At 41.8% G+C, this 72,089-nt stretch overlaps 1 protein-coding gene across 1 annotated transcript; it reads left to right on the top strand.

Moving 5' to 3' along the window:
* Nucleotides 1-28,679: 28,679 nt before the first annotated feature.
* Nucleotides 28,680-57,924, top strand: POU2AF2 (POU class 2 homeobox associating factor 2; the record flags this gene model as incomplete). Its single annotated transcript, XM_082844457.1, has 4 exons — nucleotides 28,680-28,784; nucleotides 53,483-53,525; nucleotides 56,034-56,332; nucleotides 57,523-57,924. The coding sequence occupies exons 2-4, from the start codon at nucleotides 53,519-53,521 to the stop codon at nucleotides 57,922-57,924; spliced, it is 708 nt and encodes a 235-aa protein (XP_082700583.1). The 5' UTR covers nucleotides 28,680-28,784; nucleotides 53,483-53,518.
* Nucleotides 57,925-72,089: the final 14,165 nt, after the last annotated feature.

Below are 72,089 nucleotides of genomic sequence, written 5' to 3'. Positions count from 1 at the left end.
AAGCTGAGCTCAGGTCTTAGTCTCACCAGCAGTTACAAGGTCATCATGACATGAGACTCTCCACTCCATGTCAGGTCACTCCCACACTGCCAGACTGCTGTCATTCCCTACTGCAAAGGTTCAGTCAGCCTGGAAGGGTCACCCCTAGGTCTTCATGTATTTGTCAGACAGAGCTGATTATCACCCCCCGAGATCAATGAATGAATGAGCCTTCCTCTGTGGATGTTAATGTCATCAGCTACTTATGTATGATCCCCATAGCATTGGTTTGAAAGACTAATCTGTTGTAACAAAGAGACCTTGAATTACAGTGACTTAAAAATAAAGTTTATTTCTCTCTCATGTTACAGTTCAGAAAAGTCACAAGCTGTTTGCCAGACACAGTCACTCAGGGACTCTTCTACTTTATTTCTTCATCTTGTTTTAGAGAATTTTCCTATGTTCAATACATATTTGAGAACTTACTATTTAAAAGTGCTGGCTTACATTTCTCAGAAGATACAGTCTCAGCCTTCTCAGGACTCAAGATCTAATGGCAAGACAAAGCAAGTAAATTAATAAATGTGTTCAGAGAAGAAAATCCAACACAATGGAGAGAGAGAAATGGTCTTAGATTCAGGGGCAACAGGAAAGTCTTCACAGAGGAAGTTGTATATGAGATGGAATTTGAAGCATAAATAAAATTTTAGCAGATAAAGAAGAGAATAAAACATTACCAGTGGAGAAAACAGTATGAGCCAAGTTTGAAGATAATAAAATGAAGGAACTCTAGAAAGAAATGAGCATATGAGTATACAGCGTATTAGCTGGGGGGAGATCAGAGCCTCATTGCAGAGGACCAGACAAGGAAATCCTTTACTTGTGGGCCATGAGGTATCTTCCGGTATTTCGAGTTGGGCAGTGAATGTTCTGAGCTCTGTTGCTGGTTGAGACAGGTGGAGTGAAGGAGGAGGCTGGAAATAGAGAAACTAATAGAAAACCACTGCCATAGTCAAGGAGGAGAAAGCACAGGCTGGAATCAAGTTATAGGTACAGCGAGGAGCCTGAAAGGAAAACCACAGTGGAAGCAGGACTGACAGGATTTGACAATTGGTTGAATGTTGGGAGTGAAAAGAAAAAATAAAATATAACTCAGAGTTGTCAAGGTTTAGCTCCTTAAACAATGGTGAGGCTGCTGAGGTATGGAAGTCAAAGCACGAATGAGATTGGGTAAAGACGGTGGGGTGAAGCGTTCAGCTTCAAATATTACGTTTAAATTCTTAGAAGACCCAGAGAGAGGTTTCTAAAAACAGGTCAAAATGTGAAGTCTGAAGCTGAGATGAGAGTTATTTCTAGTGTAGGATTTGAATTTAAAGTAGTCAGTAGGGAAAGAGACCAGGAGGGTAAGAGAAGACAGGATGACCAACTTGGGCTTAAACAAGGGTGTTGGTGGGACTTTAGAAAACTCACACACAGTAACAGTACAAGGAAGAATCTTCTGGGGAAAAAAAAGAAAACTTACTTGAAAAGCTGAAAAATCCGAAGGGCTCAGTGTTCTGGGAGGGAAATGAAAGGATTCTCAACAAGAGGCAACTATGTGAAAGGCAAAGATGATGCAGATGGGTGAAAGCCATCGAATTTAATAATTAATGTTTAAGTCATAACTTTCAGGACAGTATCTTAGTAAACTAATAAGGATAAAAAAATGTGTTAATCAGCAAGTTAGGAAAACAACACAGAATATTAGGAAAGGAATAACATAATAAAGTAAAGGAAAATAGAAGTAAAGAATTGATAAAGCAGAAATTAATGAGCTAGAAAACAGAACTAATAAATAAATGCAAAAAGTGTACCTTAAAAATGAATAAACTACCAGCTAACCTAGTTAAGGAAAAGGTAAAGCACCCAATATACATAAAAAGAAATAAGTGAGAAACACACATAAAGAAGAAAGTAAAAGAATCATAATAGTCCACTCCATTCAACTCTACACAAATAAACCTGATAATCTAGATTAAAAGGATATTTTTCCATGAATATATAATTTACTTAAAATATCCCCAAATGATATGATAATATATTTTAAAAACATAACAGAACTAACTGTAAAACTACTGGAAACAATAAGAAATCTGGTAACATAGAGAGCTGCTGAATTAATATGTAGAAATCAACAGCTTTCATATATACAGACAACGAGTTAGAGTATAATGGAAGAAAAGACTCCATTTTCAATATCAAGAAAACAGATAAACTATCTAGAATAAACTTCATAAGAATTAGGTTAAACATGAATAAAAATTAAACAATACAGAAAGATACCAAATAGGTATTTTTTATTGAACAAATGAAAAACGTTAATTTGTAAATGTAACTAACATAAACCTAATCAATAAATATACCAAAAGGGTTTTGGTTTTCTACTTTTCTCTTTCTCTCTCTTTCTCTTGCTCTCTTTTTTTGGACTAGACAGGCTAATTATAAAGTTCATATGGAGAAAAACCAAATTAAAATAGCTTAAGAAAACTCTGGGAAAATAGGAGAAAATATCCCTATCAAATCTTAAAACCTAAAGTCTCAATAATTCAAATGATGCTGGTTTGATACATAAATAAACTTATGAAACAGAATAGAAAGTCAAGAAATACACAAAATATACACAGGAATTTAGATTATGATAAAAGAGTCATCTCAAATCAGTATAGAAAAGATAACTTTTCAAATAATTGTTTTACCATCTGGATTCCAATTGGATCCAAGATTTAAGTGTTTAAAAATAAACAATTAATTAAAATACTAAAGAAAAATGTGGGAGAATTCCTTTATAAACCTGTATTTTAAAAAGGCCTAGAAGACTAGGCCTCTAGAAGACTTAGAGAAAAGATTGATACATCCTGCTAAATAAAAATTAAAATTCTGTGCAAAAAAACCTACAAAACTTAAAGCCATAGGAAAGTCAAAAGACAATGACAACCTGGGGGAAATTATTTGCAATCCATATCACAGAAAAAGATGATCTCAATTTATAAAATACTAGATTTTGATAAAATGAAAAACAATCAACCCAATGCAAAAGTATACAGGTCACAGAAAAGGAAATAAATGTGTAAAAAGATGCTCAATCTCACTCATAGTAAGGGAAATGTACATTAAAACTATGCTGAGAGGGACTTCCCTGATGGCGCAGTGGTTAAGAATCCTCCTGCCAATGTAGGGGACATGGGTTCAAGCCCTGGTCGGGGAAGATCCCACATGCCATGGAGCAACTAAGCCCTTTCGCCACAACTACTAAAGCCTGGTGCCTAAAGCCGGTGCTCTGCAGCAAAGAGAAGCCACCGCAATGAGAAGCCTGCATACTGCAACAAAGAGTAGCCCCCGCTCACTGCAAGAGAAAGCCGCGCGCGCAGCAATGAAGACCCAACACAGCCAAAAAAGAAAAATAGTTGAGATAACATTTTATTACCTTAGATAAGGCAAAGACCTATAAATTTGACAGCACAATGTATTAGTTTTCTATTGCTACTGTAACAAATTATACAGACTTAAAATCTTAAGCAACACAAATTAATTCTCTTACAGTTTTATAGGTTAGAGTCCAACATGGGTCTCACCGGCTAAAATCGAGGTGTCAGTAGGGCTGCGTTCCTTTCTGGAGGCTCTAGGAGAGAATATGCGTCCTTGCTCTTTCCACCTTCCAGAGCTGCCCACATTCCTTGGCTGGTGGTCTTAGTCCAGCATCTGCAAAGCCAGCAGCATTGCATCTCTTTGTCTTTCTTCCACTGACACATCTTCCTCTGACTCTTCTTCTGCCTCCCTCTTCTATTTTAAGGACATTTGTGATTACATTAGGCCCACCTAGATAATCCAGAAAAATCTCCCTATCTTGAGGTCTGCTAATTAACCACCCTAATTCCTCTTTGCCATGTTACTTAACATAGTCAGGTTCCAGGGATTAGGACTTGGACATGGGGGGAGGGGATTATTCTTCCTACCTACTATAGACACTACCAATGAGGATGTAAGAAACAGGAACTCCCACAATTACTGGCAGGAGGGAAATTGGTACAAAGGCTATGTAATATGACAATATGTCTCAAGATTTAAAATAAACTTCCAATATATACATATATCAAAGCACTATGTTGTACACCTTAAAATTATACAATGTAATATGTCAATTCTACTTCAGTACAACTGGAAAAAAAGTAATAAAAATAAACATTTAAATAAATAAATAAATGCACATTACCTTTGATCCAGCAATCCCACTTTGAGAATCTATTCTATAGATATACTTGCATACAGATGAAATGATGGATGTCCAAGATTATTTATTGTAGCAATGTTTGCAATAAGAGATTGGAAACAACTCAAATGTTTATTAATAGGAAACTGATTGAATGAATGGTGGTACAGGCATACAAAAGAGTACAATGTAGAAATTTAAAAGAATCTCCAAGACAATTAAGAAGCAAAAATTGGAAAGTGGGAGAATAGTGTATATAGTGTGCTATCTTTTTGTAGAAGCTGAGAGCCAGATAAGAATTTATATTTGTATTTACTAGTAAATGCATAAAGAATGCCTGGAAAAATATACAAGAAACTAGCAATGATGATTATCTATAGGTTAGAAGGGATGGGTAAATAGGAAACTTTTCATTATATACCAATACACACACATGCACACGCACACATCTGCACACACATACATTTTCAAGACTCAGCTCAGATGTCTCCTTCTGTAACCTTCTTGCCTTCTGAACACCTTCTCTGGGCCACTCATAGACATTTTGTGCCATTAGTAGGGCACTATGCTCTTCTTTGATTTACCTTAATTTGAATGGAATTCTTTGTTCCACTAAGAAGAAAGAGGATGAGGCAGAGAAGACAAGTAGAGGAAGGAGAGAGGAAATGGGGGGTGAAAGTGAAGAGGAAGTTGCTACTATCTGAATCTTTAGGAGGAGGAGATTTTTAATCTTTTTTTTTTTTTTTGCGGCACGCGGGCCCCCCACTGTCATGGCCTCTCCCGCTGCGGAGCACAGGCTCCGGACGCGCAGGCTCAGCGACCATGGCTCATGGGCCCAGCCGCTCCGCGCGGCATGTGGGATCTTCCTGGACCGGGGCACGAACCCGTGTCCCCTGCATCGGCAGGTGGACTCTCAACCACTGCCACCAGGGAAGCCCGATTTTTAATCTTTAACACAAAGAAACATGAATTTTAAAATGGTTGAGAAACACTGACCTGCACTGTAAACACTTTGAGGGCAGGAATAATAATATCCTAATAGCTCTTATCACACTGCAAGCTAATCATTCATTTCTTTGTCTTTCCCACTAAACCACAAGCCCCTTAAGGGAATGGATTTTATGGTTTCCTCAAACACAGTGTAATCCATTTGAAGGACTGAAGAGAATGGATTTGTACCCCTTACTAGAGGAAAATGTTAGCAGCTTGGGAAAATGAACACTCAGACATGCAAATTTTATAAGAGTTTTTCCTTATTTTATGGATTCTAAGACACTTACGTCTTCAGGTTTCATCATCTCTGAAATTGAGTAGCACCTCTCAATCCCTGCCATCTGAGCAGCAGTTATGTCTAGTCATCCCTGTGTGTGTCACTGCACTTGGTCATAGATGTTCATGCTGCCACCCCAGTTGAAGTATATGTAAGGTGACCACGGAATTTGATCCTCCAAAATGAGACTCTTTTGAGAATGAAAGAGGACAGTAACCAGACAGGACGCTATGACAAGAGTAATCGGTGCCTGTCCCAGGCAAACGTGGACAGAAGGTCACCCTAGTGATACATCTAGTTAGTATTATGTATGCTGGATATAAATGTCATTCAAAATGTCTTCAAACAGACTATACTGTGATAAGCATTGAAGTTTAAAATGTCATGTCCACAAAAGGCACAGAAACAGCAGTGGAATGTAAATTTGATATTAGTAAAACAAGTACTCATTGTTGGAGAAATGGCCACAATTCCAGGTTTTTCTTACAATGTAAAACCCAGTGTCCATGAGACCCAAGTAAAGATACTTAAAGTCCATAGAGGCGTGTTAATTTTTTTGGTAGAAAATATGCAAAAGTATCTGACTTGAAGCTGTTTGTCAGGGTGGGTTATCAAGTCCCCTCAGCTCCTCCCAGCAGTGTGCTTGGGCCAAGCTTCAGGCACAGCTCTGGCCAGAAAGCAAGAATCCCCCTGCGGGCTTACATGCTCTTGTACCTAAAAAACGTGAAATAAAATCGCTACTTAAATAAAATCTAGGGACTTCCCTGGTGGTGCAGTGGTTAGGACTCTGCCTGCCAATGCAGGGGACAAGGCTTCAAACCCTGGTCTGGGAAGATCCCACATGCCACGAAGCAACTAAGACCATGTGCCACAACTACTAAGCCTGAGCTCTAGAGCCTGCAAGCCGCAACTACTGAAGCCCACGTGCTCTAGGGCCCATGTGCTGCAACTACTGATCCTATGTGCCGCAACTACTGAAGCCCAAGCACCTAGAGCTTGTGCCCCCGCAGATAAGCCACTGCAATGAGAAGCCCACGCATCGCAACTAGAGAAAGCCCACGCACAGCAACAATGCAGCCAAAAAAGTTTTTTTAATTTTAAAAATAAATAAATAAATAAAATCTACTGAGTCTCCCACTTGACTTGTATAATCAAGATCTCCACTCCAACTGTCACATTCAGGAACCTCGGTATATAGGAACTTTATGATTGTAAAATTCTGGCATTTTTGCTAATCAGGATCATGGTTGGGAAGAGGGTTTATTTCCATCCTTTCATCACTGCTTCTTCCCCCTCAGACACCATGGTTGAGGGACTCAGAGGTGGCCTATTTCACCAAAGAAAAAGGTTTGAGAGTTGGGGATGGGAGGGGCAGGCGTTCACCTTAAGCACCACCAGACCAGCTCACTCAGCATTTCCCCCAATACCTAAACTCCCCTTGCTAAAGGATTCTGGGAACAGGCTCAGGGACTTGACTGATTTCTGTAAATCTCAGCGTCCAAGACCCTCTTCAGCCCCTATGCATTGCTCAGCAAATAAACCCATCCACCTCCCTGGCCTAAAGAGATTTTTCAGCAATCTCACTGCTTCCTGGAGGATCGAGTGGGGTCACAGAATGGTGTCACCTAAGAAATAAATAACTGCATCCTCAAAGTCTTCCTTAGGCCTTCTCATTCCTCCTTTCCCATGGCTAGGTCAACCTCTCCTGGAGCATGTCTGGCCACAAAGCAGTCCCTAGGGTGGGGCCTCAAGACCCCTCAAGTCTGTAACTCCAATGTGCCTGCTCTACCAAACAAACCGCCAGGGCCAATGTAATCATTTTCAGGGGTGGTGATTCACTCTGACCTGGCAGATCTAGGACTGCATTTTCTCCCATACAAACTGAGGAATATAGGTCACTGATCTCCCATGTCCCTTCCAACAGACACAGCCTATCATCCACATTTTATTTCCCAGCTGACTTTCCTTACGCCCAATGCCAGAGTATTTGCAAAACAGTCGTTTTCAGATTTGAAAGAAAGCTTGTGGCCTGAAACTGGCTGCATGTAGAAGGATTGGATAATAAGTCACCAGGTCACCACCGCAAACCCCAGGCAGGTCCCTCCAAATGACAATTTAGATGGCTTAAAGTGGCTGTGTTAGCACCTTCCCTTCCCTCTCTGTGCCTCAGATCTTTTCTCCAGCCATCCTCACCCTCACATGGAAAACTCTGGTGGCCAAGCCCACTCTCTGCTCAGTCCTCATCAGGACCACTGTGCCCTCACACCCACAGTGAAGCGTGAAACTGCGGGGCAGACCGAGAAACGAGTCTGTGCCTCAGAGGTGCCTGAGGCACCCTAATCTTCATACCTGTTCAAGCATAGAGAGGAAAGTAACTGCGATCTTCATGTGAGAATCCCACTGGGCCCACTGTTCAAGCCTAAAAGAATAAAACAAAAATTATTTCTCCTTTCTCTACTCACAACACTTCTGACACCAAATGCATGGGTTTTCACACATCGAGCAGTTCTCCAACTTCAGCAGATGCCGACTGGTTGTCCTAGAATTTCACTCAGGTTTGACGCTAAGTGCCTTGAGTTTAGTGCAGCCCTCACAGGGTAAGGGCTCAGTCTCAGAAGACTGCCCCCTCTTCAGAGGTCAGTCACAAGTCCCAGGTTGTCACCTGTGCTTCTGACCAACAGGCAATAGATCAGGAGTTCCCATGACCCCTCCTCAGGTTCAACAATTTGCTAGAATGGCTCGTAGAACCCAGGGAAACAGTTTACCTACTATCACGCATTTATTATAAAGGATGCAGCGCAGGAAAAAATGGAAGAGATGCACAGGGCAAGGGGTGGGAAGGTCCACACCTTCTCCGGGGTGCCGCCCTCCCAGAGAGTGGCACCTCACCAGCCCTGGGGCCCTCTGGACGCTGCCATTTAAGGATGTTCATGGAGGCTCCATCATGTAGGCATGATGAAACTCCAGCTCCTCTCCCCTCCCTGGAGGACGTGTAGTAAGGCTGAATGTTCCAAGCTCTCAGTCGTGGCTTGGTCTTTCTGTTGACCAGCACCCATTCTGAAGTTATCCAAGAGCCCATCAAGCGTCACCTCCTTAAAACAACAGACTCGGGCTTCCCTGGTGCCGCAGTGGTTGAGAGTCCGCCTGCCGATGCAGGGGACACGGGTTCGTGCCCCGGTCCGGGAAGGTCCCACATGCCGCGGAGCGGCTGGACCCGTGAGCCATGGCTGCTGAGCCTGCGCGTCCAGAGCCTGTGCTCCGCAATGGGAGAAGCCACAACAGTGAGAGGCCTGCGTACCGAAAAAAAAAAAAAAAAACAGACTCGCCTATCAGCCAGGAAATTCTAAGGGATCCGGGAACTCTGTGTCAGGAACCAGGGTCAAAGGCCAAATATTAGAAAAAAAGATGCTCCTAGCACCCCTAACGCTCAGGAAGTTACAAGGATTTTAGAAGCTCTGTGTCGAGAATCAGGAGCAGAGCCTGAATATATATTTACTATGTCATAATGCCTGTTCTTTTCTCCATTTAAGAGGCAGCTCACATGTTACTAGCACACTTCACCTCTGCCTCCCTGTAGAATCCTCTCTCTTCTGCTCCTGAACCAGTAGTAAGGGTGCCCTGAGCCCCTGTGCACTGTGCCGTGAAGCCCAAACCACCAGGCGGCCTTTACTGCTCACCTCAACGCCCCCTCATAAACAGGCCTTGGAAACAGGAAAGGCTTGGAACAAAGGCAGGGTGGAAGAAACAGAGGGTGCTATGCTTCTCACCTTGGCAGGCCTGCTCTGGGCTTCCTCTCACCTGCCCTCCGCAACCTCACCTCCACTTGACTGCCTTACAGCAAGTTTGTCAATGAAGCACCTGCCAAGTCGTCACGAGCTACCCAACCCAGGCAGCAGGCCCTGGAAAGGATAGGGAAGCTGGTACAGAAATGTTGTGGTTGGGAGCATCTGACGGGTGTTCCCCAAAAAGATAAAGGAAGCAAATACTAGTGGTGCCTGCATTATGTAGGTTTGTGTTTACCTTACGTAAACTTACACTCATTTTCCCCTCACTCGTAACAAGCTGCTCCACACCATCATCAGACTATGACCCAACAACCTGCCTGACTGTGCATGTGCCATGTTTCTGAACCCACAGGCAACTGAAGCGAACACAGGCAAAATAGGTCACCAACCCACATCCTTCCAGCAACAACCGTCCACTCACATCTGCTGAAGACTTGGTTCCTTGGGATAAGAAACAGCCTTTCTGGGATTTCTTTTTAAATGTATTTAATTCCATGTAAACAATTCTGGAGTTCTATGCAAATGCAGCAAGTGTACTAGAGGGTATTTTTAAAGCCCAAGCCCATACCTATTTCAAATCAATTTCTCAGCATCAACGCTTTCCAGCTCTTCCCATGATGTCTAGTCTCTGAAATGCTTCTGCAGGGTACTAGTCGTCTCTACATTAAACTTCTTCTAGAAAATCATCGTGTCTTTGAGTTTTGGATGCAGGATCCACCTACAGGGAGATGGTTATAAACTCTTCAGTTTTGTGTCCAGATTGTGGAAAGAGAAAGATTATACTTGTAATAACGTTTCTCTACCATGAAAAATAACGGAATTCCCTCTGCTATGTTTTATCTCTTATTGCTGTTCATATCCAGAAACTGTCATCTCTGATAGATTCTGTAGCAGGGTTCAGCATGACAGGCACTCACTGGGGACCTAGTAGGGGTACACAGCACCATCAACACAGTTAACAGCGGAGAGAATACAGAGCAGAAGAGAGAGGCAGTCTGCATGGGAATGGAGGATGACTATGCAAACCACTGACCAGAATGGAAAGCAGCATGAAATCACTGCCATTACAGAGACTCAAGAAAGAAGCACCATGAAATGGGCCATTGGACGCATCTTGGTGAGTATAAAAGCAAACTGCCTGGAGAAAGTAATTTGGGCTGAATCTTGAAAATCACTGAGTTATCAGTTATAGCTAGAGCAGGGCCCTCAAACTACAATGTTTATTAAGAATCAAAACGGGGGGGGGGGTTTGAACCTTGTGTATTATGCAGATTATCTGGCATGATGGCCTGATATTCTGATTCAGTAAATCTAAGATAGACTGCATTTATTAAGTGTTGCAGGTAATTCTGAGGCAGGTGGTCAAGGACCACACTGTGCACTGGGATTGAGGCTGTGTGGGGGGAAGAATTAGTAAACAAGAGGAAAGGTAGGATGGGCCCAGATCATAGAAGACGTCGAGTGCCAGGCTAAGGAAGTTGAGTTTTATTCCATCAGCAATGGGTCTGTATCTGTGTTTGTAAATGGTTCCATTCTGCTTGAAAGCTTTATAATGTTCCAGCTCCTTTAAAACTATAGTGTTGAGAAAATTCTACATGCTTGGAGAATTTACTGTCACTTAAAAATTTTATATTTTAATTTAATATAGAGCTACTGGTTCAAAGATTAAGCAAGAATGCACTCCTGCTTGAAAAAAGGATGCAAATCACCAGCTCTAGAACCAGTGTGTTTATGCTCTTCCTCTTTCTTTGCTTAAAGGAGGAAAGAAAACAGGTATGAGAAACTGGGAAATTGAGACAAATTTTGTCGTCTTGGTTTTCTTTTAGAAATGTGGAGACCAAAAAAGGTGTATTCTATCAGTAAGACAAACACAGACACAAAGTTCTCAAATTAAGTGTGCATTAGAAACTCATTTAAACTATCGATGTTCTTCCAAAGGAGAGTTCTCACACTGTTTGGTCTCAGAACACCTTTATTCTCATATACATTATTGAGGACACCAAACAGCTGTTTTATAGGACTTATATCGACGTATATTTATCACATTGTAAATTAAAACTAATAGTATTTAAAATATTTATTATTCATTTAAAATAACAGTAATAATCCATAACATGTCAACATAAATAAATTTTCAAAAAAAATAGCTATGCTTTCCAAACCCAAACAAATGTATTGAAAAGGGTGGCACTGTTTTACAATTTTACAAATTGCCTGTCTGGCTTCAAAAAGAAACAGCCAGATTCTCATATCTGCTTCTCCATTCAATCTGCTACGATATCACAGGTCATGTAGCCTCTAGAAAACTCCTCTGGACATTCATGAGAAAATGAAAGAGTAAATGGCAAATAACATATTACTTTTATTATGAAATCAGTTTGAACTATGCAGATCTCCTGAACCATTCTCTGGGACCTATGAGGATCTCCAGAACACACTTTGAACAGAACACAACCACTGTCATCTGGATTCCATTTGTCTGAAATGGGCATGTGATGCAGAGTTCGAGGACCACTAGCTGTTACCCATTTGAAGACCTGAAATACCATGTTATACAAATCCAGAACAACCTGGAAAGGTGTCCAGGAACTAACTTTGTTCAAGACTAGGAGACAGGGACTTCCCTGGTGGTGCAGTGGTTAAGAATCCGCCTGCCGAGGAGCTTCAAGATGGCAGAAGAGTAAGACGCGGAGATCACCTTCCTCCCCACAGATACATCAGAAATACATCTACAGGTGGAACAACTCCTACAGAACACCTACTGAATGCTGGCAGAAGACCTCAGACCTCCCAAAAGGCAAGAAACTCCCTACGTACCTGGGTAGGGCAAAAGAATAAAGAAAAACAGAGACAAAAGAATAGGGACGGGACATGCACCAGTGGGAGGGAGCTGTGAAGTAGGAAAAGTTTCCACACACTAGGAAGCCCCTTCGTGGGCTGAGACTGCGGGTGGCGGAGGGGGAAAGCTTCGGAGCCACGGAGGAGAGTGCAGCAATAGGGATGCGGAGGGCAAAGTGGAGAGATGCCCGCACAGAGGATCGGTGCCGACCGGCACTCACCAGCCCGAGAGGCTTGTCTGCTCATCTGCCGGGGTGGGTGGGGGCTGGGACCTGAGGCTCGGGCTTCGGTCTGAGCGCAGGGAGAGGACTGGGGTTGCCAGCGTGAACACAGCCTGAAGGGGTTAGTGCGCCACGGCTAGCCGGGAGGGAGGCCGGGAAAAGGTCTGGAGCTGCCGACGAGGCAAGAGACTTTTTCGGGCCTCTATCTTTGTTTCCTGGTGCGCGAGGAGAGGGGATTCAGAGCACCGTGTAAACAAGCTCTAGGGACAGGCACGAGCTGCGGCTATCAGCGCGGACCCCAGAGACGGGCATGAGACGCTAAGGCTGCTGCTGCTGCAACCAAGAAGCCTGTGTGCAAGCACAGGTCACTATCCACACCTCCCCTCCCAGGAGCCTGTGCAGCCCGCCACTGCCAGGGTTCCGTGATCCAAGGACAACTTCCCCGAGAGAACACACAATGCGCCTCAGGCTGGTGCAACGTCACACCAGCCTCTGCCACCGCAGGCTCACCCTGCATTGGTACCCCTGCCTCCCCCCGGCCTGAGTGAGCCAGAGCCCCCAAATCAGCTGCTCCTTTAACCCCGTCCTGTCTGAGCGAAGACCAGATGCCCTCAGGTGACTTACAGGCAGAGGCGGGGCCAAATCCAAAGCTGAACCCCGGGAGCTGTGCAAACAAAGAAGAGCAAGGGAAATCCCTCCCAGCAGCCTCAGGAGCAGCGGATTAAATCTCCACAATCAACTTGATGTACCCTGCATCTGTGGAATACCTGAATACACAACGAATCCTCCCAAATTGAGGTGGTGGACTTTGGGAGCAATTATTTTTTTTTCCTTTTTCTCTTTTTTGTGAGTGTGTATGTGTATACTTCTGTGTGTGATTTTTTTCTGTATAGCTTTGCTTCTACCAGCTGTCCCAGGGTTCTCTCTGTCCGTGTCTTTGTTATTTAGGTTTTTTTTTTTTTTTTTTAGTATACTTTTTAGCACTTGTTATCATTGGTGGATTTGTTTTCTGATTTGGTTGCTCTCTTCTTTCTTTCTTTCACTTTTTTTATTTGTTACATTTTAATTTTTTTAATTTTTAATAATGATTTTTTATTTTAATAACTTTTTATTTTATTTTATTTTTTCTTTATTTCTTTCCTTTTTTTCTCCAGTTTATTCTGAGCAGTGTGGATGACAGGGGCTTAGTGCTCTGGCCGGGCATCAGGCCTGTGCCTCTGAGGTGGGAGAGCCGAGTTCAGGACATTGGACAACCAGAGACTTCCCAGCTCCACATAGTATCAAACAGCAAAAACTCCCAGAGATGTCCATCTCAATGCCAGCACCCAGCTCCCCTCAACGACCAGCAAGCTACAGAGCTGGACACCCTATGCCAAACAACTAGCAAGACAGGAACACAAACCCATCCTTTATCACAGAGGCTGCCTAAAACCATAATAAGGTCACAGACACCCCAAAACACACCACTAGACGTGGTCCTGCCCACCAAAAAGACAAGATCAAGCCTCATCCACCAGAACACAGGCAGTAGTCCCCTCCACCAGGAAGCCTACACAACCCACTGAACCAACCTTAGCCACTGGGGGCAGACACCAAAAACAACTGGAACTATGAACCTGCAGCCTGTGAAAAGCAGACCCCAAACACAGTAAGTTAAGCAAAATGAGATGACAGAAAAACACAGCAGATGAAGGAGCAAAGCAAAAACCCACCAGACCAAACAAATGAAGAGGAAATAGGCAGTCTACCTGAAAAAGAATTTAGAATAATGATAGTAAAGATGATCCAAAATCGTGGAAATAGAATGGAGAAAATACAATAAACGTTTAACAAGGACCTAGAAGAACTAAAGAGCAAACAAACAATGATGAACAACACAATAAATGAAATTAAAATTCTCTACAAGGAATCAAGAGCGGAATAACTGAGGCAGAAGAACGGGTAAGTGACCTGGAAGATAAAATAGTGGAAATAACTACTGCAGAGCAGAGTAAAGAAAAAAGAATGAAAAGAATTGAGAACAGTCTCAGAGACGTCTGGGACAACATTAAATGCACCAACATTCGAATTATAGGGGTCCCAAAAGAAGAAGAGGAAAAGAAAGAAACTGAGAAAATATTTGAAGAGATTATAGTTGAAAACTTCCCTAATATGGGAAAGGAAATAGTTAATAAAGTCCAGGAAACACAGAGAGTCCCATACAAGGTAAATCCAAGGAGAAACACGCCAAGACACATATTAATCAAAATATCAAAAATTAAATACAAAAAAAATGGTATTAAAAGCATCAAGGGAAAAACAACAAATAACATACAAGTGAATTCCCATAAGGTTAAGAGCTGAACTTTCAGCAGAAACTCTGCAAGCCAGAAGAGAGTGGCAGGACATATTTAAAGTGATGAAAGGGAAGAACCTACAACCAAGATTACTCTACCCATCAAGGATCTCATTCAGATTTGACGGAGAAATTAAAATCTTTACAGACAAGGAAAAGCTAAGAGAATTCAGCACCACCAAACCAGCTTTACAACAAATGCTAAATGAACTTCTCTAGGCAGGAAACACAAGAGAAAGCAAAGAACAACAATAACAAACCCAAAACAATTAAGAAAATGGGAATAGGAACATACATATCGATAACTACTTTAATGTAAATGGATTAAATGCTTCAACCAAAAGACATAGACAGACTGAGGGATACAAAAACAAGACCTGTATATATGCTGTCTAAAACAGACCCACTTCAGACCTAGGGACACATACAGACTGAAAGTGAGGAGACGTAAAAGATATTCCATGCAGATGCAAATCAAAAGAAAGCTGGAGTAACACTTCTCACATCAGACAAAATAGACTTTAAAATAAAGACTATTGCAGGATACAAAGAAGGACACTACATAATGATCAAGGGATCGATCCAATAAGAAGATATAACAATTGTAAATATTTGTGCATGCAATATAGGAGCACCTCAATACATAAGGCAAGTGCTAACAGCTATAAAAGGGGAAATCGACAGTAGCACAATCATAGTAGGGGACTTTTAACACCCGCTTTCACCAATGGACAGATCATCCAAAATAAAAATAAATAAGGAAACACAAGCTTTAAATGATACATTAAACAAGATGGACTTAATTGATATTTACAGGACATTCCATCCAAAAACAATAGAATATACTTTCTTCTCAACTGCTCATGGAACATTCTCCAGCATAGATCATATCTTGGGTGACAAATTGAGCCTTGGTAAATTTATGAAAATCGAAATCGTATCAAGTATCTTTTCCGACCACAATGCTATGAGACTAGATATCAATTACAGGAAAAAATGTGTAAAAAATACAAACACATGGAGGCTAAACAATACACTACTAAATAACCAAGAGATCACTGTAGAAATCAAAGAGGAAATCAAAATATACCTAGGGCTTCCCTGGTGGCACAGTGGTTGAGAGTCCACCTGCCGATTCAGGGGACATGGGTTTGTGCCCTGGTCCGGGAAGATACCACATGTCACAGAGCGGCTGGGCCTGTGAGCCATGGCCACTGAGCCTGTGAGTCTGGGGCCTGTGCTCCACAATGGGAGAGGCCACAGCAGTGAGAGGCCCGCGTACTGAAAAAAAAAAAAAAAAACCTAGAAACAAATGTCAATGAAAACACGACCACCCAAAACCTATGGGACGTAGCAAAAGCAGTTCTAAGAAGGAAGTTTATAGCAAAACAATCCTACCTTAAGAAACAGTAAACATCTCAAATAAACAACCTAAAGCAATTAGAGAAAGAGAACAAAATACCCCAAAGTTAGCAGAGGACAGAAATCATAAAAATCAGATCAGAAAAAAATGAAAAAGAAATGAAGGAAACGATAGCAAAGATCAACAAAACTAAAAGCTGGTTCTTTGAGAAGATAAAGAAAATTGATAAACCATTAGCCAGACTTATCAGGAGACAAAGGGAGAGGACTCAAATCAGTAGAATTAGAAATGAAAAAGGACAAGTAACAACTGACACTGCAGAAATACAAAGGATCATGAGAGATTACTACAAGCAAATATATGCCAATAAAATGGACAACCTGAAAGAAATGGCCAAATTCTTAGAAAAGTGCAACCTTCCCAGACTGAACCCAGAAGAAATAGAAAATATAAACAGACCAATCACAAGCACTGAAATTGAAACTGTGTTCAAAAATTTTCCAACAAACAAAAGCCCCAAAACAGATGGCTTCACAGGCAAATTCTATCAAACATTTAGAAAAGAGTTAACACCTACCCTTCTCAAACTCTTCCAAAATATAGCAGAGGGAGGAACACTCCCAAACTCATTTGACAAGGCTACTATCAACCTGATACCAAAACCAGACAAATATGTCACAAAGAAATAAAACTACAGGCAAATATCACTGATGAGCATAGATGCAAAAATCCTCAACAAAATACGAGCAAACAGAATCCAACAGCACATTAAAAGGATCATACACCATGATCACGTGGGGTTTATCCCACGGATGCAAGAATTCTTCACTACATGCAAATCAATCAATGTGACCCACAATATTAACAAATTGAAGAATAAAAACATATGATCATCTCAATATATACAGAAAAACTTCTGACTATTCAACACCAACTTATGATAAAAACCCTCCAGAAAGTAGGCATACCGGTAACTTACCTCAACATAATAAAGGTCATATATGACAAACACACAGCCAACATCATCCTCAATGGTGAAAAACTGAAACCATTTCCACTAAGATCAGGAACAAGAAAAGGTTGCCCACTTTCATCACTAATATTCAACATTGTTTTGGAAGTTTTCACCACAGCAATCAGAGAAGAAAAAGAAATAAAAGGAATCCAAATCAGAAAAGAAGAAGTAAAGCTTTCACTGTTTGCATATGACATGATACTATACGTAGAGAATCCTAGAGATGCTACCAGAAAACTACTAGAGCTAATCAATGAATTTGGTAAAGTAGCAGGATACAAAATTAATGCACAGAAATCTCTTGCATTCCTATACACTAATGATGAAAAATCTGAAAGAGAAATTAAGGAAACACTCCCATTTACCACTGCAACAAAAAGAATAAAATACCTAGGAATAAACCTATCTAAAGAGACAAAAGACCTGCATGCAGAAAACTATAAGACACTGATGAAAGAAATTAAAGATGATACCAACAGATGGAGAGATATACCATGTTCTTGGATTGGAAGAATCAACATTGTGAAAATGACTCTACTACCCAAAGCAATCTACAGATTCAATGCAATCCCTATCACACAACCAATGGCATTTTTCACAGAACTGGAACCAAAAATTTCACAAATTGTATGGAAACACAAAAGACCCCGAATAGCCAAAGCAATCTGGAGAAAGAAAAATGCAGCTGGAGGAATCAGGCACTCTGACTTCAGACTATACTACAAAGCTACAGTAATCAAGACAGTCTGGTACTGGTACAAAAACAAATATATTGATCAATGGAACAGGATAGAAAGCCCAGAGATAAACCCATGCTCATATGGTCACCTTATTTTTGGCAAAGGAGGCAAGAATATACAATGGAGAAAAGACAGCCCCTTCAATAAGTGGTGCTGAGAAACCTGGACAGCCACATGTAAAAGAATGACGTTAGAACACTCCTTAACACCATACACAAAAATAAACTCCAAATGGATTAAAGACCTAAATGTAAGGTCAGACACTATAAAACTCTTAGAGGAAAATATAGGCAGAACACTCTATGACATACATCACAGCAAGATCCTTTTTGACTCACCTCCTAGAGAAATGGAAATAAAAACGAAAATAAACAAATGGGACCTCATGAAACTTAAGAGCTTTTGCACAGCAAAGGAAACCATGAACAAGACGAAAAGACCACCCTCATAATGGGAGAAAATATTTGCTAATGAAGCAACTGACTAAGGATTAATTTTCAAAATTTACAAGCAGCTCTTGCAGCTCAATATCAAAAAAACAAACAACCCAATCCAAAAATGGGCAGAAGACCTAAGTAGACATTTCTCCAAAGAAGATATACAGATTGCCAAAAAACACATGAAAGAATGCTCGACATCATTAATCATTAGAGAAATGCCAATCAAAACTACAATGATATCACCTCACACCAGTCAGAATGGCCACCATCCAAAAATCTACAAACAGTAAATGCTGGAGAGCGTGTGGAGAAAAGGGAACCCTCTTGCTGGTAGGGTTCCTACTTGTTGGTAGGAATGTAAATTGATACAGCCACTATGGAGATCAGTTTGCAGGTTCCTTAAAAAACTAAAAATAGAACTACCATACGACCAAGCAATCCCACTACTGGGCATATACCCTGAGAAAACCATAATTCAAAATGAGTCATGTGGGCTTCCCTGGTGGTGCAGTGGTTGAGAGTCTGCCTGCCGATGCAGGGGACACGGGTTTGTGCCCTGGTCCAGGAAGATCCCACATGCCGTGGAGCGGCTAGGCCCGTGAGCCATGGCCGCTGAGCCTGCGCATCCGGAGCCTATGCTCCACAATGGGAGAGGTCACAACAGTGAGAGGCCTGCATACCGCAAAAAATAAAAAAATGAGTCATGTACCACAATGTTCATTGCAGCTCTATTTACGATAGCCAGGACATGGAAGCAACCTAAGTGTCCATTGACAGATGAATCGATAAAGAAGATGTGGCAATATATACAATGGAATATTACTTGTCCATAGAAAGAAATGAAATTGAGTTATTCGTAGTGCGGTGGATGGACCTAGAGTCTGTCATGCAGAGTGAAGTAAGTCAGAAAGAGAAAAACACATACCGTATGTTAACACGTATACATGGAATTTAAGGGGGAAAAAATGGTCGTGAAGAACCTAGGGGCAGGACAGGAATAAAGACTCAGACTTACTAGAGAATGGACTTGAGGACACGGGGAGGGGGAAAGGTACGCTGGGACAAAGTGAGAGTGGCATATACATATATACACTACCAAATGTAAAACCCATAGCTAGTGGGAAGCAGCCGCATAGCACAGGGAGATCAGCTCGGTGCTTTGTGACCACCTAAAGGGGTGGGATAGGGAGGGTGGGAGGGAGGGAGACACAAGAGGGAAGGGATATGAGGATATATGTATAGCTGATTCACTTTGTTATGAAGCAGAAACTAACACACCATTGTGAAGCAACTATACTCCAATAAAGATGTTAAAAAAAAAATCTTACTAACAGCAAAAAAAAAAAAAATGGGGCATAAAGTCAATATTTTGTAATATACGTAAATGGAGTATAACCTTTAAAAATTGTATATATATAAAAAGAATCTGCCTGCCAATGTGGGGGACTGGGGTTCGATACCTGGTCCAGGAAGATCCCACGTGCCGTGGAGCAACTAAGCCCGTGCGCCACAACTACTGAAGCCCATGCGCCTAGAGCCCGTGCTCTGCAACAAGAGAAGCCACCGCAATAAGAAGCCCGTGCACCGCAACGAAGAGTAACCCCTACTTGAAGCAACTAGAGAAAGCTCACACACAGCATCGAAGACCCAACACAACCAAAAATAAATAAATAATTTAAAAGACTGGGAGCACACCATTGTAAAGCAATTATACTCCAATAAAGATGTTAAAAAAAAAAAAAGACTGGGAGACAAAACCAAAATTAGGTTAAGCAGCAATAGTGGGTTAAGATAAATGATGGAAACATCAGAAAGTACCTCAAATTTGGTTTCTTTAAATTATGGTCTAAAGGAGTTCACACTGATAGTGCATCAAAAAAAGATACTTTTTTAAAAAAATCAGAAAGTTTGTTTTAAAATATAGCTATCTGGGCCTCTACTTCAAAAGATTCTGAATTAGAATTGGCTGGGGGCTGGGCAAAGTTATTTTTAACAAGCTCCACTGGTGATTTTGATGTACTGGCAGGTTTAGGAACCTCTGCTATAGATCATATATTGATGTTTATATATAATAAAAAGTATATCCTATTGTATTAAAGTGACATTCATTTTGATTTTTATCCCTAAATAAAAAACCTTTCTGAATTCTATCCTTATCTGAAAGATAGCCTAGCTTTTAAAAATCGTGTACTCATAATTACAGTATTAACAGCATAGTACCTATATTTCCTACTGGGAAATATGGCTTTTTCATACGTACTATTTTTTAAAACCTAACTCTATATTAAAAGGATAGAAAATGCCACTGCTATTCATAAAGCAAATAATGGATTCCTTGTTTCCATAATAAACGTTCAAGAGAGTTTGTTCCCAATGGAAACTCATTGTTGCTGACTAAAAATCCTCTTGGGGAGGAAAAAAGTACCTTCATATATAATCTACATTGAGGATGCAAATTGTAGAGAAACTGACACAAAAGTATTTGCATTTAATCAAATCTAAAGCAAGTCATTTCAGAAGCATCACTACCATGTACAGAAACCGTTCCCATCAGCATCAGGCTGACCTTTCCAGGAGACCAGGCTCCCTTATCAAGCAAAATACACCATTCACCAGAAATCCTACATTGCCATTAAGAAGGAAATTCACCAGAACCATCCAGAATGGAACGTGGTGAGTCAATATCAATGATTTAAAACTTTTTTAAAACTTTAATAATCCTAATTTTTATTTTTAATGTCACAAATGCATAACATAAAGCAAAGGACAAGAAGAAATATCCCTAAGTCTAGCTAGAACATATACTGTAAAAGTATAAAAACACAGACCAGAGACCAACAACTTTGAACTCTTGGTAACATTTTCATAATTCTGTTGCATTTAATTATTAATTGTTGGGTTTATTTTGCTGTTTCAAGTTCATGGAGGTATGGTTTCTGAAAGATCAATTCTATTGAACATTATTTTTATAAAATGAGAACTTGGATATTAAAGCATTCTTTTCCAGTGTAGCCAAATTTTATGTTAAAAGTAACAACTTCCAGTAAGCCCTCAATTATAAAGAAAGTGCAGGAGAAGAATCCACATGTATATAGAACTTGAAATATCTTTTATTCATGCATCTTGCTTTTAAGATTAAGGATGAAGGGCTTTCCACATACACATGGTAAGGAAGGGCTGTTATTTCATGAATTCAAACTATATATAGATCTTTCTCAGTGTGTTCACTCTGAGGATACAAATGTTAGTGTCAACATAGAGTAAACCCCTTTCAGGAACAAATTTTAGATTAAAAAGTTAGCATTTAAATGTTAATAAGTGATGATAGAAGAAATATTCTTTAAACACTTTGTAAAGTAGCTTGAAAGAAAAATTAATATTTTTTAAAACACCACAGCTCCTCAAAGATAAAAAGAGCCATAAGAGCATCTATCTTCTGCAGTATGGAACTGGTTATGACAGAAGTGCTAAGTGTTTGGATCCAGCTCTGAGGCTTAAAAAGTGGAAGAGGGGGGTGGCTATTGGGAGTGGCTTGTGGATGCCTATGGTATGGGCAAACCAAACTGCTAGAAAATCCTCACATGTTAACTAATTTAGCCCCACTTCTTTAAAAGTTTCAGTCTTTATTTCCAGTGTGAAATTTCCTAAGTAGTATATATTAATTAATATATTGAACATTTCAAGATTAATTGCTGAACTTTCCTTGTATTTCCTTGTCTTTCCTTTTCTTTCCTTGTATTCTCCTAGAGGCTTTGCATAATAAAACTAGTAATATCATCTCCCCAGATCAAAAGTGGAACCACAAATGCTGAGCATCTAGTGGGCATAGATCAAGCACTATATTCCTACGTAGGGATCTGCCTCCTCTTGGGGAGAGGGTTCTCAGCCTCAGCAAGACAGGCTGAGCTGGGTTGGTGGGGTAAGGAGAGGGGTACCTACAGTCTCAAGGCTGTCACCTGAGCCAGACGGTGGGCCAAAGCACTGTATTGCCACTGGCCTGTCCAGGACCTCATTCTTGGCACTTCCCTGACAGGCAGAGAAATGGAACAAACGTAGATGCTGTTCACCAATAATCCAGGATGTTTATTCTGCTCTTTCTTAAGTGAGAGTGTGCCTGTATTTCATACCATGAGGGACCACAATTCAGAGAGACATCATCTATTATCTTAATTTTACCATTGTCTAATGATGTAACTCAAAATATGAATTGTTTTCTAAAGTTATGGGATTGTTTTTGTTTTACTCTTTTTGTTTGTTTGTTTCGAACTCTTTATTCCCTTACCTTATGTAACAAGCACCTGCTTAGATACTCTAAAGAACTTAAAAGCAAGAAAGTGTATTACAGAAACGGTCATCAAAAGTAGTAAAATAAGGTGCTTCAAATGTCATAAATATATTTGATATTTCATAACTAAAAACAGTTGAGGAATCGCCTACATTTTAAATAGCCAATTTCAGAATGTATGAGTTTGATTTGATGGAGAAAAGATGTAATTTTCAGAAACAACATTAAAGCAACAGCATCATTAAATCTACTGTGGGCCAAATCCTTCTTCAAAGTGAACAGGAATGTGGAGAGGGCATGACTGAGACAGTTTGCTGCGTGTACACAGTCACGATATGACAGCATAAATTTTTTTCCCAAATTCGAAAGGATAAATGATTCTTATTAATAAATTTGCTTGTGCTTTCTCTCCAGAAACACATGTCTTTGTTTTCTCAACAAGTGATCTGAATGCAAGTTTGTATCTAGGGTATTTGAATAAAACCTCTTAAGTATCTCCTCACTTATGCAGGTGTGGATTCTTTAAATAGACACAGTGCACAAGGGGAAATACATTTGGAAGTAGGAATACTAACAACATTTTTAAACTCTAAATATCACTCCTCTTTAAAAAAGGAGGATAGGGTAGGTTAAGGAACTTTCAGAATTCCCCAAAATAGGAAAAATAATCCAGGTAATAGTTTAAAGAGTTTTTACTAGGTTCCATCTCTTAGTTAAAATGTATTTTAATCCACCTTATATGCTGTGTAAAATGCATTTGCTGTTTTGTATCTACTCCAGAGCCTTGTTTATCTCCATTGTCCCTGTTTTCTTACCACCCATGCTGAAGCCCCAGAGAAAGGGTTTCTTCCCCACCTCTTATGAAACTGCTCTCTCCCACATTCTAAAGATCTCCAGTTTTCCAAACCCTATGATATTTCTATGTCTTCATTTTCCTCAAATTCTCTAAGGCACTTTCTTTACCCCACAAGTATTTACTGAGCACCTACTAGGTGCCAGATACTTGACATCACCTCTTTCTCCATGCTTAATGTCTACAAGGCCTTTCCTCCTCCATCATTATTCCTCTTTCTCTACACTCCGTCTTTCCTTCAATTCCCTGTTGCTACCACTCTGCTGTGTCACATACCTACATCTCTGCCCCTTCCTCCCCAATTCTGCCCTGACATTCCCTGTCCCCTTACTTTCCCTGGGCATCAGAACTATAGCCTTTTCCCAGGGCTTCTACTCCTTTCTGCTACAAAGTCTTCCTTGGAGAACTTTATTTCCATAGCTCTAGTTATCATAGTTTTATAGATGTTTCTTAGATGTACAGTTCTAATGCTGGTCAAAGTTCTCGTCTATCTATAGGATGATTTCACTTGATTAAGCCACCACAACCTCAAAGTCAGCATATTCAAAACTGAACTCTTCTTTCCACATCAAAACCAACCCTCTTCCCTGCCTCCTTGATTTCTCTTCTTAATCATGGTAGTCTTTTTTATTGTGTGTGTGCATGTGTGTGTGTTTGTGTTCTTTTGAAAGAGACCTTTAAGATTCCTTAAATCTGCCCTTCCCTTGTCATTTCCAATGTTTCTGGTTAGCTTCTCACTGTTTTATCATTTTCCATCCTCTCTTCTTCCTCATCCTCAACCCATCCTAAGATGGGCCCTCAGATTAATCTTCCTAAAAAAATTCCAAATCTTCCTAAATACGATAAAGTCATAATATAGCCCTGGTCAAAAAGATTAGTGGTTTCCATCACCTACAACATAAAGTATAAATTTTTACCACCTGGTTTTCAACACCTTCAACATTTCCATTATTCTCAACTAAAAAAAAAAAGGATACTTTCAGCAAATATTTACTGAAGGCCTACTAAGTGCCAGACACTGTTCTAGGCATTGGCACTTAAGATGTTTCAGTGAGTGAAAACAAGCAAAGATTCCTACCCTCATGGAACTTACATTCTAGCAAGGAAGAAACAGACAATAAACAATAAACTTAATAAATAAGGAAATTATATAGGACATTATAACAGACAAGTACTACGTAGAAATAAAAAGTAAAATAGGGTAAAGGGGAATAGAGATGTTTTATGGGAAGGTGTAACTTTAAATATGTTCTCATTGAGAAAATGACTTTTGAGCCAAATTTTGAAGGAGACAAGGGCATTTAGACATGTGGATAACTGGAGGAAGAATATTCCAGATAGAGTGGACAACCAATGCAAAGCCCTAAGGTAGAAGTGGTGTGGTTGATGCATTTCAGAAACTGGCTGGAGTACAATAGAGTGTTATGAGATGAGATCAGAGGTGTCGTGGAACAAGGTTATGTAGGACCATTGTAAGGACCTTGGCTTTTACCCTGAGTTAAATGGGGAGCCATTGTATGGTTTTGAGAAGAGGAGTGAGGCAATTGGACTTTCTTTTTGAAAGAATCACTTTGGCTGCTGTGTTGAGATACACTGGGGATGGGGGAAGAGTGGAAGCAAAGAGATCAGTTGGAAGGCTACTGCAGTATCTACATGAGAGATGACAGTCGATTTTACCTGGATATCAGCAGTGGAGGTGGAGAAAAGTCAGCAGATTCTGGCTCTATTTTATAGGTGGCACCATCAGGAACTCCTAAAGTGAAGTACGAAGTATGAGAGAAAAGAGAGGAACTAAGGATGACTTTATAGCTTTGGGACTGGGCAAACAGAAGGATGGAGTTGCCAACGACTAATAGGAAGGTTTCAGAAAAGCAAATATAGAGGGAAGGACAGAGTTCAGATTTGTACATGTGGAGTTTGAAATGTCTACTAGACATTAAAGTGAAGATGGACATACACGTCTAAAGTCCAGGACAGGTCTGGTCTAGGGATATCCATCTGAACTTCATCTATATATTGATGGCATTTAAATCCATTAACTCCAATTACCCTCATTCCTTTCCCTTCCTACACATGCCTTGCTCTTTCCGACCTCTGCTTTTGCTCATGCCATGCCTAATGTCTACAAGGTCTTTCTCCCTCCTCCTAACCTATCCACATCTATCTTAATCCAGACTAAATCCCATCCCTTCCCACAAAATATTCATCAACAAAGTATACTCTTCCCCCTCCCTTAATCCTTCACATGTGCATGTCTTATTTCTCTCACTAAAAGAAGATGTCTTTAAGGACATCTGTTATATGTTCTAAACTTATTTTGCATCCCCTGTGGCATATAGCCCCACATTTTGCACTAGAGTCGGTGCCAACTGGTACATAAGACTGATTGTTTTATGGCAAAACTTCAGAAGTTTTGATCTGCTTATTTGCCATCTCATGAACTTTATCCATTAGTCACCATGTGCTTATTTGTTAAACTTATTTAGAATAGGTATATTTCCTCTAGGCTTTTTGGCATACACATAAAGCATAAACGGAGATTTCAGATTGAAACCACCAACTAAAAAGCCCTTCGGAAAAGTGAAACCAAGACTGTCTGCAAACACACAAAGGATCAACCTTTGGGACTGGGCAACTGGACCTCTTCAACGTCCACCCCAATCTCCTCTCAGACCTAAGTCCACACCCACCATCAATCAGCCAGCTAGGAATGCCTAGGTTAGAGTTGTCCCCCTCTTCCACAGGAGCCTTATAAAGTCCCTACTCTTATGTATATCTTTGGTTCTCAAACTTCAGAGAACATCAGAATCACCTAAAGGGCTTGTTAAAACACAATTGCTGGGCCCACCCCTAAAGTTTCTGATTCAGTACATCTGGAGCAGCACCTGAAAATCTGCATTTTTAACACATTCCTAGCCGATGCTATTGTTCCTGGCCCAAGATTCACACTCTGAGGATCACTGGTGTGTATTCTCACTTGGACTTTTCTGTCTGGCCTTGACTCCTGCCTTGTTCTGACCTTTAGTGCCTGTGTCACTCTCCTACTCCAGGCTGCTGGAACGAGCACTAGAGATGTCTTAGTCACTGACCATACGACCGGGCCACCACCCCTCCCCTGCCCTTCTTTATTCTGGGCTCAAAAGTTTGAGAGCCAACTTGTGTCCTTGACCCCAATTTCTCTCTAGCTCTTCAAGACCTCCTTTCATCATTTTCTCCCTCTTCCCTAAATCTTCAGTCCCTCCCTCTTCCTGTTCAAATATCCTCAAATATCTCCTATCCACGAATTCATTAAACAGATGTAAAAACATAAGCAAACCTCTCCTTGTCCCTGTAATTGTCTCCAATGATGATTCAATCTCTTGCTTCGTTTCCTCATTCAAACTTCAAGAAGAAATAGTCTCCCTCCCTTTCTCCACCTCTGCCCTTGACATTATCACCTGGCTTCTAGGTAATGCTTCCAAAATTACTCTTGCTAAGACAACACCAACCACTGAATTGAAAGCAATGGATGTTTTGCTGTCCTTATCTTCCTGAACAATTCTGCAGTATCTCACTCTTTTTCCTTCTTTCTTGAAATCCCTTCCCTTGAATTCTACCTCATTCTCCTGTTTTATTCTCGTTCTTCTCCAACCATTTCTTCTTCATTAGGGTTCTCTCCTTCTCCTCAGACAACCCTTCAAATGTGGATGTTCCCCAGGCTTCCATCTTTAACCATCTAGTCCAGAGCTTCCCAACCAGTGTGTCAGGAATCAGTATTGTAGGAGTTCCCAGGATATTGATCTCAGCCGTTGAGAGTAGCCTGGTCTATTTATCCCCATATGCCAGATGCATAAGTTTTCCCTCAATACCATTGTTATGACTCTACCTTTCAAACATTCTAAGAGAGTTCATTCTCTTTCCTGGTTTCCTTACTATCAATATTATGATGTCTCTGAAACTTATATACCCAGACCAATCCCATGGTGGAAGCCTGAGAATCAGCCTTCAATCTTCCCTCTCCTTTCCCTCCTACGTCTAAATAATTTCCAGATCTGTCCTCTCCTTGCCCTCCTATCAACCACAACTCAGACCCCACTATCTCTTGCCTGAATTATCCTAGAATCTTCCTGACTGTTCTCCCTGTGGCTTTGTGATTCTTAAATCTAAATCCACCCTCATACAGCTGCTAGAAATGTCTGTCTAAAATGCAAATCTAACCACACTACTACCATGCTTGGAAGCCTCCAATGGCTCACTGCACACAGGATGAAATCCAAACTCCTTCGCCTACAAGAAACTTCATGACTGCGCCCTGATCATTTCCTTTCCCCAGGCTCAGTTTCTCCCTCCTTCTGTTCTTACCTCCAGGACTTTGCCCATGCTGCCCTCTATACCTGGAATGTTCTTACTCATTTACCATCATACACACCGCTTACCTCCACTATCACATTGCCTTCCCTAACTCCTTCCCCACCCTCAAGAGAAATTGACACGTTCTGTGTTTTTCTGAGTATTCTATTCAGGCATACCTTTTGTTGTACTTTGCACATTTGCATTATAATTATTTTTAAGTATTTCTCTCCTCCCACTAGATGGCATGTTCTTTTGTATTACCAGCTCTGACACAATGCCTGACACATAAAGAATACTCAATAAATTATCGATGAATAAATGTAGCCTCAGGCTTTTCCCAAAAAATAAGGCATCACACACAATTCTAAGAGCAGCACTTAGATTCCTTTGGAACAAACATTAAGATCATTTAGCTTTAAATTTGAGGCTGATTTGAAAGAGATACTTAAGCCTCTTTAATTAAAAGATATATAGGCCAAATCCTGTCAAAATAAGACCCAAAGGATCAGTCAAATAACTTTGTTTTGCTGAAATCAGTTTGCATGTGGCTTTATTTGAATTGAATAATAAATTGTCTTGGAACCTATTTTTTTCTCTCCTTCATTTTGTACAGGAATTTTGTATTTAACTTGGTACTTTTCACAACATTTTCATATGCATATCTTATGTAATTCTGCAGTCAGTTTCAGAGAGATTATTAAACCCATTTTAGAGATGAAGGAAACAGGGCTGAGAAATTGTGATTTTCCCAAGTCAGTGGCTAATACGTAAAAGATGGAATAGTGTTTCTTTCACTTAGCTTGGATCAGTTTCTGTCAAGGATCAGGAGACAGGACTAAATGACCTGTGTTGAAGCCACTTCAAATTCAAGTCTATCATTCTAATGAGAAAATAGCATCACAATATTAACCCTGGACAGGTTAACCTACTTATAGTATCCACATTTGATTGTTACTATTCCATTTGCTTAAGTCCCAGGAGACTACAGCAAACGAGTGTATCAAGGCGTGAGAGTGAAGCACACAGTCAAAGATCTACTGGCAGAAAAACAATCCAAGCATACAAGTAACTCAAGATTTAATGTAAGTCTCAGTTGAATACATTCTGAAGTCTTTGGGTGTTTAAGTCCTATTAAGGTTAATTATCTCCCCTCTCCCTTTATCTTCTCACCAATCTCTCACCTCTTGAGTCTGATATTCTCCACAGCAAAGCCCCCCTTTAACTGGCACACACTATATAATTAATCTATAAGCAAGGATTCCAAGAGCTCTGTGAACTTATTGGCTGGCTACTTCAGCTAGTGGATATGAAAGGATGATGAGTCCTGACTTTTTCATTTCTGCCAGTCATGAACTACCAAAGGCTCAGTTGGTGGGAATAATGCTGACCTTCATATACATGTTATTCTAAATCTGATAGAGACAACTTCTAAACGTCTTCTATATAACATGCAAAATCAGATTTAAACATCTTAGTAGGAGTTGTCTTAAGTCTAAAATCTCTATCTGACATCCTTGTCTTTATAAATAGCTCTGCTCTATACCTAAAATGTTTAAGTAGTTACACCCAAATCTTCAATAATGATTCTTGAATGGAAATAGCAGTTGGTTATCGAGTTGTGTATATAATTACTCACCTGCATTGCTGGGAGCAGGACACAAGAGCAGATGACCAGGAATAAAGGAGGCAACCACATACAGCACTGAGCACAGGGGCTAGTACACAGTGGGAACTGCTTCTTCCAGTGTGTTCTGCCCAGAACGTCAGCACCATATTCAACACTGCTCCAAAGTCAAACTTCTGGGACTTGTTTCAAATGAACCAACTCCAGATTCAATTTCCTCCCATCCAAGAACATCCTTTATTTGCACATTTTTTGGCTTTCCTTTCTTTTAAACCACCTCCTCTCTTCTAGTTCAAATGGAGTTTAGTTGATAAAGAGAAATCTGAATAATTGGCTCCTTGTCTGTTCCTAGTGCCATGTTTCTCCTCATGCTTCTTCAGAATCATCTGGAATGTGAGTTAAAAACATCCATACAAATCTAGTCTCTTGAGAGAAAGAGAGGAAAAAAGAAAGAGACAGAGAATTCAGTCTACTCTAAGTGAACCATAGCGGCATGGATGTAACGTGGATTGCTTGGCCACTACTATGGCTAGAATTGTGAAACTTGCAAAAGTTCCAGGCATACTGTCAGTTGGGAAGATAAGAGGCGCAATGAGGATAACTTCATAGTCATGGAACAGATAGTCTATCTGCCCCATGTGAGGCTATAATTCCCTCCTCGGCAGCGTCATCCATACACACATACAGTAATAGGGCACTGTGCCAGACGGAATTACATAACAAGACAAAGAGGCACCTATCCAAATGGTGGATGGAAATATATTTTTTATTTAAAAATTGCCTAACATGATTTCTTACTTAAGCTCTGCGACTATCGAAGAGTGTGTTTTCTCTATTTTTTGATGTTTTTACTTTTTAAAATATATAACACTGTAAACATAATTAACAATAAGTCATATTATTTGATTTAATTTTAAAATGCAAATTCCTGGTCCCTGTTCCATGTCTATTAACATAGAGTTATTGGTCTGGGGCCAGGGAATGGTCATTCTTAACAAGCTCCTTGGGTGATTTCTTTGCACATCATAATATAAGAAATTTACCACACAGCAAAGTGCAACTGTCAAAACCCCACACATAACCAAGGTTCTTATCTCTACCCAAATTAGAAGTTGCTGAGCTATTGCTACTGGCCCAGTGACACTGCAAATGTTATACAAAAGTGGGTACAGGAAACATGTGATACATGGTCTGTGCCATTAAACAACAATGGCGGAAAGGAAAACACTTATACATTTAAAAAATAAAAGACCATATAACCAAGCACTACACTGAATGCTGAAGACAAAGGACCAGGCAGCATAGCCATGTGTTATGAAGATTGGAATACTATTTGCATAAGCACAGTTTAAAGTGCACTTCCTGTGTATTATCTCATTCAATAGACACACTACTCCTATGAGATTGACGTTGACATCGTTCTCCATCTTACAGATGAAAAAGTTGAGAACAAAAGAAGGGAAGGGATTGTTTGCAAGTTGCAGTTAGCAAGTGGCAGGTCTTCTGACTGCCAATTCCATATGCCTTCTAAAGGGAAAGATCAATGTGGACTGGAGTAGAATCATTTCTGATTCATGCTGTCTTCATCTGTTTGGGCTGTCATCACAAAATACCACAGACAGCGGAGTTTATAAACAGCATACATTTATTTCTCACAGTTCTGGAGGCTTGGTGACCAAGTTCATGTTGCCAACATGGTAAGGTTCTCATGAAGGCCCTTTTCTGGGTTGCAGAATTCTCATTGTATCCTCACATGATGGGAGGGCATAGAGAGCTCTCTAGGGCCCTTTTATAAAGGCACTAATCCCATTCACGAGGGTTCCACCCTCATGACCCAATTGCCTCCCAAAGGCCCCACCTCCTAATACAATCACATGGGGCCTTAGGATTTCAACATCAATTTGGGGAAGACAAACATTCAGACCACAGCACATGCAAACAAAGGAAATGAAGGCATAAGAAAATATCATCATATAGAAAGAACTGGAAAGGTGCAAACCAGCTCAAACTATGGTACATCAGGTACACAGGCAGTATGAACTCAGCCCTAACTTCCTGTTCTCACATATTACTCAGTGTCTCACTGCTGGTATCTTACTCTCATCCTCATTTCAAAGACCTTTTAAATTTGGGTAATTAAATGCATATAGTCCCATTACATGGCTATTTGGACTTTAGGTATCTCCATGAATTGATTTTACTGTCTACTTCTTTCATCTCAACCACTATTCTAGAAAATCCCAAGAAAGACATCATATTAATTAATCACTGACTCTCAAGGACTTTTTCTGTCCCTGTGTCAAACACAACTCAATGAGCAGGAATCATGTAGAATCACATTACTGGCAGCACTTACAGGGCTCGAATGGCATGAGGAATACTGACACTCCTTACCCTTTTTCATACCAGTTCACTAGGTGACAATGAGTCTGATATCTTAGGTAAGTTTAGATAGGAAAGCCATCCTTAGACGTGTTCAAAATTTGCTACTGATAGCATGGGTAATAACCAGTCAAAGGATAACTTGAGGAGATTGGACGCCCTACCACACTGTTTTACCATAGATATTATCCTAAGCCAAAAACTGGACCCCCAAAGATCCTACATCAAATCCCTGAAACATGTGAATGTCGACTTAAATGGCAAAATATGTGATTAAGTTAAGGATCTTGGGTGGATCTTCCACTTACCCTGGAAGAGGTGATCCCTAAATGCAATCCCATGTACTTTTGTTTTTTTTAATGTGGAAGAATTGTGGGGTTTTTTGTTTTTGTGGGGTTTTTTTAACATCCTTATTGGAGTATAATTGCTTTACAATGGTATGTTAGTTTCTGCTTTATAACAAAGTGAATCAGCTATATCCCCATATCCCCTCCCTCTTGCATCTCCCTCCCACCCTCCCTATCCCACCCCTCTAGGTGGACACAAAGCATCAAGCTGATCTCCCTGTGCGATCAGCTGCTTCCCACTAGCAATCTATTATACATTTGGTAGTGTATGTATGTGTTAGCATACAGTATTTGTTTTTCTCTTTCTGACTCACTTAACTCTGTATGACAGACTCTAGGTCCATCCACCTCACTACAAATAACTCAATTTAAATTCTCTGAGTAATATACCATTGTATATATGTGCCACATTTATAAGAGGGAGTTTTGAGAGACATGCAAAAGAGGAAGAAGCCACGTGACCAGGGAGGCAGATATCACATATCAAGGAAGGCAGGCAGGTAGGCAGCCACCAAAGCTGGAAGAGGCAGAGTGGACTCTCCCCTCGAGGTCCCTAGAGAGAGAAAGAATAAATTTTGGTCTTTTTAAGCCACCCAGGTGGTGGTAGTTTTTTCCAGCAGCCCTAGGAAACTAGTACACAGATATTATGAAAACTACATCCCCCAGATAAGTACTCTCTAGGAAGTGTCTATCTGATGCCCAAATTGCTGCTCTGTTCCTTATGACAGCACTTGAATAAGTTTACATGGGTTATGTTGACTCATCTTTACCACAATTTCTCTCATGAACATCTGTTTTCTATACCATGAAGTGTTTTTCACATTTTTGCAGTAGGAATCAAAGGGGAAAAAAAACCCTTGCATCAAAAGAAACTTTCAGGGCTTCCCTGGTGGCACAGTGGTTGAGAGTCCGCCTGCCGATGTAGGGGACATGGGTTTGTACCCCGGTCTGGGAAGATCCCACATGCCACAGAGCGGCTAGGCCCGTGAGCCATGGCCGTTGAGCCTGTGCGTCCAGAGCCTGTGCTCCGCAACGGGAGAGGCCACAACAGTGAGAGGCCCATATACCGCAAAAAAAAAAAAAAGAAAAAGAAAAAAACGAAACTTTCACCAAATACTGGACTTAAAACCACTGTGTGCATTTTAGCCATAATCCTGTGGTTCCACAGCTATTATCATGGATATCTTTTTAAATAATCGTTTCCTCTTTCTTTTTCAAATTTTTCTGGGTTATTCTTTACTATACTATCGACCAGATCATTAAAAATATGAGCCACTCACCAACATCTGGTACCAAAAGATATGTATTTAGACTTTTGATGTAAGTTTATGTTGCATTGTTTTCAATTACACTATTTCAATGACATTCCATAAAAACCGATCATTGAAAATTTTAAATAATATCACAAAATTCGGTGAGCTCTCAGTTATCTATACTAAAATTAAAAAGAAGAAGAGGCAGTAAGCCTAATGGCCACAACTTTTCATTTTGTTTTGAAATTCAATGAACAATTTGCAGGCTATTGAACTTTCTAATCAAATTTTTCCCAAGCTATCATAAAGATTCATTTAAAATCATTGACTATAAAACAGCTGCATGAGGGAAAAAATTCTAAACTTGCTAAGTAGGAAATGGAACTCAGTAACCCAAATTTGGAGTTAAAATTGAGTAGTGGAATGGGGGAGTTCAGTGCAATATAGGGGGAATTAAGAATAGGCTTAGCAATCAGTGTCTGATATTTAATCCATTTTACTGGTTTATGGACACCCTCATAGCTATTCTGCTCTGCTCATTCATCAAAATGCTAGAGTGAGGAACAATAAGGAAATAGATATGAAAGTGATTTTAAGTTCATATCCTACATAAATATGAGGAAAAACAAGTGACGATTTCTGGTTGTTCTTAGAAGATCCAAACTGAGGGAAATGTTGAGGAGCAATATCCCAAGTGGGAAATATATTTGCATCAAATCAACCTTGAATTATACATAATATACATACACAGACCAAAATCAAACTATTTCCACTTGGCATGATTCTTTTTATACTAACCTTAAAGCCATACTGTCAGCTAGGTGTCTTGGTTAATCTTTCCTAATTATTTTTGGAAGTAAAACATCGTAAGCACAGAAAGAAGCGTGACAATAGTACATACTGATGGAAAAAAACTGGAAGAACTGAAGGTGAATGGAAGCCATATAGTGCATTTATGGCATAAATTATATGAAAGTGTTTGATCTTCCTTGGGAGGTCAGTGAACTCTAACTGTAGAACAGATGCACATTGTCCAGCTCCATCTGTAACAACTGTCTGTCTTTCCATCAGGACTGCTAGTTAGAGATTTGTTTTGTTCCATATCCAGCTGCTGTTTTGTGGCACCAATCACATGTGCATTTCAGTTATCACCGAGTGTAAATATGATGTCCATATCTGTGATTTGCATTTGGAATTCTCGTGAAGTATTAAAAAATGAAAGTAGACAATTGGAAACTGTATATTACAGCATCTCAAAGTTTCTTTGATTTCCCTGAAACTTTGGAAAACACATCTGAGACTCGTCTGCACCAAAAGGGAAATTGCTGCCTCCTCAGTCTGTTTGAACCCCCTCCTTCTGGTTGTCAGTGGTCTCTGGCAATTCCTTTCTCCTCTCTGGGCCTCAGCGTCCTTGTCAATAAAAGTAGAGTTTGATTCCTCTCATTTCAGTATTCAATTTTAATACTCAAACTTTAAAAAATTTATCCCATTCCCTTATCTTCTTTATTATTCATATTTCAAATGTTCACATCTCACTGCTTATGATTTGAAGTAGATCTGAATCTCTGAGAACTAGCTCATATTCAAGCTGCAGCATCCTTGAGCTGAAGTTTCAGATCACTCTGTCATCTGGGAATCTTCAGCACTTAGGTTCACAGAATTTTCTCATCTAAGGCACAGGCAGCATAGCATGATGAAGAGTATGGGCTCTGGATCAAGATGACCTGAATGTACTACCCAGCTCTGCCATTTGTCAACTGTATGATAACTGTAAAGGTACTTTAATCTTAGTGTCAGAGGAAGATAATAATACGTCCCTTGCAAGGTTAGGTTTAATATGTCAAGAGCTTTGCACATGGTATGTGTTCAATCAATACTAGTGCTATTAAATACTGCAGTGAAGGAACATTAGAATTCAAGTGATGTAAGAAATTCACTGAGCTAAAGAAATGTACAGTCCAGCTGTGGGAGAAAGAATTATACATGAGGATTAAAGACCTAAATGTAAGGCCAGAAAAGATCAAACTCTTAGAGGAAAACATAGGCAGAACACGCTATGACATAAATCACAGCAAGATCCTTTTTGACCCACCTCCTAGAGAAATGGAAATAAAAACAAAAATAAACAAATGGGATCTAATGAAACTTCAAAGATTTTGCACAGCAAAGGAAACCATAAACAAGACCAAAAGACAACCCTCAGAATGGGAGAAAATATTTGCAAATGAAGCAACTGACAAAGGATTAATCTCCAAAATTTATAAGCAGCTCATGCAGCTCAATAACAAAAAAACAAACAACACAATCCAAAAATGGGCAGAAGACCTAAATAGACATTTCTCCAAAGAAGATATACAGACTGCCAACAAACACATGAAAGAATGCACAACATCATTAATCATTAGAGAAAGGCAAATCAAAACTACAATAAGATATCATCTCACACCAGTCAGAATGGCCATCATCAAAAAATCTAGAAACAATAAATGCTGGAGAGGATGTGGAGAAAAGGGAACACTCTTGCAGTGCTGGTGGGAATGTGAATTGGTACAGCCACTATGGAGAACAGTATGGAGGTTCCTTAAAAAACTACAAATAGAACTACCATGTGACCCAGCAATCCCACTACTGGGCATATACCCTGAGAAAACAATAATTCAAAAAGAGTCATCTACCAAAATGTTCATGGCAACTCTATTTACAATAGCCTGGTGATGGAAACAACCTAAGTGTCCATCATCGGATGAATGGATAAAGAAGATGTGGCACATATATACAATGGAATATTACTCAACCATAAAAAGAAATGAAATTGAGCTATTTGTAATGAGGTGGATGGACCTAGAGTCTGTCATACAGAGTGAAGTAAGTCAGAAAGAGAAAGACAAATACTGTATGCTAACACATATATATGGAATTTAAGAAAAAAAAAAGTCATGAAGAACATAGGGGTAAGACTGGAATAAAGACACAGACCTACTGGAGAATGGACTTGAGGATATGGGGAGGGGGAAGGGTACGCTGTGACAAAGAGAGAGAGTGGCATGGACATATATACACTACCAAATGTAAGGTAGATAGCTAGTGGGAAGCAGCCGCATAGCACAGGGAGATCAGCTCAGTGATTTGTGACCACCTAGAGGGGTGGGATAGGGAGGATGGGAGGGAGGGAGATGCAAGAGGGAAGAGATATGGGAACATATGTATACGTATAACTGATTCACTTTGTTATAAAGCAGAAACTAACACATCATTGTAAAGCAATTATACTCCAGTAAAGATGTAAAAAAAAAAAAAGAATTATACATGAAATAAGTGATTAAAAATTTAAAAATGGCTTTGGTTTCCAAGTGCCAAACGCATAATAGTGACCCTCAGTGAACAAGATGGAAGTTGAAAAGGGGGAGAGCAGGGCGTGGACAGCGTAGATGGAAGAAGACTTCTTGGAGGAGGGTGAGCCTTGAGCTAAGTTTGGAAGGAAGATGGTAACTCAGATGAGCAGTGAGGAGGGGTAGAGTCCAAACAGAACACGAGGCCTGGGTGATGGTCCAGAGGGAGAGGAGAGACTCTGTCTGTGATGTGCAGTGGGTAGACTCACTTGGTGCATAGGGTAGAGAAGTGAAGAGGAAGTCAGGAGGCCTGGCCTGGGACATGACCTCTCAAAAGTTAATTTTAGTCTTGCCTGCTGAGGTCTCCCAGACACTCCCCTCCATGCCCAGAGCCTCCGGCATATTTATCTGCTAAAATACTTATTACGCTGCACGATAATTGCTTGTTTTATTAAATCTCTCCCCCAACTGGCTAATTTCTTGCTATTCCCATTTTTTTCCTTTTGGAGCCTCCAGCCCAGGAGAAACAGCAGTGGGGTAGAACAGTTAAGAGCTTGTGTTTTGGAGTCTGACAGAGTGAGGATCTGACTCTACTGTGTCAAGGTGATCGAAGTTCTCTGGACTTCTGTTTCATCCTATGTAAATGGAGAGAGTGATACCCACCACAGATGTGTCATGAAAATTAAATTAGATAAGGTACAAAAAGCCCCCGATACGGCTGGTACATGGCACATTGTAAGTGCTCAGCAAATGGCAGCTTGTATGGTTTTGCTAGTACCTGGAGTGTGGTAGCATTTGATAAATGTTACTTATCATGCAAGCGTGCTGCGCAAAGGCAGACACCCACAGTTGGTGGTGAGCTCCGAACAGCAGCCTTGGGAATTAGATACTTTGAATCCATTACTACAAATTCTAATAGAGTATAAATAAATCGACCCGGAGAAAGGCCACTGGGTAACTTTTGTAAGTTCGAAAAATTGATTCACTATGAGCCAATGAAACAACAAAATAGTGGAAGTGACAGTTAGCAACTTTGTTTTTATTCTGACTCAGCAATACCACCCTCCTCCATTCTGCGGGTTGAGATGCCTAGAGATGAAGCTCCAACTTGGTGCATTTCATTAAGATAGATTCAACTGCTCCCATCCTGCAGTTCTAAATCTCCAAATATGTAACCAGTCTTGGATAACAAACCACGTATTATACTTACCCATCGTGGATGACTGTTTTATGAAAACACCAACTTCAAACGGCAGGAAGAAGGAAATAAAAGTCTTAACATTTTGATCAGGATTTGCTCTCAATGTACTGACCTAACAAGTTACTTTTTTAAGCCTATATTTCCTCAATTACAAAGGATCATATAAGTCTATGAATAATATGGGTGGGAGGGGACCAGTACTCACTGTGTTTTTGATGTGTCTCCCTTATCCCCACTGGGTACAGCTGCTTATCTTTCTGCTTTGCTAGATTTTCCCGACCCCAAAACATGTTCGACCCTACCCCCGACCTGAGGGGTCTAACCAAAGCTAAGCTGTATCCCTTATTTATTCTGAAAAAGATAAATCATATTTCCTCTAGTTTGACAAGAGTTTACAAATTGAGTTTGCAAGGGAAATAGGCAACAGAAAAATCACATAAAACACAAGAAAAATTATGTGGAGTGCAAATATTCTACACTGATATCTGGTCAAAGATTGGCATGGGTAGGACAGTTGCGGTGACTTCTGAGTCTGAGTTCCCTTCCATCACCTCAATTTTCTCTGGGGTAAATAAGAATTCTTAATGATAATAGCTATCATTTACTGCTAGGCTCTGAAACAGAAACTTTACAAATATTTTCATTTATCCATTTGAAAGTAAATTTCATTTATCAACAAGGAACACAATAGCCCTAAGAGGGTGACACTCATACCTATTTTTCAGATGACAAAACTAAGAATCATGTAGGAATCAGTGGAGCTTAGATTTGGACCCAGGTCTTTATTTTACCCAAAGTAGTATTGCCTTCTTAAGTTTACATTTCTGGCCCAAGGAAGGGCTATCTTAGGAATAACCACTTTGCTTCGGGTTCTCTGCTCAGTGCTGAGCCCACCCTTCACACTCTATACATTCTGTTGGCCCCATCATGCTTTCGTTCCCTCTCAACCATATGTCCTCATCCCTGTCCGTCTCTGCAGCAGTTCCGTAGACTGCTCAGATGATGCCACACCCAGCCCAAACCAGAGCCAAGACCTTCCTCTCCTCTGATACCCGGACATCTTAGAAGAAACTGGACACAGAAGTTCTCAATTTCCTTCTAGAACCTATCTCTAGCTCTGTCCCAGAACCTGCTTCCAGAGTGTAGTTTCTCTCTGCCATTCCCCACCACTCGGGAACCCCTGTTCTCCTGAGCTTTGGATGGCACCTAGCCCTCCCTGTAAAAGAGGAAACCATTTCCGGAGCCAGAGTCCAAGCACACCACACCGACCTCGCAGAAACCTCTCTGCTGCTCTGCTTGAGCTCTCTAGGGTCTGCCTCGGCCAACCCATTATACTCTGACCTCTTCTTCTTGCCTCAATCTTATAGCCCTGCTCTGCCTGTTGCTGAGGTGTGATTTCTTTTCTGAAAGTTGCGAGTTGACCTGAGAGGCTGGTATCACATGGCTTGCTCCTGGGGCAGGATATAATATGTCACTTCTCCCACTCGAGGAGGAGGAGACCATCTCAGCTCCCTTCTGAAGGCTGGAAAAGATCCCTGAGACCAGGGAAATGCAGAGCTTACCAGCTCAGTTGACTCCGCTGATATACCTCTTAGGTGCTCTCGCAGCCTACGTGGTGTCTAGCACTCTCTCAGAGTTGCACACACTAAAGAATCATATGCATACTCTGAATAAATATAATAACCACTAAGGAAAGGGGAGGGCAATTTCCTTCTGCTCTTACCCTCTTATGAACAAACGGAAAAAGATGGAGAGAGAAGGACCACCAATAGTCTCATTTCCTGGGCAGTTTATAGAATTCCATGCTAAAGACAGATGGAAGCCTTTACTAACATCAAAATCTAATTTTAATCAAGATATAACCCCCAAAGCCTCCTAAAACTTGGACAATTTTATACTGTGCTACTTCTCTTTGATATTCTAATGGTGGTGCTAAATAACAATGAAAAGCCTCAAAGAAAGAAAGAGGCAGAACGTAAATAAGCCCACACACTGCTTATCCATGCTTTAAATTTAGGCAGTTGGCCATATATAAGTTCAAAGAAGAAATCACAGCCTTTGCAGCCCTCACTGTACTTGCCAAGCGTAAAAACAGAGCACATGTATGTTCTGCTGACTCCATCGTCAGAGCCATCTGCAAGCTCTGAAGGCACAGGAGTGCAAATTATCTGTACTACTGCTATTACAAGAAATCTTCATGCTCTTCTATTATTTCTAAAAGTTTACCATAAAAGTTATTTTTCATCTCTTCCACTTTCATAAAAGAGCCCTTCCTACAATGTGTTCTGGCTTTAGTAAGAATTTCGTGTTTTCCTGGGCACAGCAAATGGTCATCAGATGGCCCAAAGTGTATCTTTCCACTTTGCTAATGTTTTAGTTTTCTTATATATATATATATATTTTTATATTTTAGAAGTACGCATGCTCTTTGTGTTTATCAAATTCTTAGGAAGATTATAATTTTTCCCTAATGAGTACATCTCGCTTGCCCTTGCTACTTTTTTCTGAATTGCCAGCAGAAGAATCCATTCATCTGTAATGTTTGCACAGTTATTGATAAATGGAATCAGTGTCTACCCTGGGAGTGTCCCCCCAAACCTTTCACTCACTCTCATAACGCAGTGCCTTGCATATTGCTTGCTAACGTTGCCAACTAACCCCCTTCCTGAGCCCAGAAAGAATTTAAAAAGAAAAAAAGCATTTTCTGAGCTGGCAATGCCTTGTAAACTCCAAATGCCAATGTTTTAATACATAAGTACATATTATATCCCTGGCATTCATTTGAATGAATGTTTTATCTAAAGCTTTCAAAATGGCCCATTGTCTGACTTTAATTAGCCCATGGTCCCGCCTGTTTGGAGAACTGAACTGCATTTCCAGGGCTGTCCATGTTCCCCACCCAACCACCTGCTCCTTCGCAATTGCAGAAATTTAAAAATAATAATAATAATAAAGGCAAACCTTCTGCAAGCACCTTATTTTTTCAGCTGTCTTATCGATTCTGTAGGGGTTTTTTAAATATCATGAAATCTAAAACATTTCCTGGTGGTGAATCCTTTCACACAGCTTGCAAAAATAATCAGATTTTGCAGTGAAACAGCCATGGCAGGTCCATCTGGCGGAGTTGAAGTTCTGCAGATTCTGCTCTGGCCAAAGTGTACAGGACCATTTATTAATGTGCATCCCAGTAGCTCCTGTTGTTCTAACTTAGCTACATAAATACAAATAGCATTCCAAAGGCACACCAAGACCCAGGGGTTAAATTAAAGAAAAGTGTTTCATTTTGTAACTCAAGCAACAGAAATCACTTTCCCACAAAAGGCAGCCTGGACATAATTTTGTGCCAAGCAGGAGAGTTTTAACAGTAAAATTTCAAGAAACTGTCAGAAATCTGGAATTCTGTAAACAGTGTTACTTTCCAAAGGGCATAAAATAGTTCATATACCAGAAATGCAAGATACTTGGAACCACAGGTTTTTTTTTTATTTGAGATTTACAATAAAGATATGACTTAAATTCTATTTTTAAATTTTTATTAACTGGTTGTTTCAATTACAAAAGTAACACATGATAAAATTTCAAACATAATAAAATAATATAAAATAAAAAATAGAAGTCTACTGACCTTCCCTGCCTACCAATCCCCTCGTTCTACTTCCCAGGGTCACCATACTGAGTTTTATGTGCTGTCTTCCAGAATTTCTCTATGACATTTTATTAGAAAGAAATTAAGCTGTCGCACCAAGTTAATGAACATAAAATCTTAGATATTTACAGGTACTATTACAAAAATGCATAAAATAATGTTCTCATGGTGAATTCCTGTCCCCCAAGAGAGAATTTAAACAGACCTTTTTTAGTCTTCATTTCACTTCTATACATTTGAAGGCACTAAGCAAAGCACTTCATCCTTTCATGTCTCCATCTATGTCAATTACATAGTCCCTGCTGTCACCTGAAGTGGTGACATTGCAAACAAGGTGCACAAATACAACTCTTTCTTTGTGAGATAAATCCCCTATAATCTAGACTTTATAGATGCAAGGTAAATGTTTTTAAGGATATATGTTTCAATATTCCTTCCTCACAAATTCTTATAGGCTTTAGGATTGGACCTACACAATGCCCTATTAAATCACTTAAGGATGTAGAGTTTTTTCCTCTGTAAACAGGGCAGTATGAGGGAGACATGCCAGGCTCCTCTTTACACACGGATATCAGTGGGGAGGATGGGGAAAAGGAGAAAAGAGAGAAAGAGCCCTAGGAATTGGTACAACTGGGACAGGTGGCCAGCAGCCCTTAGCACACACAAGGAGAGTATCAGCTCTCGCCAGGCTCTAACACAAAGCCAAATAGAGGTGGATATAAATGTCCCCTGCTGGCCTCCTGAAACCCCGCCCTACTGAGAGCTCCTCAGACCTGTATCACTGGATCTGTTCAGCTGCAATAGCCCATATACTCACCCCACCAACAATTTCTGACCTATCATTTTCAGCCCCAGATTAAATTTCCTAGAATGCCACTTTCAGCACATCTACACTGCTAAGAACCACCTAAAGGACCACTGCCTGCTACTGGACAAAGTCCAAGCTCCTCAGCCTGGCTCAAAAAAGCTTTTTATAACCTGACTCCTGCCCCCTCCTCCAGCTTCCCCCCAGTTTCCCTGTCTGCACACTTCCTGCACACATTTCCTTGTCTCTGACATGCTGTCCACACATTTGAGCCTTTGCTTTCCTCCCCAACAACAATGCCCCTTATCCTATCTGCTTACTGATTTCTTTTCATCCTTCAAAAAGGGATTCATATATCACCTACAGTATGATACGTTCAGTCATCCCTCAAGATAGCAACTCGCCTCCACCCCTACCCTCATCCTAACCCCAACCTCCTCCCCCTACCTGCACTAAATCATGGTTAGAGTAGATCTAGTAGAATCCAGCCTATGCCACTCACTAGCTTTGTGACCTTGACAAGTCCTTATACTGTCTATTAGTTGCCAATCTGTAATCTAGAGATAATAACTTACTACAGTCTATTTCATTGGTTAATGACAAGGCTTTAATGAGATAATGCGTGTGAATCTTTAGCATACTGCAGAGCATATAAAGCACACAAATGTTAGTTGTTACTAAAAGTGATGAAACACATATGTAAAGTGCCTGATACAGAGTCTGGCATGAAATAGGTATTCATAAAATGCTAGTCCTCCCAACCCTTGTTTTTATTACTGCACCAATGACATATATATTTGTGCAACTCTCTTCTTTTTGAAACTGTGAGCTCCCTTAGAATCTATGCCTTATTCCTCTTTGTATTTCTGGGAATTACTACAATCCTGATACATAGTAGGCACACAATATATTTTTTTAAGATTTTTTGATGTGGACCATTTTTAATTTGAATTGAATTTGTTACAATACTGCTTCTGTTTTACGTTTTGGTTTTTGGCCCCGAGACATGTGGGATCTCAGCTCCCCAACCAGGGATCGAACCTGCACCCCCGGCATTGGAAGACGAAATCTTAACCACTGGACCGATAGGGAAGTTCCCACAACATATTTTTATTTAATCAATTAAGTGAAACTTCTGCTCTGGGCAAACCAACTTGCTTGTTATTCCTTGAAGAAGAGCCATGTTTTTCCATATCTGTGCTTGGTTCACAAAATTCCTTGCACCTGGGAGCTTCCTTTCTCCTCTGCATCCTCTCATCTTTCAGTGCCAAATTCAAATCCTTAGCACATTGATTTGCCCCTTTTCTCACTTCCAGAATATGTAGAGCATGGACCATGCACCTGGACACTAGGTACATACTGTTCTGTACCATGAGTTACTTTTTCCTGGGTATGTCTCTATCAGTTACTTATTGCTGCATAAGAGCCCACTGAACCTTAGTCATTTATAATAATGATTTATTATTTCTCACAATACTGTGGGTTGGCTGTGTACTTCTGTGCACTCATGCAGTTGCATTGAACTGGAGGTCCAGCCTTGTCAGAAAGTCCAGGATGTCTCCTTCCATGTCTGGCAGTTGGTGCTAACTGTCAGCAGAGTGCGTGGATTTGCTTCCACACACTCACTCATCCTCCAGGAAGCTAGACTGACTTTTTTTTTTCTTAATACATTGGGGTTATTTTTAAATTGTTTTTAAATTTATTTTTTGGCTGTTTTGGGTCTTCGTTGCTGCGCTCAGGCTTTCTCTGGTTGCAGCGAGCGGGGATTACTCTTCCTTGCAGTGTGCGGGCTTATTGTGGTGGCTTCTCTTGTTGTGGAGCACGGGCTCTAGGCACGCAGGTTTCAGTAGTTGTAGCACACGGGCTCAGTAGTTGTGGCACATGGACCCTAGAACACGTGGGCTTCAATAGTTGTGTCTTGAGAGCTCTAGAGCGCAGGCTCAGTAGTTGTGGCACATGGGCTTAGTTGCTCCACAGCATATGGGATCTTCCCTGACCAGGGATCGAACCCGAGTCCCCTGCATTGGCAGGCGGATTCTTAACCACTGTGCCACAATGGAAGTCCTAGAATGACTTTTTAAGAGGAAATTGTAAGGCAGAATTTCAAGCAAGCAAAGGTGAAAGCAGCACATCCTCTTGAAGTTTAGACTCTGAAACTCACACAACATCACTTCTGCCACATTCTATTAGTCACAAAACCATCCCAAATTCAAGGATTATAGAGATAGACTAACTTGTCAATGGGAAGAGCTGCAAAGTAATTCTGGCCATATTTAATCCACCACAAATGGCTTGTGTCCCTAAGTAGATACTAATCTAAGCCCTTGTTGCATTTTTTCTAACACCTGAAACATTCAGCATTGTGCTTAGATTATCAGAGATGCCCGGTAAATATCTTTGGTTTGGTGGAAGGGCTAGTGCACAGAACCTACTGGTTAAAGGAGAATAAATTTGAGAGTCAGAGAGTTTGGGTTTAAATCCTAGTTCTGTAATTTATTAAATAGATAATTTGGGACACATTACTTAACTGCTCTGATGCTTGGTTTCCTCTTTTGTAAACTTGAGATGATAATATCTACTTTATAATAAGATAACATCATATAAAGCATCTGGAACATGGTAGATGCTTAAAACTGTAGTTCCTATTCATTATGAAGTGTTTTTTCTTATTTATGATTAAATTACTATGTATCAGTAACTCAGATAATGGGTCCATAAATCTAAACCTCTTTCAAACTTTGCAAAACTAGTAAGATTTATTAGAACAGGTATGGTATAGTTTAGTCACTGTATAAAATTTCACACCAATCAGAATGCCCCAGTTCTACTACATACTTGTCACATTAACTAAGGCATCTAATTCTCTATGCCCATTTTCTTCTGGAGGAAGAAGGTATTCCATCCTAACACAGGTGTCCATTTAAAAGCTAACAGCATTATATCTGGCATTAACTTTACATTCATTTCAAAGTTGGAGGAAAATCATATGACTTTTGGTGGGTCTCAAAACAGATATTAAAAGATGGTTTTAAAATGTTCAGTATTTCATCAGTTCCACCTCTCTCCCAGCCATAGATATGATGACAATGAAAAACTAAATATACTGTGAATTCCTTGAAGAAGGATCACAGCTATTCACAAGTGGCTATGATTTTTATTTAAGCATTAATAGCAATATATTTAATTTTAAAGAGACACTTTCAAACTATGTAATCAGAATTTTTAAAATATACAGCAGTGTGAAAAAGCTTATGCTACTTGGAGCTCTTTTCCTTAGTACATTTCAAAATAGTCCTTCAACTAGGTTGGCATCTAAAAATATTATAGGGTCATAAAAATGACAATAAATGTACTGAACTCCTAACCTTATCACTTTACTACCATGGTGACCTGTTGGTTCAAATTAACTCATTTTCATGGAGGGGATTTGGGGGCAGCTGTGAGGCTGCTGTGTTAGCTACAGGAAGTTGCAGACTGGCAAATTTCATTCAAATGTAAACCTCTAAATTTGGCTACTTGGCATTGCAGGATCCTGTTGTTTGCAGTATGCAAAATAAAAATTATATACCATCTCGCTTGGTCAAAATTTATGGGCTTTTCGATATTAATTTCAATACTACTTCTGGAGAAATAGTATGGTGAGATGCAACTGCGTGAATATAATATCTTTGTTTCTTTTTAATAAATTTATTTGTTTATTTTTGGCTGAGTTGGGTCTTCGTTGCTGTGCATGGGCTTCCTCTATTTGTGGCGAGCCGGGGCTACTCTTTGCTGCGGTGCGCAGGTCTCTCGTTGCGGTGGCTTCTCTTCGTTGTGGAGCACGGGCTCCAGGCGCGCGGGCGTAAGTAGTTGTGGCGCATGAGCTCAGTCGCTCCGTGGAATGTGGGATCCTCCCAGACCAGGGCTCGAACCCTTGTCCCCTGCATTGGCAGGCGGACTCCCAACCACTGCACCACCAGGGAAGTCCCAAATATAATATCTTGAACAAGGTGAAAAGGAATGTGTTTTCCCTTCACATGAGCAATGATAACTAGTGTGCATGCCGAAGGCTCACGTTTTAAGCTGTCCTTTCTCAACCTATAAATCTGGGACGCCAACTCTAAAATCTATCCAGTGAAATCCTTCCCAGTCCCAACATAAGCCCTTTAGATCTCGTCTATGTTCTGTGAGACAAACTGAAGTTATGTGTTATCATTGCTTTTTATATTACTTATCCATCTAAATATTTCCCAGGCCACCATAGAGAGCACAGCACTAATTACAGCTATAAATAATTAAATGGAAATGTTTTATATCATGGTGGTGGGTCATAAGAGTTTGTTAAAGTGGTCAAAATTCATCAAATTTTTTGCTTAAAATTTCTGAATTTTATTACAGGTAAATTATACCTTAATAAAGCTGACTTCCCCCCCAAAAAATAGAATATCCACTGAAGGACTAAAGAGTGTGTGTGTGTGTGTGTGTGTGTGTGTGTATACACACACACACACACACACGCATATATATATGCAGGGTAGTTTTTTTTTTAATTTATTTATTTTTGGCTGTGTTGGGTCTTTGCTTCTGTGCGTGAGCTTTCTCTAGTTGCGGTGAGCGGGGGCTACTCTTCATTGCGGTGCACGGGCTTCTCATTGCAGTGGCTTCTCTTGTTGCAGAGCACAGGCTCTAGGCGCGTGGTCTTCAGTAGTTGTGCTTCGCGGGCTCTAGAGCACAGGCTCAGTAGTTGTGGCGCATGGACTTAGTTGCTCCGCGGCATGTGGGATCTTCCCGGACCAGGGACCGAACCCGTATCCCCTGCATTGGCAGGCATTCTTAACCACTGCGCCACCATGGAAGCCCCCCCCCCCAAGGATAGTATTTACACACAGGGAAATACAAATCTCACTAGTTCTTTGTGAGCTTTTATATAATTATATGGTCTCTCTGAATGTCCCTAAGTCTCCCTTATACTAATATTTTAAACTATGAAGTTTTTTGACTTTTATTTTCAAGTTATGAAAGCTCTTGGAAGGCAGTATGCTGTGGTAGTTAAGAAATAGGCTCTGGAATCAGAAAGTTCCTTGTTTGATCCCACCCACCACCACTAACAACAACCCTACCTACAGGGGAACCCGAGTTATTTTCTCTGTTTCAATTTACTCATCAAGATGAAAATAGCATTACTTATCTTCTGGGGTGGTTGTGATAATTAAATGTTAGTAGATATAACACATTTGGTCATGTGCCTAATGGTGTGCTTATGAAATTACTACAAGTGCGTGCTTATGAATTTTATTTATAATCTAAATCTCTGCTGGAAAATGTTGGCAGTCATAGAAAAATAAAAAGTTAAAAATAAAAGCTGCTGTGGTTAAAACAGGACAGTATCTACTTCTAGTTTTAATACTTAGGGATTTGACTCTGTTTCAGATAGTCAACAGTCTGGAGGTGGGGAGATTTGTACCCAAAACAAAATAGAATCCTGCATAAAACAAATTTTGCTAATTTGTTGGGCTGGCTGGAAGTAAGGGAAATCACCAAAGCTAGGGGGTTTGGGGCAGGGGGTGTTGGGTTGAAGGTTAGCATGGAAGGTGGGGAAAATGTTTGAGCAAAAGTAAGGACACAGAATGAAGAGAAGTTGATCACACCAAAAAGGCAGATTCTCCTAAGGAAGGGTGTTCAAATTAGCCTGATACATGAAGACTGGTTCTTGAGCTATTTTTGCCAAGATTGGGGAGCTGAACCTGGGACAGGGAACCTGTAAGGGAGCTGCCTCCGAAGAAATATAAGCATAACTCTTCTGGAGAAGCACAACCTCAAGTTAGGAACCCAGATTTTCACAGATTAATGTCAATCAGATATGAGTTTCAATCAAAGATCACCAAATGCATAAGGAAACAAGTCAGTAAGAATGACAGTCAGCATAAACAATAAAGTTAAATTCTCAGGACTTTCAGATATTAGAACTACCAAATACAAAATAAATAATAACATAATACATAATGAACACTCAACAAAAGACCAAGCAAAATTTTTTAAAAATCAATGGAACTTCTAGAAATGAAAAAATATCTAATCATTGATACCAAAAAATTTCAATGTTTGTGTTAAACAGTAAATTAGCTACAGTTGAAGAAGGAATTAGTGAACTGGATGTAGAGCTGAAGAAATCTATACCCATCTATCCCAAAATATAGAACATAGAATCATGGATATAGAGGAAATAACAAAAAGTTAAGAATATATAGGGGATAAAAGTAAAAGATTTAACATACATCGAAGACCCAGAAGGAGAGAATACAGATAATACAGGCAAGGCAATATTTAAGTAGAGGATAGTTGAAACTGTTCTGAAAGACATGTATCCCCAGCCACATGAAGCACACCCAATACAAGCAGAATACATTTTAAAAATCTACCCCAAGGTAAAATAAGATGGACTTGAAAAACCATAAAGACAAAGGGAGTATATTAAAAAGGTAGTCAGAAAAGAAAGAAAGATTGTTACAAAGAATAAGTTTAAGGTTAATAGCAAACTTCTCAACAGCAGTCATGGAAGCCACAAGACAATGGAGTGCTATCTTTAAAGTGCTGACAAAAGAATAACTGTAAAATTACAGTTATGAACCCCAAAATAGTATCTTTTAAGTACAGGGAAAAAGAAATTATATTTTCAGATAAATAAAAAACTGAAACAGTTTACCACTAACACCACCTACAGGGAAGGAATTTTCTAAAGGGTTATTTCAGAAGAAGGAAACTTGAATCTAGAAAAAAATTTTGGAGGACAGATAAGCAAAGAAAATGATGAACATGTAAGTAAATCTAATACAGATTTACTTGATAAAATGATGAAAATAATTATGAAGTCTAATTTGTGGAGGTTTAATAAAAAGAAACAAGCTAAAATACAAGAAAATACATACTCGTGTAAATTAGGAGAGGAGCAATAAGAGTTAATGTCCTAAGGATCTTGTCTGTCAGTGGGAGGTTTAAGATACTGTTTGTAGGGACTTCCCTGGTGGTGCAGTGGTTAAGAATCCACCTGCCAATGAGTGGGACATGGGTTTGATCTGGGAAGATCCCACATACCGTGAGCAACTAAGCCCGTGTGCCACAACTACTGAGCCTGCACTCCAGAGCCCGCAAGCCACAACTACTGAACCCGCGTGCTGCAACTACTGAAGCCTGCGCACCTAGAGCCCATGCTCCGCAACAAAAGAAGCCACCGCAGTGAGAAGCTCGTGCACTGCAGTGAAGAGTAACCCCTGCTCTCCGCAACTAGAGGCAGCCTGCACACAGCAAGGAAGACCCAATGCAGCCAAAAATAAATAAAATAAAATAAAATAATTATTTTAAAAAGATACTGCTTGTCATCTTTGTTAAATACGCAGGTAAAATTTTATGACTAACCATAAAGAATGGAAATAGAGTGTTTACTTTCCACAGCAGGTAAAGGGCAAAAGTATGCAGGAGAAACAAACACAAGAGGCTTCCTTTCATCAAATAATAAATAAAATCAACTAGGCTAGTAATTATGAAAGCTTTGTAGAGTCTTCAGGTATTAAAATTGGGTTGGAGTGGGAGGTACAGTGCTGGCAATTCCACAGTAATAATTAAAACTGGGCAGAAGACGAAGACGGGGTATAAGAAGACTGTTGGTGGCATTGGTGGTGGTAGATGGTGGCATTGGTGGTGGTAGATGCTGCAGGGGCTGTGTTGGCACAGACTGAGTTCTGTCATGCCACAGGCAGAGGCCAGGGCAGAGCCACAGCAGCTGATGAACCAGTGCATGGCTGACATGTGCCGATACTTCTGTCCATCAGGTTGGGCATATGCACTGCATCTCACAGAAGCCTTCCTCCTGGCCCCAGCCTTGGCCAGAGCAGTTTAAGGGAGCAGGTAGGGAGGAAAAGATGCAGGAGAGCAACAGGACATCTCCCCAGGCAGCACCCAGGACAGCTACCACCCTGCCACACCCTGCTTACCCAGTGAAGGAGGCTGAGGCAGAAGCCACAGGGAATGGGCCCTGGCACAGGCCTCGGAGGAAAGACCCAGATGGACAGAGCTGGAAATCAGAGGGAAACACTGGATAACATGGGCCCTGGCAACATGGGAAAATGTGCCCAAACACAAGTGCTTCTACAGTTAATCAGTAACTCCTTTCCTTCCCATATAAGAATCACAGTACCCTGACCTACACCCATCTCTGACCCTGCATGCCCAAGAGTTTCCTTCTGTCATTTGCCATTGTTAACTTATTAGGGAGTTTGAGATTAGCAGAGGCAAACTATTATGTACAGAATGGATAAACAGCAAGGTCCTACTGTATAGCACAGGGAACTATATTTAATATCCTGTGATAAACCATAATGGAAAAGAATATAAAAAAACATATATGCATAAATGAATCACTTTGCTGTACAGTACAAACTTACACAACATTGTAAATCAACTATATGTCAATAAATTAAATTTAACAAAAAAACAAAGTGTTAACTTATTAAATAGGAAAACATGTTTAAAGGAATATACCATAGATTTGAAGAGACATAAAGATGCATCTGAGTGATAATAGCTAATACTTACATCCTCCTTACTGTAAGCCAGGAACTATTCTAAGTGCTTGACACATAAAATCACATTTAATCTTCATGTGCCCAAGATCACACAGCTAACAAGAGGCAGAGCTGGGATTCAAACACACACTCTGGTTCCAGAGTCTTCACTCTCAAATACTGTGCTACTTCTGAACGGTTGGAGGACATTTTGCCTGAAGAAGATACAATTCCAGTTTGGGGTTATGGATGGAATGTTTGTACCCCACCCCCATAATTCATGTGTTAAAGCCCTCATCACTGGAAGCAGCTTTAGTGTCCATTGACAGATGACTGGATAAAGAAGATGTGGCACATATATACAATGGAATATTACTCAGCCATAAAAAGAAACGAAATTGAGTTATTTGCAGTGAGGTGGATGGACCTAGAGGCTGTCATACAGAGTGAAGTAAGTCAGAAAGCGAAAAACAAATACTGTATGCTAAGACATATATATGGAATCTAAAAAAAAAAGCCCTGATCCCCAGCGCGATGGTATTTGGAGATGGGGCCTTTGGGGAGGTAGTTAGGTCATGAGGGCAAAGCCCTCATGAATGGGATTGGTGCCCTTATAAGAAGAGACACGTGAGGGCTTCCCTGGTGGCGCAGTGGTTGAGAGTCCGCCTGCCGATGCAGGGGACGCGGGTTCGTGCCCCGGTCCAGGAGGATCCCACGTGCCGCGGAGCAGCTGGGCCCGTGAGCCATGGCCGCTGAGCCTGCGCGTCCGGAGCCTGTGCTCCGCAACGGGAGAGGCCACAACAGTGAGAGGCCCACATACCGCAAAAAAAAAAAAAAAAAAAAAAAAAAGAGAGAGACACGTGAAAAAGATGATTTCTCTTTGTGCCACATGAAGACACAGTGAGAAGACAACCAACTGCAAGCCAGGATGAGGGCCCCCAGACAACCCGACCTTACTTGCACCCTGATCTCAAACTTCCAGCCTCCAGAACTGGGAGAAATATTTGTTGTTTAAGCCACCACGTCTATGGTATTTGTTCTAGCAGCCCAGACTGATTAAGACAGTTGAGAAATGATGGGTTATCTTCAGATATTTGAAGAGCTATGTATGGAAGAAGGGTTTACCTTATTCTGTATGGACCAAGATTAGAATTAAGAACATGACTCTTTTCAGCCTACTTTATCACAGCTGGAGGTCCCCAAAGAAGAACTAGGCTTTCTCAGAGGGTGCTGAGTTCTCCACCACTATAGGCTAAATGCACCCAGGGCTGATAACATGGAGGATATTTCAGCCTTGAGTGGTAGTTGAATGAGACTCTCTGTAAACTCTCTTGCAACTCTTGAGGGTCAAGACTAAGTGTTCAAATCCGAAGAACTAGATGTTGAGGACTCACCTTTTACAACAGCAACATTGTTCATGGGTATCTTGGAGCCAGAGCTTGCATTTGTATATCTTAAGACTCTACACACCTGGATACTCTTCCTTCAGCACTCAGCTTAAGCATCACCTCCTCCAGGATATGTCCCCTATCCCATCCCTAATACTGGCTTAGGTGTCCACCTCAGCCCACCTTACTTCTACAATGCCACTTCTCACACTACACTGAATTATCTGTTTCATCATCAGTCACTCCCTGTATTAGTGTCCTAGGGCTACAGTAACAAATTACCACAAATGGGATGCCTTAAAACAATAAAAATTTACCGTCTCACAAATCTGGAGACTAGAAGTCCAACATCAAGTTGTCGGAGGGCCAGGCTCCCTCAGAAGGCTTTAGGAGAGCATCCTTCTTTGCCTCTTCCTAGCTTCTGGTGGTTACTGGCAAACCTTAGTGTTCCTTAGCTTGAAGTTGTAGCTCTCAGATTTCTGCCTCTTTCTTCAGACTGCCTTCTCCCCTCTGTGTGTGTGTCTCTGCGTGTCTCTCTCCTCTTCTTATAAGGACAACAATCATATTGGATTTAGGGCCCACAATCCTCCAGGATGAACTCATTTTAATTTAACTAGTTTCATCTTCAAACCTTCTATCTCCAAATAAGTTCACATTCACAGGTTCTGGTAATTAGGACTTCAATATATTTTTTCAGGGGACATAATTCAACCGACAACATCCCTCAGCCTCCTATGCTCACTAACCTGCAGGATCTTTGATGCCTATTTTTATTCCACATATTTTTATTGTGTCTATGATGGATCACACTCTGTTCCAGACACTGAGAACAAGTCACAGTCAAGGTCTCTACCCTTAGTGAAGCTTCCATTCAACATGGAGGCAGACAGCTTAAAAAGTGGCCATTCAATGTTAAAACCAAATACAAACATATTCGTGTGTGCATGTATGTATTTATTTATATAAATCTTTGATATCTATTAGATGAAGGATATTAACACAAACAGTAAAAAAAAAAGATAAATTATTTCATCTAAACTGTGCTTTTTGGCAAGTTTATCAGAATCTAAAACGTTGGTTTCTCTCTGTCCCTTGTTTGTTTTCTGGTATTGTGTTCTTAACTCTCATTTGACCCTCCTCTAAGCTAACCTCTCCTAAAATGTTTCTTAGTAGCAGAAAATAAAGCTTGTAGAACGTATTCCTAAACTTTTTTTAAGTTCAAACTTGCAACTAAAGAAGAAAACACTTGTGCCCCCTCTGTCTTCCAGGGCAGTGTCAGCTCTACTCAGCCTCCGTTTGGCCCGATGCCAGGTGAGTATTGCAGTTCAAGGGGCAATTCCTTCTCTTTTGAGCAAAATCAGGCATTTAGGCTTCCATTCTTTCATAGCTGCCTTACAGCACTTGCAAAATTTTGAAGCTTTAAAACATTTATTTTTAAAATGTAAAATCAGGGAAAGCAGACCTCATTCAGTCATTCCTGAATTTGGAATGCATTCCGTCCAGCATAAGCTTATTGGGCAAAAGCAATATCAATTAAGCCCTTGATACAGTTTTAAAATGTTTAAGATTCTGGCACTGTGGTCTGATAGATTATGCACATGCTTCAGAACAGAAAGAGAGAGACCTGAGGGCAGGTGGAATAACAATTATTTATTGGTGCTTTCTATATGCCAGGCACTTAGTTAAGCATCTTACATTCATTTTAATACATATGTCTCATTAAGTACTCCTGTTGGGATGGAATAGGAGAATTCTTAATAATAATTTGGGGCACTCTCATATGTGTGTGTATACACACGTAGACACATACACACACACACACACACACATGTTCCTTCCAGATCCCAAACTCAGAAGGGCATATGGTTTCTCACTAATTTTGGTAATCTTCAGAGCTGGAAAAGGGAAAGGGGTAAGAGCAGGAGACAATCCCACATATCTGAATGTCTCTATGCTGTGTTTCCCAATCATATTTATTGTCGCTGGAATCTGGTTGTATCTGCTCCATTCTACAGAAGAAAATTTCTGCAGCCTCTGTTATCATCTAGAATTATTCTTCCTCTTTTTAGGGAGAAAAATACATGCTTAAAAAGCAAAGGGTTTTTTTCTCTGTATTTTTTTATTTGGAAATTGGAAATACAGACATGAGATCCTGGAAGCCTTGTTTACTTATTCTTCATTCTGTTCTCAGCCTTAACCACTACTGTGGATATAAATTCCTGGCATGAAACGAAACCTTATTTATTAATATTAATTTTCACTTGCACAGATGTTTTTTCTGGAGAATTATGCTTATGATGAAACCTCTAACTGCAGCTTTCAAATTCATGAGCAGATTAGAAGTTTAGGGCTATAGAATTTAAGATGAAAGTAGAGTGAGTGGAATTGTGCTTTAAGTTTCTACAGGGAATTTTGATTTCCTCTGAATGAATGAATAAATTCACATGTAATTGTTGAACACAGTATTATATGACTGGGTTTACAGAAAATGTGTAGGACCTAAGCTCTGCCCCCACAGAGCTTGCAGATGGATTGGAAAGAGGGCTGTAACTCAGGAGAGAGAGTATCGAGCATAATACGAAGTGCCACATCAGGCGGCAGGGGCCAAAGTGCTGTGTCTGGAGAGTCATGTATGACTGAGTCAGTGTAATAAGAAGGAGGGTCTTGATGAGTCTGTCTTTTCTCCCTGTGGAAGAGTGGGCAGGGTGGGCAGGGACAAAGCTCAGAAGCGGTCCACTGTGTTTGGGAAAGGTGACAAAGACAAGCACCCGCATCATCCTCCCAGCTCAGCCTCTTTGTGACCTGAGGGAGTAGGTCTTAGCTAATTGGATCACACCCACCACCAGCTGGAAAAAAAAAAAATCAGTTTTACAGCCCTTGAGTCTATGCTCCTGACCATGTTCTAAGTGATGAAGGGTTTCCTGCTACAACTGAGCTACGAGATCAGAAAGTCTTTAGCAAACACATCTCTTCTCCTCTGGGACTATTTCACTGGCCTTACCTTAAATGAGATTCTTCTCAGTTTCAGCCTCTCCAGGTTTCCACCAAGGGGAGCTTTCTGTGCCACGCATTCCCTTCTCTCGCTTGCAGTGCCCAGGTGAGCTGAGTGAGAGACTCAACGTGGCCACAAGAGGGCAGCAAATAACACCAGACTCATCAAAGCCAGAAAACATTTTTTGTGGTCCTCTAACTTTCCTTCACAGAAGCAAAGCAAGCAGCCGTTTCTGGTGCCTAATAGGTGCAAGTCACAGCCAGTGTACAAAAATATTAGAAGAAGAGTACTGCCTGCCTCTGATTTGGGGCGGGGTTATTGTCTCACCTTATCTAGAGATGCTGAGTCTCACATAACATGCCCCAGAAGCAGCCTCTTGCAAACGGTCCTGTATCTATGGGGACAGAGCTCAGAAGCTGTGAAAAAGATACTTCATTAGATGAAATGTAAATGCCAAGGGCTTCTTATTCTATCTCCTTAAGCCCAAAGAGATAGAATAAGCACAGCGCCTAGCACAGCACCTGGCACATTGAAGGTGCACAAGAAGTGAGAGACACTGAACAGTTACTGCTCCATCTAAAGTGAACTTATCCCCAAAGGCAGAGTGAACTTTAAATGTATGAATTATTTGGGCTGGACCAGTTAAAAGAGGTAATGCCGCTATATTTAATGCCTTTCAAGACATTTATCTATTTAAATGTTGGCCTTGGCGTCAGGCCTGCGTTGGAAATACCATTTCACACGTGGAGAGACCTGGCTGCAACAGAGATGCCTTGACTTCCTCCAAGGAAACAACTTTTGCTCGTTTGTTTTCCCCTTGGCAACAGGCTCGCCGGTGATGTCAGGTTACTATGGTGTCAGGAGATCCCTCCTAACCGACTCGGACTTCCACAACAGTAAACAGTTCACAAATGATGCTTGCACCCGAACTGTGGCGAAGGACATTGCCTGCGAGTCCTCGGCAGGGCAGGGCCACCCGGCCCACCTGGACTCCTACTTCCCGGAGCTCTACGGGGACCACCGCCCCACGGCCCTGACCCCCAACAGCGGTTCCCTAATCAGCGCCTCACCCCTGCCACAGCTCCTGCCGCTGCCCTTCCCCAGCGAGCCTGCACACTTCGTGCTGGTGAGTATGCAGAGGCTTAGTTTAGGGGGTCACTAACGTCGGGGCTCCCGCGGCCCTGGCCAGCCTATGTGCTTAGCAACCAGGTCTGCTCACCCCGGAGACCCCCGGGAGGCTGCTCTGCGCCGCCCCGGGAGATACCAGGATCCACGCCCAGGGAGCCCTCCTCAAAGGTCCGTGCCAGCCACGCGGCAGGAAGCTCTATCTAGGGATTTGGGCGGGGACGACTGATAAAACAGGATATATATCCATTTTGTTAATACTCTACCGATTGTGCCAGATGTTTCCCCATTATTCCTCCCGTGCATAAGGAAAGAGCACTGAAGTTACCTCGCAGACAGCGAGGCTGTCAGCCAGGGCAGGCGCATCAGGACTCCTCTCGCCCTCCCCCTCCCTGCCTCCCCTCTCCCACGATATTTCTACCCTCTAGAACCTTGTTCTCTCGCAGTCCTTCCAGAGGTGAGTTCATAAAGATGAATACTAGTAAATTTCTTATACTGTAAAGCCCTCAACCACAAAGGCATGAATCTCTGGAGATGGGATTTTAGACAAAACAGGCTGTGGGACAGTAGGAATTAACATTATTGAGTATCTACTACAGCCAGGAACTTTTATGTGCACTTGTTCATTTAATACTTGCAACAACTCAGGGTATAGTTATTAAAGCCCTATCTTACAGATGCACAAAGTGAAATACTCAGAATCAGGAAGGTAGTAAGTGGCCCAGCCATGAATTGAAGCCAAATCTTTCCAGCTCCAAGCCTATGAGGCTCTACCTCCTTGCTCACTGAGGGCCGGTAGCCTTCCTAGCCCTCTCAGAAGCCCACTGTGTAGCTTAGGGTCTACTTCTTCCAGGAGTAAATGATGAAACGCTGTCAAAAAGTTCATTTTATTATCTTCACATTTAATGTTTTCTGGGGAAAGGACTCTCTCTACACACACACACACACACACACACACACACACACACACACAATCTAATTCTAGAGTAAGAAAGGAACTAAAACTCCCACTGCCGATGTCAAACACCAGAGGGGAGAGCTGCCTGGTAGGGAGGCTTTGGACAGCAGAGGGAGGACACCTAGTCTGCTTTGGAAGACATGGGCCAGCAGCACCCTATGTTGGGAAGGAAATCTGCCCACGTCAGACGATCACCTAATGCCTAACCCCAGTGACCTTTCCATCCTCCTCAGAGGGACTCATGGGAGCAGATGGTGCCCGAAGGCCTCAGCCAACCAGACCCCGTGCCGGCCGATGCCCTGCAGAGCTTGGTGCCCAGCACAGGCTGCCTCTCCCAGCTAGAGTCGGGGAGCACTGCCCAGCACAGGAGCTCCGGTTGGGCGGCCCCCCTAGCGGGGGTTCAGTCCTACTCTCTGCACACACTGGAGGATCTGTACCACATGCAGGGGTACCCAACCCCATCCCCCTACCCCTTCACCTCTTTCATGACAATGTCCAATGACCCACCACCCAAGGTGGGGCCCTTCTCCCCGGACGAGGGGGCAGACACCTCTGTCCTCCAGGACCCTTCTCCGTGGACCAAAGAAGATGGGAGCCTGGCATGGGGGGCATATGAGTGCCGCCGAGCTTACTGAGGATGCCAGAGGACTTCTGTGCTTTTCTTTAAGTCAGTGTCTGTATTCGCAGACTGTCGTGGTGTGGCGGCTCCTTCAGAACTGGATTTTCAGGATAAGCCATGCTGCCACCCTTTGTTAATGGATGATGATGGCATTCACTTGTGATCCTCCCCCTATAACCCCACTGAAACACACCACAATGTGAATTCAGTGTGTCAGGGACCGTATTCTACTTAGACAGCCTGACAGAGGGGTCTGTGGGGGAATTTAGTAACCCATTATGTTCTGAATCTTTTGTTATCTTTGAAGTACCATTTTTAGCACTGATAGTTTTTTTTCTTAAATTACATTAAAAACTCCATGCAGATCATAAAACATACTGATTTCCCTCCAGTTTTTCTTAATTATGAACTATGTGTGTTCTTCAATAAAAGAGAATGCATAGGATATAATATAGATTAGGGTGCATAAAACAAAACTCATTTTATATCATGTGACTTTATAAAGTGTGAAGCATTATATGCATTTATCCCCTTACGGTGACTTGCAAATAACAATAACTTGCAGGTAACAAATGTGACACCACATATAAATGCTTTATTGTCATTAAAATGAGGTCAGGACACTATGGCTTCATAAATAACATGGTTTTGACTCTGCACTAAAGCCCAGGATGTCCAAAAATCAGGCTAATCCAAAAAACAACACAGACCAAAGACTTTCTTTGATCAATGGTAGCCTTAATTAAGCTAGACATTGTCTCTCTGATGGAATAAACTGACAGTTATCAGAATGCATTAGCAAAATGGACATTCTACGATCAAATAAGAATGCATGCATTGTAAGGAAAACACAGAGAGCAGTCCTGGGCTGTCGGCAAGAAACAAGACTACAGAACACCAAGAAGCAAAGGGTCTTTGGAGAAGGACATGTTGTCAGGTCCTTTGACAACATGACCTTTGAAGAAAGACCTTGTTGATGGCTCACTGGTCAGAAATATATAGCTCTTACTATGTATAAATGAAGAAACTGACATTTGAAGCATCAGTCTGTCTCATGTAAGTCTGACTGGTGTGGACTTCTTTGGCAATTAAATTCCCATAGTAATCCCCACCAAGCAGTGTGCCTCTCTGCAGGCCAATCCCATCATAAACACCTGGCACACACTTTAACTTTGCAAAGTGTGAGTCAAGGCTCACAGGACACACCCACAATCTTCTTCTTGTCTTCCTACCACCTTCCTATCTTTATTCTCTTCACCACATTTTTCTGACCCATCGGGTCTCTCCTGATGCTGTGCTTTTTCCCTCCATCTCCTGGGTGTCCAAAGCCCCTCAATACAGTCTCCGTCGAATCCTCTGTGACAGGGTTCCATGCTCTAGGTAGGAGTCTAGAAAGTCAAGTACGGATATTAATTCACATTTAGAAGTGAATAATTGATATTCCTCCTTGTCTAGGCCTTCAAGGGTATATATTCTGGTTGAGCAAACACACACATAATTTGTGGAGTTCTCAAAGAAATACTTGAATAGGAGCCTTCTTTTACCTCAAAACCTTCATCCCCCTCCTGGGACAGCATCCCTGGAGAAACAAATAAAGGAGCATTCGTGGTCCATAGCTGTTGGGCTGCACTCTCCCGGGTCCCCTGCCTACTCCTTCCCTCCCACCACTCGTTTTCACAACCTGATCTTTACTTTGCTCAATATTTGCTCTTCAGTGGAAGGGGACAGCTTCTACCATGGGAGAGAGCTGCCCTTCTCAAGTCTGCTGAGACTGGAGACCTTAGTCCTGGTTGCCAGCATCTTCGGTAGAGCCATCTGTCATCCAGCCTCACTCATACCTGGACGGCAGGCCCCACATCAGAAGGAAGAGATCTGGCCCTCCCTGTAGATGCAGGGTCTTCACAAGGAAGGATCTCAAAGTCACTTTTCTAGATTGGTTGTATAAATTTTATAATAATTACAGTCATCTACTGCTTACCATTTGTTACTAAGTAGCATATAACACAATAATCATAAGTTTATGTGTAAGTCATAAATATGTGTTCCTATAACTTTAATTTTGGTTTAATTATAACACTAAACGTTAGGCATGCTTATTTCTCTTAGTTCGCTATTGTCTATTCACCTATTATGTTCATCTTCTCACAGCCTGAGGATTCACTGGCTCTCAGATAAGTACAGCTCAGTGACCAGTGGTGTCTACATTCTTCTTAGAGCATCCAAGCCCTTTCATAGTGTTTGGCAAATTTAATTTATAAAAAAGGAGACACACACAGGCCCATACTCTGTCTAGTATCCGTTTCAGTTCTCTAGTCTAAAGGATCAAGTGGAGTGGGGAACGGTGCTAATAATTTCCAAATAGTAAATGACTTTTAAGAATTCTATTTAGCTTGACAGTGTTGCTATATTGCATATATTTTAATTTGGTTCTGTTTTATTGTTCTGGGAATTTACAATACTTTGTAAAAAGTGAAACCAAGATATAAACTTATGCTAGGAAAATGAATTATATTTCCCTGTCCCATTTCCCATTCAAGTACTCTCTATTTCCTACCACATGCCAGTGACTAACTGCACCTTTATGTAATAATGCAGAATGCCAACATAAAGATTATACATGTTCTCCTCTCCCTCTCCTTCTCAAACCTGCTCTTCCCAGACTCACAGCTTTCCTGGGGAAGCCAGAGATAATTTAAGTGTTCAGGTTCAAAACACCATTTCTTTTAGGTCCCTTAAGATTTAAAGTAAGCAGAGATGGTGATGTCAAATTCAAGCTAAGAAATCTCCCTAGAGGATAATGTCCAAAAAAAGTGGAAAGCAAAATTTTCCCATGTAAAAGCTAAAATATAGGCAATCCCCCCATACAGAGCTAAAAACAGATACTATAGTATGTAGTTGAAACTGTTTGTACTTCTCTTACAATGTTATACAAACCCCAAAGAAAGAGAGAAGAAAACCTCAGCTTTACCTCATTTACTTAATAACTGCTTTTAAATCAGCGTTATGACTGGCTACAGCTCAGTTAATAATACAATATGATGGCAAGGGGAAGACTTCAGTACTAGAGTACTGTACAGAAAATTCCACAAAGGGAAAAGAATTACTAATCCCAATAGTGAAATATATATTTGCATACATACATATATATCTATATACACGTAAATATAAATGTATATAAAGGAATTACTAGTACCTCTGTGATCCATTTTTAATATGTAAATTTAAATAATACATTCACAAGAAATAAAACATCAGGTATATTTAAAGAACTGAAACAACAATTGATGTCCAAGGTTTAAGTCACATTACGTTACAGTCATTCTACCAACCACACATCAAAATTATATTCTTTCTTTATGTTCGACCATGAGGTTCTGTCTAAGGTATCCTCACTGTTCAAAACAATATTACACTGTTCATCTTACACATATTTGACAACTACGGACTCTCGAGAGGTTAAGTGCAAAATCGTACACTCTGGCTAAAGAGGATTCTCTAACTAAACTCATCAAGGGAAGAACAGTTCTGTGTCCTCAGCACCTGGCTTAGTGTCCAGCAAGTTGTAGGTGCTCAGTAAATCTCTGTTAAGTTGAGGGAAAATTATACCACAAAGGTGAGTAACAACTTAGACCTCAACACGATGGGTGACAATTCTGATGTATAAGAAAGTCCTCACTATGCTTAGGATTTAACTTAGTCATACTCTTTGCAAATCATGACAGTACTGGCTATTGAGTTGTAGTGGTAATATATTTAAGACGACTGATTTCATATTTTTAAATGCCTTTAAGAAGGAAAATTACTGAACCTTTGAAGTAGCATAGAAAAATGTTTATATATTCATTTAGTATCTATGTAGACTATAAATATTGCTAAGAATTCTTATAAATAAAAGTTATTCAGTGTTTGGTATTATCTCTGGTGTGATAAAAACACATATGATAAATAGATCAGGAATTAGAATCCCTAAAGATCAGGTTAAATAAATAATAAGAAAATCTTCTATAATTATTTGTAAATGATGACACCATGTTATATTTGATCTTTGTTATAAAAGTGTCCTCTAATCATAATCTCTGATAAACATGTGGGTTTGCAATATGTAATGTCATTGTCAGTATATTACAAGCCAAAAGGAAAAGAGAGTGAAAAAAAAAATTTACAAGTTCCAAAAGGAAGAAAATGTGGACAAATCAAATAGTACCTAAGAATTAGCTTTTCAAATTGGGAAAATTGATAGCCATCCCTGCTAACCTTCTCTCTTAACCAAATATCTTGAGTGGATAATCTAAAAGTTTAAGGCTTAATAAATTAATTTAATCATAAATGAAATATCATTTATTTCTTAACGCTGATAATATATTCACAGGCTTTTATCACAGTAATCTTTATGTTTTTGTATGTCTCAAATGTTGCATAATAAAAATGTCTTGGGAGGGTGGGAGGGAGGGAGATGCAAGAGGGAAGAGATACAGGGACATATGTGTATGTATAACTGATTCATTTTGTTATAAAGCAGAAACTAACACACCATTGTAAAGCAATTATACTCCAATAAAGATGTTAAAAAAAAAAAGGTCTTAAGTAAAAGATGAACTTTTCAAGCAGAATCTGATGGTATCTTCCATTTAAATGATAAACTATCAAATGCTCATTCCCCATGGAAGTCTCTTAATGTAAAAACTTTGGATATATTTTATGGGAAGAGACTGACTTACCAGAAATCATCAAATAACCTTCATCTAATAGTCTTCCTGGTCATTTTCATATGGACCAAACATTCACATTGGACCCAGTAAATACTTGTTTCCTCCATGTTTTTGGAACTTGATATTTTCCACAAGGTTTGGTAACAGTGTCCCACAGTCAGAATGACAAAAGAACTTTGCATTAATGAAGAGAATTTAGAGCCCCAGTCAAATTTGGAGGGAATAAACTCCCTCTTTTTCTTCTACTGAAAGTCTTTTCATATTCATGTGTCATGTGTGTCTAATTTAATAACGTCTCCTAAATATAATGTTCTGCAGTGTCATTTGCATACAAAAGCCTGCCAAAAAATTTCAGTTAAAATATTCGGTTTAAAACTTTTAAAAAAATGTATTCTATTCCCATTATTCTGGTGCTACAGGACTTTAAGAAGGCCAAGGACCAACTAAAGGGTTTCTGAGATCCGTGGCTCAGAGATTTGAAATACTATAACACATGAAGAACTAGAGAAATTACAGATGGTGAACCTTAAAAAGAGAAGGTTTACAGTGGGGGTGGAAGGGGACATGATACCTTCTTCAGGCTTAGTCCTCTGCCTGGTCAGAGCAGATCATCAGTATATGCTTGTTGAATGAAAGAATGAACAAATGAATGAGCCAAACAGACCTGTAATGAAGGAGCAGTGGTGTGGACATGGGAGAACAGGTATTCCATGTTACTCACCAAGCAGTTGATGACAGAAAGCATGACTATCAGTCTGTATTTCTGGTGCTTGGCACCAGGCCTGGTACATAGATGGTGCTCAGCTAATACACCACATTGGATTTTGTCTCAGCCAATTATATTTAAAGCAGTCCAATAGTGGAACAGGCGGCCTGACACACGGTGAGCTTCCACTTCCTCTGTGGGCTGGCAGCTCAGCCAAGTGGCAGAGGGAGCCTGGGCCGGACAACGACCGGCAGGGATGTTGGAAAAACACTCCAAGTCTGTCTCAGTCCCTCAAAGATCCCTTCCGGCATCCAAACATCTGGATCCTATGTTATATTTTGAAGCAAGTGAGCCTGTTAAAACCCACATTTTTTTCAGTCTTTTATTAAAAACCCGAAAGAGATGATCAGGACCTCAGGGCAGACACCTTGAAGGTGACCATGACCCCAGCAAGAAAGAAGAGTTTCCAGTCTGAGACACACAAACTGTCATAAGCCTAATTAGCAGCTTCCCCTCCCCTCCAGTCAGCCTCTTCTCGGGGTTCTGGTGACCCCAGTGTTTACAGACCACTCTCCAGTCAGTATCTGCACTGCCCCAGCCTCCCCACACACCGACAGTACAGCAGACAGGACACGCTGTCCACGAGCACAGCTCTGACAAGTGGGTTTGCATGTCTCACAGGCAATATTTTCCAATGTCAGTCACAACGCACTGGTGGGTCATTAAGTTATATTAGCGACTCCAAATCAACATAGATGTTTTCATGAATAGAATGAGATGGAAAAGATGGAATAGAAATTTTCAGGGTATCTCTTATGCATAGGTGTACATTGTTCCATGAAAAGTTTGTTTTGTAAATATATAAATATTGTTATAGGTATAGTATGTGAACATGTAAAATGAATTTCCTAGTGTGGTTTGAAGTCCGAAAAGTTTGAAAGCCTCTGCTATAAAAGATCAGGAAGACAACAATGTTAATTAAGAGTAAGGGTTTAGCATCTGATTTATCAAAGTTTGACTCCCAATCCTGCCATGTGTGTGCTCAGTAATCTTGGTCATGCCGCTCATCCCTCTGAGCCTGTTTCCTCATCTGTGACACGGGGAGGCTATACCATACAGTGCCTGACATGCAATAAACACTCAATAAAGGACAAACTCTAAAAAGTCTATGAGGAACATCCAACTCCATGGGGCCTCAGTGCTGAGCCGGTTGTTCCAGGCCTTGTGACACACACAGCCCCACAAGGAGGGTTCACAGGACCCAATTTAAGAAGAACCCTCCCTCACCCCCACAGGGGGTGGCGTGTGGCTCTTAAATACCTGTGCTGGGGTTCTGCAATTATAGAAACAGTGGCAACGAAACTCCTTATTGTTGAGCTAAAAACTGGGGGGCTTCTTTCTCAAATCAGGGCTGAGGCCTAAGGAAACCCAGTTTTCTGAAGTTGCTGGCTAGCAACAGCACTGGAACATCCATCCCAGCATCAGGGGCCAACGCAGAAGCCCCCAGAACTGCTGTCCTTCTTTGGGCAGAGGCTTCTGGAGGAAGGGACAAAGAGATCTTTGCTGTCTCTACAGAGCCTGTGACTTCCAAGGAGCTCACCTCTCACTCAGCCCTGCCTGCCTTCTCCAAAGGTCAGCCAATCATCAGCACCAATTTCGATGATGTTGCCAAGGGCGCTCAATGGCCTCCTGTCATCCCTGTCCACTTCCACATGAAAGGAGAGGTTAGGAAGGAGACTAAGCCTGAAAAAATGAGACAGCACCCCAGAACATGGGAAAACAGACACACACAGAGAGCCAGGGAGAAAAACAGCAATGTAGGTAAGAAACAGAAAGCAATGACAAGAAGAGAGACAAAAAGAAAGAAACTCAGAAAAAAATAAACACAAAGGCCATAGAGGAAGATTTTTTTAAAGCAAACCAAAAAATAAGTATAAAACAAAAAGGAGGACAAAAGAGAAAAGAAGTTATGGAAGAAGTTATGAGGACAAGAGACTGTCCCTAATTCTACGCTGCTTTGCTCACTGTTCCTTCAGAAGGGGGCCGTGCCTACACATAGCAGGACAGGGAGAAAGAAACAGGGGCTCTCTGAACTCCCAGTGTCCTTCGCCTCCTCATGAGTCTGGTCCTGAGTACATCAGGGAAACTCAGGACACAGGCTCAGTGCCTTTGGAGAAAGAGGCTCCAGAAGCTGACAGATTCCAGCTGGGCTGGGGACAAACACACACCACACCTACTGCCAGGTGCCATCTCAAGTGTTCCCAGCCCTGATTCCCTCCCCCAGAGACACAACTTCAGTTGCCAAGCAACTCTGATCCATCACAGACCCTGGTGTCTTGTCACTCTTAGAGCCCCTTTCTCCCATTTCTGTGTGCTCCTTCCTGCATCCAACACATTCCAGGGCATTCGGGTATTTTTCTGGTGGCCTGAGGGGCTCAACTCCACCTCTTGCATTTCAGAGGATTCAGAGAACAAAGAACAGAGGCCTATAACCATTGCCTGTCCTGGCAACATGGAAATGTTAGCCCCACGCTGCCCTCTCTTGGGGGCCAGGAGAGGATTTGGCCTGGCACCCACTCCCTCTCTGGACCACTCCTGTCTTCTCAGCTTCCAAATCACACAGAAGAGGTACAGCAAGTGGTTGGAGAACTTAACCCAGCACAATCCCTGGTCATTTGTGAGGGGCTTAGGCCTGGACCAATGAAGCAGTTGACTTCATATCCCTCCCACCTCTCACCCAAAGTGTGAAGGCCTGACACAAATCCATATCCTTTCAGCTAGAATGAGCAGAAGCCAAGCTTATCATTTCTCTCAACACAGGCTCCTGCAGCAAAAAGGCAGGAATGGCTCTAGAGGGATAAAGAGGAGAAAAAAGGGAACTTCATAGTGAAAAAAACACCAGCCTCAGAAACTCTCCAGAAGGTGAAGCCCCACAGGCATCCCCAGCTCTGTGGGGAGGAGCAAAGGGTCTTAACAGGCAGGCATTCTGTACTGAAACCCCAGTGTCTGGGGCACAGACAAAGAGCGGAAGAAAGGGGAGGGAAGCCAGCACGTGGCCAGGCGGGGCCAGAAGGAGATGAGGCGCAGAGCTGAGGCCTCTGCAGGCCTCCAGCCTGCAATCTGGGCCCAGAGTGACTCCTTGCCAGGCCAGACCTACTGGCTGCCATGTTCACTCCCCAAAACCTGAGATTTTCTCTTAAAACAGAGACTGAAGAGATGGAAATCAGTCAGCCCGGCCAGCCTGGCTCAGGTGGTCATGAAGGGCACCCTAAGTCACTCAAGGCTCCCAGAGCTGCCTTTGAGGCAGAAATACAGAGCATCTTTGAGGACTCCTGCTCTGTCTGTGGGAAGGTGGGCAAAATGCTCAAAATACAATAAAAGCAAGGGCCAGGCCCCAAAGGGGTCTCACCCCCTGTTTCTGTGGACTCTCTGTGGGGTGCCTGTGTGCAGGATTTCTGCAGAAGATAGTCCATTTTGTTAAGCCTTTGAATATTCAAATTGAAAGTATCGCGCAATCATTGATTGTCAAATCATGGGTTTCTAGAGGTTTTAAATACTTGGCATGAGGGGGAAAAAACTCAAACCTATACCCGAAGGTATAAAACATTAATTCTGTTTGTCTCCTGCTCCAGGAACCTGGTGCAGCTGGATGCTTTGTGAAACTTTAAAAATGTTGCATCTCTGCCTCTCCCCCTGCACAGGAGCCCTCCTAGGCGCTGAGCCCCTGCAGCTGCAGCATCCAGCCACCAACCCAGCTTCTGCTGACCACGATGTCGGGTAACTCGGCTTCTTGTCCTGGGGTAGGGTCACGAGGGTAAGGGGCGTTTTGATCCGGGTGTATTTCCACGGCTTTTCCTGCATGGAACAGAGAGGCACAAAGTCAGGGCATGCAAGTAGGAGCCCGGGATCCGGAGAGGGCACGGGCCACGCTGTGGCCGCTCCCACTCCACGCCTGGTCCCGAGGGCAGAGGCCCACAGGTCCAGTTGGCCGCTGTGGCGTCCGCGTACCCCGGTCCACCACCGGTCCTTTCACTTGGTCATAGTTGTGACCCTTGGACTTCCCGGCGCGGACTTTGTGCGCCCAGCAGCGGCGGCGGGGGCTAGAGGCTCACGGTGAGCCTGGGACTCAAGCCGGTTGAGCCGGCCCGCGCAGAGCTGAGCCGTGGCGGTCCCTGTGCGGACCCCGGGCAGCACCCGCTGTCCGCGGGGACACGGACGCGGCGAGGAAGTCGCAGGGAGACGCTGGACCGCGGACAGGGCGCGGCGCCCAGGCCCTGCGGGCCAGACGCGGGATTCCTTGGGTCTGGGCGACGAACACCGCGACCTCCTTTCCCGGGGAGAACCCTAGCTCCCAGGTCCCGGCCGGGGGGGCTCCCCGCTGTCCTGCTGCGGTCTCCGCAGTGACCAGGCGAGGCGCTGGCGGCCCGGCCCTGTCGCCGGGCGCCCCGGCTGGTCGCGCGGCCCGCCCCTCCCCGCGCGGCTCTCCCGCGCTCACTCCAGGGTCGACGTCAGGGCCGGAGTCGCTCCTGGGATCCCGCGGCCACCCCCGCCCGCAAACGCCCGCCCGGCCCGACCTACTCACCGCGGCTCCGCGGGGCCCGCCCGGGTCCCGCGGCTGCCCCCGTTCCCGGCGCGCAGGACGCCCTCCCCAACGACCCCTAGGGCGCGCTCGGCCTCTCCCGCGAGCCGGGCACCCAGGCGCGGCCCCGCCAGCCCCAAGGGCGGCCCCTTCCGGAGGGCGGCCTCCCGGCCGAGTGCGCGGTCCTCAGCCGCACCGCACGTCTTCCCCAGCTCGCGCTTCGCGGACTCGACTCGGAGTCTTCGGGCTCCGCGGAGAAATGCCTGCCCCAGAAAGGGAGGGGGTGGGGAGAGACGGGAAGAGGAGCGAGCGGGAGCGGAGACTAAGGAGGGAGGAGGAAAAGATGGAGAGCAGGAAAGGCGAGAAAGGGGGTGAGGGAGAGAAGGCAGAAGAAAAAGACGAGAGGGAGGGAGTTCTCGGGCCTGGTCCCTTTACTGGGGTCAGTCTGGCGAGTCCCTCACCGACCCAAGGACAAGGCTGGCCAAACCCACCTGCCGGCTGCTTGCCCCAGGGCTGGCTTCCAGGCCAAGGGCACGTAGAGGTCAGAGGCTCCCTAGAAGCCACGTCTGCCCTGGCGGAGAAGGAAGGGACTCAGAACTTCCACTGGCGTGGGAGTGGGGTAGGCTATGTCAGCTGCGGCGACGCCCAGCCCCTCCTCAGGTTCTGGTCTGGGAGAGGTCTCCATCCTCTCCCAGCCCAGAACCCTAGGCTCCCCTAACTTAGCCAAGGGGTGAGCTCCCCTAGACTGGTCTCCACATTCCTGAGCAGAAAAACCTGTGCTATTGGCCTAGGGATAGGGCTCAGCCTGGGGCAGGGAGCCCCACAGATTTCCATAGGTTCTGTTTCCACTGGGGCCCTGAAACCTGCCCACAGTATCTCTTCATCCTTTCGAGTTTGAGAAATTTGAGTTTCTTTCCCATCTGTCTTTTAGCGTTCTCTTTGCATTCTCCAGACCTAGAGATCTGGCCTCAGGTGCCATAGTTTATAAAGACCCCCACACACACCCCAGCCTGACACCCAAACCTCACACTTGACCACTGACTCGGTTGCCTTTCCCCAGAAAAACCTAAGGTGTATCAAGGTGTCCGGGTGAAGATCACAGTGAAGGAGCTGCTGCAGCAGAGAAGGGCACACCAGGCAGCCTCAGGGGGAACCGTAAGCATAAACCCTTCACTTCTTACCAACTCGTGTTCAGCTTCATTCAGCTCTGTGTCTGGGAAGGTGTAGGAGGCCACCCTAGGCCCCAGTCACCATCCCCAGGTCTGGCCTTCCATAGCTGTTCTTATAACGTCTGTGCCCACCTTCATCCCAGTTCACCACAGAAAACAACAGAGAACAGCTGGGGCATGTTGTGGAGCTCAAGATTTGGGGGAGCCCATCCCTCACTGATCATAGTTGAGTATAAGAGCATGTTGGTCCAATACAGGGAGAGAAGCAGCCAGTAGGTAAGTAGGTTGTTATTTTGTAGGAAGACAGTGTAGGTGCCCTCACATACACAAAGAAAATTTCTCCCAGAAACTTCCTTTTAGGGAGCCCTTCAAGGAGAGAATCTCCATGGAGCATTCCCCGCCACCTCATTCTTCTGGAACCCAGCCTCTGAGGTCATTGATCTGTAAATCACCAGGCACTGAAATTTCCCAGCTGAAAGGGGCTGTGTAGCCTCAGAGGAGACAGCTTGAAATATAGAACCTCCTTAAGGTGTAATGAAGCCTTGAGCAGTTCCAAGTTATCATGCGATTGATCTGGGCAGTCATAAGGGTACCCTGCCATTTTATGTACATCCTAAAGCAGAAAGTACTACCAAGAGTGCTCAGGGCAGCAGCAGAACCAAATAAACTAGGTGGGGTTATCCTCCAAGAGAGGGCAATTCATTGCTGAGAGCCCTTAATCACACAGTTGCCTTTGGGTTGGTTTGGGTGTGAATGTCGGATATGAAGGACAGAGCCCATATTGCCCGTGGTAAGACTGGTCCTGTCTCCAGCTTATTGGCATCTGTCGCACAACAGTTTTTGTGTCCAGTGCTGTTTGTGTGCAATGCCCGACTTCATGAAACTGGGCCTTTTCGGGAAGAGGCGGATGCGGTAGGGGTGATCAACACAAGTTTTAGAACCAATGGACTGGGTTCAGACCTCAGCTCCTCCATGGCGTGAAGCTTCGAGCAAGTTACTCAGTCTCAGTTTCCTCATCTTTAAACTGGAGATAATGGGATTTTGTGAGGATTAAATGAGTCACTGCACATAAGCACTTAGAAGAGTGCTTTCCACTTAGAAAGTGCTCAATACATGTTAACTATCATTATAATTACTTCCAAAAGGCAGCTAAAATAAAAGTACAACCAGGGATTGAAAGCCAGCTATTCGGTAATGTTCATTCACACCCTTTGCTCAGAGTTTTAGAGTTCTGGTGTGAGCTTGCTGTGATATGGCATGTACAGCACAAATTTTACATTTTCTGGGTGTAAAGTCAGTACCTCCATGTGTAGAATTTCAGCTAACACCATAAAACTTCCTTCCATTTGTACAGGGTTTTCCAGTGGTTCTTTTAAAGCACTTTTGCACACTCACTATTTCTTTTAATTCTTATGACAACCAGGGGAGGTAAGTAGATCGGGGATCTGTATGCCTCTATTACGTCTAAAGGTCAAAGCCTTACAGTCACTAATGGTAGAGCAAAAAGTGGGACTAAGATCTTCTTGTTCTTAATATTTAAAGAAACTTCCCACCCAATGGCTCTTAAAATTCATCTTTCTGCAGATCCAGCTGTGCTGAGCAGGAGTCTGATAGCCTCAACCATCAACCCCTTCAGTTCAGAGATTATTATAAAATTAATAAAACCAGGAGCAAGGGAACTGCGAAATACTGCTGGTGCCAAAAAAAAATCATCAAGACGTTCCTAACAAAATGTAATCTTTTGTTAAGGAGCTTTGGTACCTGGTAGAATTCTGCTCCAGCTGCAACCTGCACTGCAATTGCCCACTTGCACATGGCAATTTTATTACTCTTGGCCTCTTACAGGTTGGTTTGGCCACTGTTCCCCTGTTAGCTAGCTGCTGGAAGGAAGGCAAGGCTGAAACATTGCACTTGTGTATCTGACCAGTATCTGTTCCCTGGAGCAGTCTGACTTATCTGAATTTTCTGAATTCCTCCCTGAGACATAATCAAGCAGTACTTCTGAGCCAGTGCCTTTCAGGAACATGCAGAGCAAAGCCAGCCCTACTTTGCTTTCTGGAAGATTTTATCCACCCAGATCCTCACAGACATGGAGGAGTAACAGAGTTGATTTAGTTATGATAGCCAAATGTAAAATCTCTCACTGGGCACCATCAGAAGGATCTAGGATTCTAGGAAAGCTGTGAGGTATACTCAGTAGGCCGGGATGGCAGGTAACAGGGCATGGTGTATGCCTGCTTCTGGTTTAACAGAGATCATCTCCAATTTGTTCAGTGCTTTAAGGATACCTCTGGGAAGCGTTAGAGTTAACTTTGTCAAATATATAAAGCAGGAAGAAATGTATCGTAATTTGCTATAAAGTCAGAGTAGCATCCACAATTTGAAATTTTAAGAAGGCAATCCTGAATGGAAGTTATAGATTGAGACAAACATTAGGGTCTCAATGCCAGGAGAAACACGTGTGTGCCAGATTTTTCAGTTTGATTAAAAAACTTACTTCGGCCAGATCAATTTACAAACAGCCCTACACACATACACGCATGCACACACAACTCTTTTACCTTTAGGATAAAGAGAAACTGGAGTTAGTACTTATCAAAAGGCATAATTTACCCTTTTTTACCATTAATTTTTTTAAACAGCCTTGATGTATTTTTATAAATTGTAGATTGTGGATTTTTGTGCTGTTTGAAATCTAAGAGAGAGGAGACTTTGTATTCTTGCAGCAAAGTAGAAAGTAAACCCATGACTAGAAAGATAATATCAAGTAGGGTATTGTAAACATACCTGAGGGAGATAACCTGGGGAGGCCTACAAACAGACCATTCGGGGGGGAATGGGGTTAACCAGAGCTCTACATTGAAGCCGAGTTTTTAAAACCCACTCCTTGCAAGTGCTTGAGCTTAAGCTGCAGCCAAATATTTGCATAAAGAACTGGTGAGGGATTCCAACTTCCTGGTTCATGATATTACAGCATGGATCGTTTTCAAAATTAACACCACCTCCTGTTTCAGCAGC

This window comes from Leucopleurus acutus (assembly GCF_964270905.1).
Source record: "Leucopleurus acutus genome assembly, chromosome: 8".
Lineage (NCBI taxonomy): Eukaryota > Metazoa > Chordata > Mammalia > Artiodactyla > Delphinidae > Leucopleurus > Leucopleurus acutus.
Note: the sequence above shows the minus strand (reverse complement) of the source record. Positions and strands in the feature narration are given on the sequence as shown.